Source organism: Musa acuminata, chromosome BXJ1-9, assembly GCF_036884655.1.
Source record: "Musa acuminata AAA Group cultivar baxijiao chromosome BXJ1-9, Cavendish_Baxijiao_AAA, whole genome shotgun sequence".
In the NCBI taxonomy this organism is placed as follows: Eukaryota; Viridiplantae; Streptophyta; class Magnoliopsida; order Zingiberales; family Musaceae; genus Musa; species Musa acuminata.
The window spans coordinates 13,131,943-13,192,890 of NC_088335.1; the positions used below are offsets into that span (position 1 = coordinate 13,131,943).

The window sequence follows — 60,948 nt, forward strand, 5'->3', positions numbered from 1 at the left end:
ATTGGGATTAAGAGAAAAAGAGTTCTCCGGAAGAATGCGATTAGAGTGAGACTCGAGCAGAAACCATATTGGTATATGGTCTTTGGGATATTAGATGAATGAAGGACTATAGGTTATATGACATATTTTGACCCTAGATGAATCACCAGCAGACATCACCAACCGACAGCCACGAACGCAATGCCACATGCCACCAGAACCATAGGGTGCATGCCACGTCAAGTTCGGTACTGATACACTGTGCGACTTGACCAACCCAAGAGCTCGTGGCGGTGTCGTCTGCTTTTGGGTCAGTGCCATCTGATGCCACCCAAGCAGCCCCGAAGACGCCACCTCGTCAAAAGTTGTCCCGCCCCCATAAAGTCAGTGGCCACGCCGAACCGACGGGTAACCAACTCTCACACGCAAGTATAAATACCCCCGTCCGATCCCAAGGAAGGGGGAGGAAAAAGGAAAAAAATAGGGGAATCCGAACTAAACTAACTTGCTCATCGAAGGGGCCAAAGTTGGGAGATACCCGATGAAGGCCATTTTGCAGGAAGGTGATCGCCACCGAGCAGCAGGCATCTTCACCCCGAAGTTGTCATCCAGTGCGTAGAGGAGGGTGATCCAGCGGATCGGGTCCCAACCAGTGCCAGCTTGCACCTCCCATCTCAAGGGTGCGCCCACGAAGAAAGATTGCCAACTATCTCGGGGACGAAAGGACACATCTCGTCATAAATGACACTCAAGTCGGCTGGCCTTGGAGTACTAACCCCCAACCGCTCGCGAGGACTTAGCCGACCCTTCCGAATCAACCCTCACCCGTAGTGCTCGAGAAGCGTAGCCACTTCATCATCCTACTCATTCCACCAGAAGTTTCCGACGTCGGCCTGCGGACCAAACCGTGCTGACTCATCAGCCATGGTATTTTTGTTCACTAACATATTGGTGCTAGAGGAAGGGCCCATGTCGCAGGAACAGTTAGCAGGAACTCACCCCAGGAGGGAACCCCCGACCGACCTCCCTTCCGTCGAGCCAAAAAGTCAAGCCCTCCCCGCCCCTGCGGACGGAAGGATACCAGCTTCGACACCTGATCGCTATTGGCATTTATTCAATGACCTAGGACTGTTGCCCCCGGGGCTCGCCCCAGGGCCCTCAGCCGTGACACCCAAGGCATTCCTCAGCCTAACCAAGCAAGTGCAGACTATGGCAGGCATGATGCAGACGCTCGCCTCGATTATTCCTCAAATCGTGCAACTAGCGATGCCCCCGATCGATCTGATCTGGCAACCCCCGAATGGGGAGTAGTTCGGGATAAGAGAGGCCTCGGGGTGAGCGACGAACCCAAGGGGTCCTCCCAAGCAATACGTACCCGCATCCAACCGAGCCTCACTGTCTCATCTGGAGCCTGACACCATATTGTCCGACTCGGTGGACAACTTGCTTAGAGCCTAGCTGTCCTAGGTTAATTAGCGCTTGGACGCATTCCAATGCAAGCTTCGGAGGTCATGGAGCGAGTCCAGCGAGGGCGCCACGGGCGGGTCCCCCTTCACCCAGGAAGTATAGGACAAACCAGTGCCCCTCAACTTCAGGTTCCCAACATTGGAAACATATGACGGAGGCTCCGATCCCATGGAGCACGTCTCTATGTTCCAGGCCTAGATGGCCCTCTATGGCGCCCCTTATGCACTGATGTGCCGAGTATTTCCGACCACTCTACGGGGGCCGACGCGAACGTGGTTCAGCCGGCTACGCCAAGCTTTAGTTTCGTCTTTCGACCAACTTGTCGAGGAATTTGAGCAAAACTTCCTTGCCAGCATGCGGCCCAGGCCTTCCATGGCCACCTTGCTCACACTATCTCAGTGCGAGGACGAGTCGCTCTCTCAGTTCGTTGCACGGTTTGCCACCGAGATCCAAGGTTTTCTGGATGCTCACCCTTCTCTAATCTTGTAGGCCTTTCTGATGGGTCTGAAGCCTTCGAGGTTCTTTTGGTCACTGATCGAGAAGTCGCCAGCGACCATCTCTGAAATGCTCCAATGCGCCAACGAGTATGTCACCGCCGAGGCTCTAGTGGCGGGGAGGCACATGGAGGGCAAGAAGCCAAGGATGGAGCTGCCTAGAGGAACGACCTCGGCGATCCCGACACCTCCTTGCCATGGGCTCAACCGACAAGAGCTACCGCTCCCAAGGCCCCCACCTCTTCCCCTAAATGTATCCCGCACCGAGATCTTCCTCCAGATCAAGGAGACGGGTCTCTTGTAGCAACCTCGCCCCATAAAGGCCGCTCACAGAGATCAATCTAAATATTGTAGGTTCCACCGGGACTACGGTCATGACACGGAGGACTGCCACGACCTCCGGAATCAAATAGAGGCACTGATCCGGAGAGGCCACCTCGGACGCTACCTCAAATCCTGGGAGGCGACTCTATGCCCCATAGGACCCCCCGAGAGATAGATCGACGTCATCTCTGGTGGGCCAACAGCTGGCGGCAGTAGCATGACAACAAGAAGGCTTACGCGCGCAGCACGGTAGAGAAGCGTCCCTGGCCTGCACGAGCTTAAAATTACCTTTGGGGTAGGAGAGGTCGAGCACTCCCACCATGATGATGCTCTAGTAATCTCCATCCAAATCGCCAACGCCCGAGTTAAGAGGGTGATGGTCGACACCGGGAGTTCTGTCGATGTCCTCTACTTCGATGCCTTCAACAGGCTCAGCTTGACCTAGGGAGATCTTACCCCTGCGGCGTCAGCTCTTACAGGGTTCACTGGGGATTCCATCCCCCTGCTCGGGACCACAGTGCTCCCCATCACCATCAGGGAGGAACCGAGGGCAAAAATGGTAATGACCACCTTCATGGTAGTCAACCTGCCCTCGGCCTACAATGTCATCCTCGGCCACCCGACCCTCAACAAGATCCAGGCGGTGGTCTCTACCTATCACAGAACCATCAAGTTCCCAACCTCGGATGGGGTTGGGGAGGCCCGGAGCGACCCAAGGGAGTCGAGGCGATGCTACCTCACCGTGGTTGCTCTCCCAGCGTAGCAGCACACAACCTTGGTTCCCAATCCTCGTGAAGCACTCGTCCCACCAGTGATGCTGGAGCCCCCGGAGCTGCTTATCGAGGTACCCCTAAAGCGAAGCCGAGCCGACCCGACCAGACCATCAGGGTCGGGACCGCGCTCCCTGAAGCAAACCAGCTCCACCTTGTCGACTTCCTGAGGAAGAACGTCGACCTATTTGCGAGGTCCCCCGAAGAGATGCCTGGGATCAACTCAGAGCTGGAGCAACATCGACTTAACGTCGACCCCGAGGCACGGCCGGTAAAATAGAAACTAAGGAGGTTCACCCTCGACCGGCAGAAGGTGATTCGAGATGAGGTCAATCACCTTATAAAGGTTGGGTTCATCACCGAGGTTTAATACCCCCGGTGGTTGGCTAATGTAGTCCTTGTCAAGAAGCCTAATGGGAGTTGGTGTAACAGCGACTTGTCTGGAGGTTGGCAACGCTTAATAGTTTCATGTCGCATTAAGGCGATAAGTTCCTCCCCTTCTTCCGGGTTCTGCGACGGGCCGGTGACTTCACTTGGACCCCGGAGTGCGAAGAGGCCTTCAAAAAATTGTTAGGATCAAGAGCATTAAGAGGGGGGGGGGGGGGGGGGGGTGAATTAGTGCAGCGAATAAAAACGTCAACTTCGTCAAATCTCTCATACGATAAAAACTGTTTCCGACGTAAAACCGATTTTGGAAACTTAGCTTGAAAGCATACGTAAATGTATTGAAGGCAGTAAGCTATTGAAGGGGTTTGCAGTAAGGTAATAGCAGGAAACAAAATGCAAACCAGAGAAGACGGGAGTTTATAGTGGTTCGATCAATCGTGACCTACATCCACTCCTCCGATTCCTCTTCCGTCGAGGCCACTAGCATCCACTAACGATCTTCCTTTACTAGGTGAAGATCAACCTCCTTCTTACACCCCTCTTCTCCTTTTACCGGATTTAGGAGATAACCCTTACAAGCACTCACTCTCCTCTCTTAAACAGAATTCTAACACTTAAGCTAGAGGAGGGAAATTCTAGAGATTTCAACAACGTTTTCACTCTTTTAATGTCTTTATGCTTGTGTGAATTAACCAGGGATGAGAGGGGTATTTATAGGCCCCAAACTGGCTTCAATTTGGAGCTCAAAAATGTCATCTCCCGGATTTTCGGGGTCCTGGCGGTACCACCTCCTTACTAGGGCAGTACAACCACCTGGCAGCTCGGAGACTGAGCCTTTAGGCGGTGCCACTGCTTGACAGGGGCGGTTGCACTGCCCAATCTCGCTCGGAGACTGAGCCCTGGCGATGCCACCGCCTAGCAGAGCTCGAAGACCGAGCTCAGGCGATTCCACCGCCTATTAGGGGTGGTTGCACCGCCCAATCTCACTCGGAGACTGAGCCCAGGCGGTGCCACCGCCTTCCTAGGGCGGTTGCACTGCCCAGCTTTCTAGAGAGACCCTCTCCTGGGCGGTGCCACCGCCTAGCTGGAATTCTGGTCCGAATGGGTTGATCCATTCAGCCCAATTTGGGTCTGTCAAGAGCCCAATTGACCCAAGATTAAGTTAATGGGATCACCTCCCATTTCTAACTTAATCATCGTGCTAACTACAATTTTTCTTAAGACATTTACTGCAACTTGCTCCGGTGCGTCAATCGCTTCTTCCGGCGAGCTTCCGACGAACTTCCATCGATCATCCGATAAACCCTCGGTGATGCTCCTGCCGACTTCCGGCAAACTCCTAGACTTGTAACGATCCACTTGGCGAGTTCCGACGAGCTTCTTTTGGCAAGCTCCTGGACTTCTCGGATTTGTTCCTGCAGAACCTCCGACGACCGTCCGGACTTCCGTCGAACTCTCGAACTCCCAATGTGATCATAGTCTTGACTCTGGTGCAACTCTTGCTGCATGTCTTACTTCCATTGTAGTTAATCCTGCACATGTAAAACAAAACTTCAATCGAGACAATTAATCCTAAGCAATTAACCAAGTTGTTCGGCATGTCATTGGTCCCTCGACGCTTCGTCCGATTCTTCGGCGCATCGTCCTCTCCTATGGCCTATTGCCCAATCGACCAGTTGACTCCGCAACTCCGATATCCTTGGCATAATACCCGCTCTTCTTAGGCCGATGCCCAAGTCCACGACCCGAAGCCTTCTATCGATACGTCGACCGATCCACCAGCCCGACGTCCAATCTTCTGACATGTTCCTCCGGCACAACATGATTTTTCCTACTTTTAATTATCTCATCCTGATCGAAGCATCCTATGTCACTCAAAACGTCTATTAAATTATAAACATATATCAAGTGGTTTCATCATCAAAATACGAGATTCAACAATCTCCCCCTTTTTTATGATGGCAACCACTTGATGACGGAGTTAACCTTAACTCCCGGAGTTTAAAAAAACTCCCCCTATCAATATGCCATATTGATAGAACCTTGAATTCAAACTGAATTCAAGTCATTGCAATATTCATCATGAATACTTGCAACACGTCATTATGAACTTATGCATAAACTTATGCATAACTTCATACTTCTCCTCCTTTATCATCAACAAAAAGGAGAAGTCCAACTATTTTTGTGTTTGGAATATAAGTTTAACTCATTGCATGAAAAACATAATATCAAGTTTTATCATCATGCAGTTTTGAAGATAGAAAATTTAGCATGTGTTACATCATGCTTAGAACATTCAAGCTATCAAGTTTTAGATATGCAAGTTTTACAACATACAAGATAGCACTTTTGCTTCTTTTGAGATAGCAACTTCTACATCATGCAAGTTAGCAATTTAGATATGTTCAAGAAGGCAACTTTTGCTTCTTGAAATATGCAAGTTTGCTAGATGTGCATGTTAGCATGTTTTACTTCTTCTTGAGATTTCAAGCTAGCAATTATTGGTGATGTTCAAGATAGCAATTTCTTCTCTTTTGATAAGTACAATTTTTGCTTTCATCTTGAATTGTGCAAGCTAGTTAGTTTGCCTCTTTTCATGATGTCCATGCTAGAAATTTTGCTCCCCCTTTGTCATTGTCAAAAAAAAGGGAAGACCCTTATATCAATTTTCATATTATGACAAAGGTAAGTATGAATCTTATTTGTGTATCATTATATATTCAAATTAAAACATACACAATTTCAAAACCATACATTTCATTTTTCATGCATGATACAAATAAATCAATCTTCATTATGAGCATATCATACATGATATTCAAGCATTAAAATTTTTAAGTATTTATCAACATGTTGATCATGATACCAAACATTCATCATTTAAAGCATTCATGATACACGTCATATGCAATAGATCATGTACATCATTATCATAAGTATTGTATGCATCATTTCAAATTTATGAATATTTCATCATTGTATGCATCATACCAGAATATAAAATCATCGTTAATACATGATTCCAAATCATCATTTATTTTACATCATGATGGTACCAAATTTTGTCAAATTACATCCTACCATGCATGATCGAAACTTCTTATCAAAATAAATTATGAATATTTCATGTATTCATATCATCACATAAGGAATATCAAGAAGAATTATTAGGTGATGAAATGTATTTCATTCATTCAAAGAATTTTACATAACAAAATTCAAGTCATAAGCCGTAAAAGATATCATGAGAGAACATATAAATAATCTTGGTTTATAAAATTAATACTCAAGTTATAATTTTGAGAAATCAAGAGAAACCGTGATTCATTTTAATAAATCTCCTCTTAAATAAATAACATAAAGAATTCTTAGGCGATCATGAAAAAGATAGAGTTCATTCAATCTTGTAAGAGAACAAGATATTAATTCATGCATATAAAATCTTGATTTAAGCATAAGAAATCTCAATTTATAAATTTTAAAAAATCAAGATAAAGCTCATTTAAATCATCAAATCAAGATCAATAGATTTTCAAAAATGAATTGTTAGGATCAAGAAAATCCGAAAATGAGATTTAACACTTGTTCGGACATGGTTTTGCTATAGATTTTCAAATTCAATCATGAAGATAAAACATGCTCATGATCATGAAAATTTTTGTATCCAAAACACATAATTTCCAACATGTTATTAAGGCATGTAATAGTGTAAAATTCTCATTATAGCAATTATATCCTACAATGCATGATCAAAATTTCTCCTCATTTTATCATTGTAAACAAGAAAGAAGAGGAGAAGAACAAAATAGTATAAAATATTTTAATCATTTCAAGGCATACAAGCTATAAATACAATCATATCATGTCATGAAAGATAAAATCTCAAGGATCGTGTAAATACCAAAAGACATGATTAATTTAAATAATTTCTTTAATAAAGTGCAAGAAGTCATGGTGAACGATCTTGATTTACATAAAGTTTCAAAACATAATTATCAAAATCATGGTTAGTTTTATAGATCTTCTCTTTAGGAAATGGTAAAAGGAAACGTAGGAGATATAAGATTTTGATTCATAAAGAAGATCTCAAGTAATTCCAATAAACCAAGATCATAATTAGGATAAAAATTCATTCAAATTCAAATCGTCAAATCAAAATCATTTTCAAGAAATTCATAAAAAGATGATCAAATTGATTCATCACAGTCAATAAGATAGTTAAAAAGAATTTTCAAGAAACATGTTTTTCTCTTTTTAGCCATTTCAATTTATATGATTTATTTCATGGAAGCATGCCTTTTTCATTTATGAAAACATGCATCAACGTTTAGGATCGAAAAATAAATTTCATCATAAAAACCATCAAGATCAATAAACCATAAAAATCATCATGTATAACTTTAAAATCTCATGCACAAAATCGTCAAATCATGATATCAAAATTTCAATATTTTCATTACAACTTTATGCATTACTTCAAATCAAACATGATTTCATTAAAAATCGAGAAATAACAATGGAAATCAACATGATAAACATTATTACTTCTTAACCATGATTTCATATTTTCAATCAAAATCATTTTGTTTGTTTATCATAAAATATGCAATATTATCATTTTCAAAATTACTAGCATGATCATAATTTCTGTATTTTTATTTTTAAACATGTAAATTTTAAGAAAATTAATTCTAAACTAAAAAAGAAAATACATCATGAAAGCATCAAGTAATTTTAAAATAAATTAGGGGGATTTCGATTACCTCATCATTGAAAGCAGTTAAGGCGTAGTTTGCCACCTCGCCTTTCTTGATTTTCTCCTCGTCTTCAGAGGAGCTCGATTCATCCCACTTTGTGTTCTTCTTCTTTGGCCTCTTCCTCTGTTCAAGTTTATTGTTTAGTTTAGATTTTTGTTTAATAAACTTATTAGGTTTTAGTGTTCGAAGTTCAAGTTCATCATTGTCCTCATCACTTGAGTCATCACTCAAGTGGTATTTATTTGTCCGGAGTTTCAAATCCTTCCTATTCTTTGGAAGGTTATTTTGTTCATCATGTGCATTATGCACCATTTCATATGTCATCAATGAACCAATTAGTTCTTCAAGTGGAAAAATATTTAAATCTTTTGTTTCTTGTATTGCGATTATTTTAGGATCCAACCTTTTTGGAAGGGATCTTAAGATCTTGCTTATGAGATCAAAATTCAAAAAAGATTTACTAGGAACTCTTAGATTATTGACGACATCCGTGAAACGAGTGTACATGTCGCCTATAGTCTCGCTTGGTTGCATTCGAAAAAGCTCAAAATCATGCAATAAAATGTTAACTTTTGAGTCTTTGACTCTACTAGTTCCCTCGTGCGTGATTTCAAGTATTCGCCAAATATCAAAAGTCGTTTGGCACGTAGAAATCCGATTGAACTCATTTTTGTCCAAAGCGCAAAATAAGGCATTCATAGCCTTTGCGTTTAAAGAAAAATACTTCTTCTCCAAATCCGACCATTCGTTCATCAGTTTAGAGGGAAGTTAAAAACCATTTTCAATAATATTCTATAAATCCAAATTCATAAAAATCATGAAAACTCTCATTCGAGTTTTCCAATAAGTGTAGTCCAATCCGTTAAACAACGGTGGATGAACAACCAAAAAGCCCTCTTGAAAGCCATGAAGAGTCGTTTCTCTCGAGTGTAAATCCAAAATGAGAAAAACTGGGCTCTGATACCAATTGTTAGGATCAAGAGCACTAAGAGAGGGGGGTGAATTAGTGCAGCGGATAAAAACGTCAACTTCGTCAAATCTCTCGTATGATAAAAATTGTTTTCGACGTAAAACCGATTTCAGAAACTTAGCTTGAAAGCATACATAAATGTTTTGAAGGCAGTAAGCTATTGAAGGGGTTTATAGTAAGGTAATAGCAGGAAACAAAATGCAAACCAGAGAAGACGGGAGTTTATAGTGGTTCGGTCAATCGTGACCTACATCCACTCCTCCGATTCCTCTTCCGTCGAGGCCACCGGCATCCACTAATGATCTTTCTTTACTAGGCGAAGATCAAACTCCTTCTTATACCCCTCTTCTCCTTTTACCGGGTTTAGGAGACAACCCTTACAAGCACTCACACTCCTCTCTTAAACAGAATTCTAACACTTAAGCTAGAGGAGGGAAATTCTTGAGATTGCAGCAGCGTTTTCTCTCTTTTAATCTCTCTGTGCTTGTGTGAATTAACTAGGGATGAGATGGGTATTTATAGGCCCCAAACTGGTTTGAATTTGGAGCTCAAAAATGTCATCTCCTAGATTTCCGGGGTCCTAGCGGTACCACCTCCTGACTAGGGCGGTACAACCACCTGGCAGCTCGGAAACCGAGCCTCTAGGCGGTGCCTCCGCCTGATAGGGGCGATTGCACCACCCAGTCTCGCTCGGAGACTGAGCCTTGGCGGTGGCACCGCTTGACTGGGGCGGTTGCACCGCCTGGCAGAGCTCGGAGACCGAGCTCAAGCGGTTCCACCGCCTGTCAGGGGTAATTGCACCGCCCAGTCTTGCTCGGAGACTGAGCCTAGGCGATGCCACCGCCTGCCTGGGAAGGTTGCACTGCCCAGCTTTCCGGGGAGACCCTCTCCTGGGCGGTGCCACCGCCTAGCAGGAATTCTAGTCCGAATGGGTTGATCCACTCGACCCAATTTGGGTCTGTCAATGGCCCAATTGCCCCAAGATTAAGTTAATGGGATCACCTCCCATTTCTAACTTAATTATCGTGCTAACTATGATTTTTCTTAAGACATTTACTGTAACTTGCTCCGGTGCGTCAGTCACTTCTTCCGGCGAGCTTCCAGCGAACTTCCGTCGATCATCCAATGAACCCTCGATGATGCTCCTGCGGACTTCCGGCAAACTCCTGGACTTACGACGATCCACTTGGCAAGTTCCGACGAGCTTCTTTTGGCAATCTCCTGGACTTCTCGGATTTTTTCCCGCAGAACCTCCGATGACTGTCCGGACTTCTGTCGAACTCTCAAACTCCCAACGTGATCATAGTCTTAACTCTGGTGCAACTCCTGCTGCATGTCATACTTCCATCGTAGTTAATCATGCACATGTAAAACAAAACTTCGATCAAGACAATTAATCCTAAGCAATTAACCAAGTTGTCCGGCATGTCATTGGTCCCTCGATGCTTCGTTCGATTTTTCGGCGCATCGTCCTCTCCTGCGGCCTATTGCCCATTCGATCAGTTAACTCCGCAACTCTGATATCCTTGGCACAATACCCGCTCTTCTTGGCCCGATGCCCGAATCCACGACCCGAAGCCTTCTGTCGATACGTCGACCGATCCACCGGCCCGACGTCCAATCTTCTGACATGTTCCTCTGGCACAACATGATTTTTCCTGCTTTTAATTGTCTCATCATGATCGAAGCATCCTGCGTCACTCAAAATGCATATTAAATCATAAACATATATCAAGTGGTTTCATCATCAAAATATGAGATTCAACATCGCCCACTTGCCCCGACTCACCTCGCTTGAGCCGAGCGAGACCCTCGACCTCTACTTGGTGGCCTCGGCACAAACCGTCAGCTCGGTGTTAGTTCGAGAGGTATCACCGGTGCAGCAGCCAGTGCACTATATCAGCCATGTCCTTGGAGGGCCCGAGACATGATACTCCCCGATTGAGAACCTAGCTCTTGCCCTTATCATGACTGCCCAAAAGTTGCGGCCCTACTTCCAAACCCATACGATTAAAGTAATCACCGACCAACCGCTACGGCAGACCCTCTCCAACTTCAACACATTGGGTCGTATGCTGCGATGGTTGATCGAGCTCAGCGAATTTGACATTCAGTACTTCCCCAGGACCACCATTAAAGCTCAAGTACTGGTTGATTTTATCTCTGAGCTAGCACCCGAGGACTAGGCTGTAGGGCAGCAAAGCAGCCAGGGCATGTGGACGCTGCACGTAGATGGCTCATCCACCTTTGAGGGGGTTGGGGTCGGGATTATCCTCAGAGACCCATCGGGAGAAACCTACGAAAGATCTCTCCAATTGAAGTTCCGAGCCACTAACAATGAAGCTGAGTACGAGGTGCTACTCCATGGTCTACGCCTCGCTCAAGAGTTGCACGTAGACAATCTTGAAGTCTTCAGTGACTCCCAACCGATGATGGGACACATCAATGGGAGCTGCGAAGCTCGAGACCCAATGATGGTATCATACCTAATGGAGGTAAAGCGACTTGCCCACCGTTTTAATCGCCTTTTAGTCACCAGAATACCTCGGGCACAGAACGAGCGAGCCGACACGCTGGCCAAGTCAGCCTCCACCCGCACCCCTGCGTCTGTCCCAGCCACGGAGTCCGTGGCAGCCCCGACAATAGTGACTCACAAGGTCGTCGAAATGAATCTACCCCCGAATTGGATAGAGGAGATCCTCCACTATAAAGCTGGCGGGAAAGAGCCCGACGATCCAGCGATTGCAAGGCGGTTAAGGTGAGCCCAAGCCTGGTACTGCATCATCGGCGGAAGATTGTATCGAAGGGCTTTCTCTCAACCCCTCCTCTATTGAATCTCGTATTTTGATGATGAAACCACTTGATATATGTTTATGATTTAATCTGCATTTTGAGTGACGCGGGATGCTTCGATCAGGATGAGACAATTAAAGCAGGAAAATCATGTTGTGCCGGAGGAACATGTCAGAAGATTGGACGTTGGGCCGGTGGATCGGTCGACGTATCGACAGAAGGCTTCGGGTCATGGACTCGAGCATCGGGCCAAGAAGAGCGGGTATTGTGCTAAGGATATCAGAGTTGCGGAGTCAACTGGCCGATTGGGCAATAGGCCGCAGGAGAGGACGATGCGCCGAAGAATCAGACGAAGCGTCAAGGGACCAATGACATGCCGAACAACTTGGTTAATTGCTTAGGATTAATTGTCTCGATCGAAGTTTTGTTTTATATGTGCAGGATTAACTACGATGAAAATAAGATATGCAGCAGGAGTTGCGCCGAAGTCAAGACAATGATCACGTTGGGAGTTCGAGAGTTCGACGGAAGTTCGGACAGTCGTCGGAGGTTCTGCGGGAACAAATCCGAGAAGTCCATGAGCTTGCCAAAGAAGCTTGTCGGAACTCGCCAAGTGGATTGTCGCAAGTCCAGGAGTTTGCCGGAAGTCCGCAGGAGCATCACCGAGGGTTCATCGGATGATCGACGGAAGTTCGCCGGAAGCTCGCCGGAAGAAGCGATTGACGCACCGAAGCAAGTTGCAGTAAATATCTTAGGAAAAATCGTAGTTAGCACAATGATTAAGTTGGAAATGGGAGGTGATCCCATTAACTTAATCTTGGGGCAATTGGGCCCCTGAAAAACCCAAATTGGGCCGAATGGATTAACCCATTCGGTCCCTGATTTCTGGCGGGAGATGCAACCGCCCAAGCCAGGAGGTAGCACCGCCTGGGCTAGTCTCCGAGCGAGACTGGGCGGTGCAACCGCCCCAGCCAGGAGGTGGCACCGCTTGGGCTCAGTCTCCGAGAGAGACTGGGCGGTGCAACCTCCCCTGACAGGAGGTGGCACCGCCTGGACTCGGTCTCCGAGCACTGGCTGAGCGGTGCAACCGCCTCAGTCAGGAGGTTGCACTGCCTGAGCTCAGTCTTTGAGCTCTGGCAGGAGGTGCAACCGCCCCTGACAGGAGGTAGCACCGCCCAGAGGCTCAGTCTTCGAGCTCTACCAAGCGGTGCAACCGCTCCAGTCAGGAGGTGCAACCGCCTGATCCCGGAATTCCGAGAATTGATAGTTTTGAGCTCCAAATTTGAACTGGGTTGGGGCCTATAAATACCCCACCCATTCAGCACTGAAAGAGCACTGAACATACACCGAAATCTTGATCTTGTTCTGTGATTTTTAGAGCTCAAAATTATTGTAAAGGCCAAAAGTTCTTCTCCCTCTTTTCTTCCAAGTTCTGAGCTGTAAAGAGAGGAGAGAAAATTCTGTAAGGGTTGTCTCCTAAGCCCGTCAAAAGGAGTGAAACTGTAAAAGGGTGGTTGGCCTTCGCCTATTGAAGGAAGGCCTCTAGTTGACGTCGGTGACCTCGTCGGTGGAGGAAGCCAAAAGTGGAGTAGGTCAAGATTGACCGAACCACTCTAAATCTCGATTTTTATTTACTTTGAGCATATTATCTTTACTGAAACCTCCTCTAAAGCTTACTGCTTTCTGCGCATATACGATCGGGTTTCAAGCTTTGTGCTTTTCGAATCAGCGTTTAGATATAAATCTATTTTTTCGTAAGATCATTATATTTTAGTTTGCATTTACGTTTTGATTTCTATCATAACTACAAACTGCCTTTATATCCTTGCTTAAACTGCATCTCGCCTAATCAAGTGCTTTCCGAATCGGCGTTTAGACGCAAATCGCTTTTATCGTACGAACGTCGTATTTCAGTTTGCGCTTATATTCTGATTTCCATCATAACTGCAAACTGCCTTCATAGATTTACTTTAACATTATCTCGCTTGATCTTAAGTTAAAGTAATCTTAGAATCGGCTTTCTTACCGAAATCACTTTTAACAAACGAACGCAGTTTTTATCGTAGAAGGTTTTCCGCTGCACTAATTCACCCCCCCCTCTTAGTGCTCTTGATCCTAACAATTGGTATCAGAGCCCGGTATTTCTCATTTCGGATTTACACCCGAGAGAAATGACTCTTCATGGCTTTCAAGAGGGCTTATCGATCTTTCGTCCACCGTTGTTTAACGGATTGGACTACACTTATTGGAAAACTCGAATGAGAGTTTTCTTGATTTCTATGAATTTGGATTTATGGAATATCATTGAAAACGGTTTTCAACTTCCCTCTAAACCGATGAACGAATGGTCGGATTTGGAGAAGAAGTATTTTTCTTTAAACGTAAAGGCTATGAATGCCTTATTTTGCGCTTTAGACAAAAATGAGTTCAATCGGATTTCTACGTGCAAAACGGCTTTTGACATTTGGCGAACACTTGAAATCACGCACGAGGGAACTAGTAGAGTCAAAGACTCGAAAGTTAACATTTTATTGCATGATTTTGAGCTTTTTCGAATGCAACTAAGCGAGACTATAGGCGACATGTATACCCGTTTCACGGATGTCGTCAATAGTTTAAGAGCTCTTGGAAAATATTTTTCGGATTTTGAACTCGTAAACAAGATTTTGCGTTCTCTTTCTAAGAAGTGGGATTCAAAAGTAACTACAATACAAGAAGCTAAAAACCTAAACAACTTACCACTTGAAGAACTAATTGGTTCATTGATAACATATAAAATGGTGCACAATGCACATGATGAACATGATGAACAAAATCACCTTCCAAAGAACAGGAAGGATTTGGAACTCCGGACAAATGAATACCACTTGAGCGATGACTCAAGTGATGAGGACAATGATGAACTTGAACTTCGAACACTAAATCTTAATAAGTTTATTAAACAAAAATATAAAATAAACAATAAACTTGAACGAAGGAAGAGGCCAAAGAAGAAGAACACAAAGTGGGATGAATCGAGCTCCTCCGAAGACGAGGAGAAAATCAAGAAAGGCAAGGTGGCAAACTACACCTTAATCGCTTTCAATGATGAGGTAATCGAAATCCCCCTAATTTATTTTGAAATTACTTGATGCTTTCATGATGTATTTTCTCTTTTAGTTTAGAATTAATTTTCTTAAAAATTACACGTTTTAAAAAAAATTATGATCATGCTAAGTAATTTCGAAAATGATAATATTGCAAATAAAATGATCTTGATTAAAAATATGAAATCATGGTTAAGAAGTAATAATGTGTATTACGTTGATTTTCATTGTTATTTCTTGATTTTGATTAAAAAAAAAATCATGTTTGATTTGAAGAAATGCATAATGATGAAATTAAATATTTTGATTAACAATTTTATGCATGAGATTTTAAGCTTATGATAAGCATGTGTTATTTTCATGAGTGTATTTGAAAAACTATGGCAAAAATGTGCTCGAATGCATGAACTTGTTAAGATTATTTTTCGGACTTTCCTGATTCAATGTTCAAATCACTTAATTGCCATGATGATTTTACACTATTACATGCCTAAATAACATATTGGAAATTATGTGCAATAGCATAGTCTTGTCCGAATGCATGAAAGTGTTAATTTCATTTTCGGATTCGCTTAACAATTAGTATCCTAAAAATTGGATTTTCTCATACACTTATTATATGAAAAATATTTTTCTGAAATGGATTTGATGAAATGATTCCTACTTATAAATTCCATTTTGAAATATGAATGATAGTGTTTTTGCTTGCAAAGATTTGTTTCACATACATATCTCCTATGATTCATGTGTAGAAAAAGAATTTATAAATCATAATACAATGAGATTTCTTATGCAAAAATAAAGTGCTTTTGTGATTATTAAAATCATGATCTTGATAATTATAACATGAAGCTCTTTATAAATCAAGATCGTTCATTATGCTCACTACATTTATCAAAAAGGAATTCTTCAAATGAAATGTAACTTGTCTTTTGATTTCTCAGAATTCAATGAAGTGTCGTATTGATATCTTGATACTTGGAATATTTTAAAATGCGATCTTGTTAAGAATGTTTCAAGTTGCTCTTTGTGCTATATATTTTCAAATGAATCATGAGCCTTGATATCATATATTTCATAATATAGAAATAACAAGATGTCTTTGTCTTGTATGTCTTGTGTGATGATTGTACATCAATTTGCTTTATTAAGAATTATATGAATCTTGATTGTGAACTTGTTAAGAAGAATTTTAATGAACCATGAATCATATCTTTGGTATTCACGAATTGATCCTCATTGATATCTTTCATTGATATGATAAATTATCATCTTATGATATATCGCATAATTATAACATGCTTTGCGATTGTATCATGTGATCTTTGCTGAATTTTCACATTGATATTCTTCATGACATGATTTCTTTGCATTGTTGTCTTGTATGCTTCATGTGATAATATGAATATATAAAACACTTATGATATGATTTTTATGCAATTCCTTGTATTCATGGAATGTTTATCTCATCACCCAATAATTCTTCTTGATATTCCTTATGTGATAATAAGAATACATGAAATATTCATTAATTTATTTTGATGTATACAAATAAGAAGTTTCGATCATGCATGATAGGATGTAATGAATTTTGACATTTAGATACCATCATTTAAATAGCTATGATCATGTTGCCAAAATGATATATCATGAATGCTTGAATATCATGTTTGATATTCAAGTTTGATTTTTTGGTAACGTGCATAAAAAATAAAATAAAATGTTAATGAATTTGTGCATTAAAACTATAATGATGCACAAATAAGAATGATTACTTACCTTTGTCATGATTTAGAAATTGATGTAAAGGATTTTTCCTTTTTTTTTAACAATGACAAAGGGGGAGATAGATTACTAGCACAATTCAAGAAAAAGGCAAAATTTACAAAAGAGAAGAAATTACTATCTTAAACATCACCGATAATTGCTAGCTTGAAATGTCAAGAAAATGTAAAAACTTGTTTATTTTCTTGCACATCTAAAGAGAAGATGCAAATGTAACACTTGCCAAATTGTTTGTTTGCCTCATGTAAAACATTATCTCTTGCTAGTTTGGCATTTTGCTAGCTTGCACTTTGCAAAGAAAGCAAAAATGATACTTCTCAAAAGAGAAGAAAGAGCTTGTTATCTTGAGCATCACAAGCTTGCCAAACAAAAATTGCAAAAGTGCTATCTTGCTTATCTCAAGAAGCAAAACTTTCATATCGTAAAAATTGCTAGCTTGTAGTATAAAGAGAAGCAAATAGTTGCTATCTCAAGAAAATTAAACATACTAAACTTATACCTTGCAATGAAAGCAAAATTGCGAGCTCAAACATTGCAAAGGAAGCAAAAATTTGCTAGCTTGCAACTTACATATTTCAAGAAGCAAGAGTTGCCTTCTTGAACATCTCTAAATTGCTAGCTTGCAAGTTCTAAAATGTTGTAACATTGCTAGCTTGCATGTTATAAAAGTGCTATCTTGTATGCTATAAAACTTGCATATCTAAAACTTGATAGCTTGAATGTTCTAAGCATGATGTAACATTTGCTAAATTTTCTGGCTTCAAAACTGCATGATGATAAAACTTGATATTATATTTTTCATGCAATGAGTTGAACCAATATCACAAACACTTGATTGTGGTACTTCTCCTTTTTGTTGATGACAAAGGGGGAGAAGTATGTTGATGACATGACATGTTATGCATAAGTTTATGCATAAGTTTATGATGACATGTTGCTTGGACTTTTGAATCCAAGAGTTTCTATCAATATGGCATATTGATAAGGAGAGTTTGTTTAAACTCCGGGAGTTAAGGTTAACTCCGTCATCAAGTAGTTGTCATCATCAAAAAGGGGGAGATTGTTGAATCTCGTATTTTAATGATGAAACCACTTGATATATGTTTATGATTTAATCTGCGTTTTGAGTGACGCAGGATGCTTCGATCAGGATGAGACAATTAAAGCAGGAAAATCATGTTGTGCCGGAGGAACATGTCAGAAGATTGGACGTTGGGCCGGTGGATCGGTCGACGTATCGACAGAAGGCTTCGGGTCATGGACTCGGGCATCAGGCCAAGAAGAGCGGGTATTGTGCTAAGGATATCAGAGTTGCAGAGTCAACTGGCCGATTGGGCAATAGGCCGCAGGAGAGGACGATGCGCCGAAGAATCGGACGAAGCATCGAGGGACCAATGACATGCCGAACAACTTGGTTAATTGCTTAGGATTAATTGTCTCGATCGAAGTTTTGTTTTACATATGCAGGATTAACTACGATGAAAATAAGATATGCAGCAGGAGTTGCGCCGAAGTCAAGACAATGATCACGTTGGGAGTTCGAGAGTTCGACGGAAGTTCGGACAGTCGTCGGAGGTTCTGCGGGAACAAATCCGAGAAGTCCATGAGCTTGCCAAAGAAGCTTGTCGGAACTCGCCAAGTGGATCGTCGCAAGTCCAGGAGTTTGCCGGAAGTCCACAGGAGCATCACCGAGGGTTCATCGGATGATCGACGGAAGTTCGCCGGAAGCTCGCCGGAAGAAGCGATTGACGCACCGGAGCAAGTTACAGTAAATATCTTAGGAAAAATCGTAGTTAGCACAATGATTAAGTTGGAAATAGGAGGTGATCCCATTAACTTAATCTTGGGGCAATTGGGCCCCTGAAAAACCCAAATTGGGCCGAATGGATCAACCCATTCGGACCCTGATTTCTGGCGGGAGGTGCAACCGCCCAAGCCAGGAGGTAGCACTGCCTGGGCTAAGTCTCCGAGCGAGACTGGGCGGTGCAACCGCCCCAGCCAGGAGGTGGCACCGCCTGGGCTCAGTCTCTGAGCGAGACTGGGCGGTGCAACCTCCCCTGACAGGAGGTGGCACCGCCTGGGCTCGGTCTCCGAGCACTAGCTGAGCGGTGCAACCGCCTCAGTCAGGAGGTTGCACCGCCTGAGCTCAGTCTTCAGCTCTGACAGGAGGTGCAACCACCCCTGACAGGAGGTAGCACTGCCTAGAGGCTCAGTCTTCGAGCTCTACCAAGCGGTGCAACCGCCTGATCCCAGAATTCCGGGAATTGACAGTTTTGAGCTCCAAATTTGAACTGGGTTAGGGCCTATAAATACCCCACCCATTCAGTACTGAAAGAGCACTGAACATACACCAAAATCTTGATCTTGTTCTGTGATTTTTAGAGCTCAAAATTGTTGTAAAGGCCAAAAGTCCTTCTCCCTCTTTTCTTCCAAGTTCTGAGCTGTAAAGAGAGGAGAGAAAATTCTGTAAGGGTTGTCTCCTAAGCCCGTCAAAAGGAGTGAAACTGTAAAAGAGTGGTTGGCCTTCGCCTATTGAAGGAAGGCCTCTAGTTGACGTCAGTGACCTCGTCGGTGGAGGAAGCCAAAAGTGGAGTAGGTCAAGATTGACCGAACCACTCTAAATCTCGGTTTGAATTTACTTTGAGCATATTATCTTTACTGCAAACCTCCTCTAAAGCTTACTACTTTCTGCGCATATACGATCGGGTTTCAAGCTTTGCACTTTCCGAATCAGCGTTTAGACGTAAATCTATTTTTTCGTACGATCATCATATTTCAGTTTGCGTTTACATTTTGATTTCTATCATAACTGCAAACTGCCTTTATATCCTTGCTTAAATTGCATCTCGCTTAATCAAGTGCTTTCCGAATCGGCGTTTAGATGCAAATCGCTTTTATCGTACGAACGTCGTATTTCAATTTGCGCTTATATTCTGATTTCCATCATAACTGCAAACTGCCTTCATAGATTTACTTTAACATCATCTCGCTTGATCTTAAGTTAAAGTAATCTTAGAATCGGCTTTCTTACCGATATCACTTTTAACGAACGAATGCAGTTTTTATCGTAGAAGGTTTTCCGCTGCACTAATTCACCCCCCCCCCCCCCCCCCCTCTTAGTGCTCTTAATCCTAACATCCTCCACTGCCTCGCACCGTTGGAGGCCGCAATCGTCCTCGCCGAGCTCCACAAGGGGATTTGTGGGGAGCACGTCGAGGGACGAACCTTGGCCTTCAAGACCCTCCGATAAGGGTACTATTGGCCGACCATGCGCTAGGATGCCATATCATACGTGCAACAGTGCCGCAATGCCAGTGGCATGCCCGACTGCCATGCCAGCCGGCAGTTCCCCTAACTCTGATAGATGTGGCCTGGCCCTTTGCCCAATGGGGGCTCGATCTCCTCGGGCCTTTCCCTTTCGGGTTGGGTTAGCGACGCTTCCTTATAGTCAAGGTCGACTACTTCACGAAGTGGGTCGAAGCTGTTGGGAATTCATTGGGGGACGACATCATATGCGCAGCGGAAGAACAAGAAAACAAAAATCCCCGATTCCCAAAAAGATGTTCGTCGTCGTGCGAAGATTGGTGCGCAAAAAATCCGCAAAACATAAAACTGCGTATAGAGATTGTGTTACCTAGGGAGATCGTATATCCCTGTTTCCTTGCAGATCCTTAGGAGATGGTGAAGGAGGTCAAGCGTCCTCCTCTCTAGCGGTGATCCACACAGTAGGGTTGCGACGACGCTCCTCAAAACTCCAGGCCTACTCTGAGGTGGAGAGGGAGAGGAGAATAGGAAAGGCAAGCAAAGACTCTAGCCTATGAGGCTGTGAATCCCTCCTATTTATAGAGATCCCGTGTCAAACCCTAATGGGTCCTTCCCTAGTGGGTATTGGATCTGCATCCAATAAGACAAGGGCTCCGTCGGATATCTCATATCCGAACCTCTACTCATCGCAATGCCTACCATATGTGTGTGACCCTCTAGGCCCAATATCGAGCTGGCCGTGAGTTATACCTGTCAGAACTCCTTCTAACTCAGTGAATTATTATCTCTGTAATAATTCACTCGACTCATCGACTATGGACGTACTAGGCCACTACGCCGTAGTCCCCAAACGATACAGGGGAATCCAATCCATTGGACCTGTCTGTCCTCAGTTACCATGTACCTATAGTCCCTCATCCATCTAATATCCCAGAGACCGTATATCGAGTATGGTGCTGTCAGACCCATACGGTTTCTACTCGAGTCTCGCTCTAATCGGATTCTCCCGGAGAACTCTTTCGCTCTCAACCCGAATGACCCTGGCCAGGGATTTGTCTGAGCAAGAACACATAGGATATTCCTCTCATGACGCCGAGAGTGGATGATCCTCTATTGACACTCAATAGCCCTCGTAAGGTCGACTACCACTCCCAATGACCAGCTGTACTAGATCTGGGGACAGCCAAACCTATAAGTCTGGTATCAAAGAGTGGAGCACTCATACAGGACATCCTTGGTGTCTCAAGTCTAAGGACCAGATACACCACTAGGACTACGGAATCACTATCTGACAATAAGGCATCATCAACCATCCAGCATTCTGTAAGCGGATCAATCAGTGAACTCATTCTCCAATGAGCACCTGTACTGTATCCCTAGTGTCCCTACACGAGCACCTATGAGACCAACTGCATCCATCATATGGATGGGTATACAGCACACCAGTCTATCCGGTTATCACGATGTCCCTCTCGAGTAACCTATGACCGGGATTATTTAGGATATGTGTTTAAAGGTGAATCGATCTCATTATCGTGATCTCATCACGATCCGATTCCCATTGCATAAATCCAAGGACATCATAATATATATATGCATTTATGCAACAGTTATAAAGTGATATACGCCAAAATATAATAAGCAAAAAGATTCTGTATCAAGTCACACGTGCCATCACTCACGTGATTGGCTTGCTGGGCACCTATGACTAGCAATCTCCCACTTGACCTAAAGCCAATCACCTATGTGTCTGATCCCCATCAGACTCCTGTGACGCTCATAGACAATCTGAGACAACGGTTTTGTCAGTGGATCTGCAATGTTATCTTCGGATGGAACTCTTTCCACTACTACATCTCCTCGGGTTATGATCTCTCTTATAAGCTGGAACCTCCTCAGAACACTTCTGATGAGACCCGGATTCCCTTATTTGAGTAATCACCCCATAGTTGTCGCAATATAAGGAAGTCGACTTGTCACTATCTGTATCGACTCCCAAATCTGTGATGAACTTCTTCACCCAGACTCCCTCCTTTGCTGCATCTAATGCGGTAATGTACTCCGCCTCTGTGGTCGAGTCAATAGTGGTATCTTGCTTGGAACTCTTCCAGCACACTGCTCCTTCATTCAAGGTGTACACATACCCTGAATTCGACTTGCTATCATCGACATCAGACTGAAAACTTGATTCAGTGTAGCCTTCAACCTTAAGGCTATTACCTCCATATACTAGTAAAAGATCCTTAGTCCTTCTCAAGTACTTAAGGATACACTTTACTGCTTTCCAGTGCTCCAAGCCTGGATCCGCCTGATACCTGCTCGTGACACTCAGAGCATGCGCTATATCAGGCCTAGTACATAGCATGGCATACATGATAGACCCTATTGCTGAGGCATAAGGTATCATATTCATGTTTGCCCTTTGGAATTTTCCATGCCAAACCTTTTGACAATGGTTTCTATGTACCTGGACTGGGACAAGCCAAGCATCCTCTTGAATCTATCTCTATAGATTCTAATCCCCAAGATATAGGATGCTTCCCCTAAGTCCTTCATGGAGAAGTGTCTAGATAACCAAGCCTTTACTGTGGATAGCATTCCTACATCATTCCCAATGATGAGGATGTCATCCACATATAACACCAAAAAGGTGATAGCGCTCCCACTTACCTTCCTGTATACACAAGGCTCATCTTCGTTCTTAACGAAGTCATAAGATCTGATTGACTCATCAAATCTTATGTTCCAACTTCGGGAAGCTTGCTTTAGTCCATAAATGGATCTAAGCAACCTACACACCTTATCTGGGCAGTTCTTGGACACGAATCCCTCATGTTGCATCATATACACTTCCTCCTCGAGGTTCCCATTGAGGAATGCGGTTTTCACATCCATCTGCCAGATCTCATAATCATAGTGTGCTGCAATAGCCAATAGAATTCTGATGGATTTTAGCATTGCTACGGGTGAGAAGGTTTCGTCGTAGTCAACACCTTGCCTTTGACGATACCCCTTAGCCACTAGCCTTGCTTTATAGGTCTCTACCTTTCCATCTACTCCGATCTTTTTTCTTAAAGATCCACTTGCAACCGATGGGTACAATACCTTCGAGCGCATCAACTAGGTTCCAAACCTTATTGGAGTACATAGAATCCATCTCAGAATTCATGGCTTCTTGCCACTTCCCGGAGTCTATACTCATAATAGCCTCCTCGTAGGTCTGAGGATCAATATCCTCAGCATCCTCTCCTCTAATATGTCCCACATATCTCTCAGGAGGTTGAGATACTCTATCAGACCTGCGTAAAGTTGAAACTTGTGTATTAGGTACCTGAACAGACTCGGGCTGTAGAGTGGTGCTTGAGCTTGGTTCTCTAACTTCGCTCAACTCTATCATTCTCCCACTGTCTCCACCAAGAATGTGTTCCTTCTCAAGGAACACTGCTCTCTTAGCTACAAAGACCTTTTTGTCCTCGAGATGATAGAAATAATACCCATAAGTTTCCTTGGGGTATCCCACAAATATGCATCGCTCTGTCCTTGATTCTAACTTATCGGGGTTGTGTCTTTTAACGTGGGCTGGGCAGCCCCAAATCTTAACAACCTTAAGATCAGGCTTCTTCCCTTTCCATATCTCATATGGTGTAGACACTACCGACTTAGTTGGAACTCTGTTCAGAAGGTAAGCTGCGGTTTCTAAGGCATATCCCCAGAATGAGATGGGTAGGTCAGCGAAACTCATCATGGACCGTACCATATCTAATAATGTACGATTTCTCCTTTCAGAGACACCATTGAGCTGAGGTGTGTAAGGAGGTGTCCATTGGGATAATATCCCATGGTCCTTGAGGAACTGAGTAAACTCTATACTTAAGTACTCACCTCCTCGATCTGATCGAAGAGTTTTGATACTCTTTCCAGTCTGGTTCTCCACCTCATTCTTATACTCTCTGAATTTCTCAAAGGCCTCGGATTTGTACTTCATTAAGTACACATATCCATACCTTGAGAAATCATCAGTAAATATAATGAAGTAGGAGTAACCTCCAATGGCATGAGTTGACATGGGTCCACATACATCACTATGTATGAGTTCCAACAATTCAGTGGCTCTCTCTCCAGTTCCACTAAATGGAAAGTTGGTCAGTTTTTCACGAAGGCAAGGCTCGCAAGTTGCATATGACACATAGTCGAATGGATCTAGATATCCATCATTTAGCAACTTTTGAATCCTTCTTTCATGGATGTGACCTAGCCTACAATGCCACAGGTATGCACTGTTCAACTCATCTCGTTTCCTTTTGGACACATTTACATTCATGATATGTGGAGTGGTGTCTAACATAAATAAACCATTATGCAATGTTCCTTTCGTGATGATCTTATCATCTAATAATATCGAACAACCATTGTTCTCAAAAACAAATTTATATCCACTAACTGTTAAACATGAAATGGAGATAATGTTTTTGATAATAGAAGGAATAAAATAACATGCATCTAATGCAATAAAAGCTCCACTAGGCAGATGTAGGGCGACCTCGCCAACAGCTAATACAGCAACTTTTGCTCCATTACCCATCTTGAGGTCCATCTCGCCTCTCACTAGTCTCCTAGGCCTTGCCAGAACCTGCAACGAATTGCATATATGATAAGCACTACCGGTATCCAATACCCATGTGTTATCATAAGAGTCTGACAAATGGAGACTGATCATGAATGTACCTGAAGCTTCACCAAGCTTCTGTTTCGCCCTTTCTGCAAGGTACTCTTTGCAGTTCCTCTTCCAGTGCCCATCTTTACCACAGTGGAAGCATTGGCCTTTGTCCTTTACTGGGTCTTTCTTAGCAACATTTGCTTTACCTTGTTTGCCCTTGCCCTTTCCCTTCTTAAGGGACCTTTCTGCTTTCCTTTTCTTTCTGGTCTCACCAGTGTAGAGAACTGGCTTCTCTTTCTTAATAATACTCTCTGCCTCCCTTAACATATTTAGGAGCTCTGGGAGAGTCACCTCAAACTTGTTCATATTAAAATTCATTATGAACTGTGAAAAGGAATCTGGTAGGGACTGAAGCACAATGTCCACACACAAGTTATCCTCTAGGACCATTCCTAGACCTGTGAGTTTCTCTATCCGCTCAATCATCTTTAGGACATGGTTCTGAACCGGTGTCCCCTCAGTCATCCTAGCACGGAAAAGGCTCTTGGATATCTCATATCGTTGAGTCCTTCCCTGTTCCTCAAACAATTTGCGGAGATGTAGGAGAATGGATCTGGCATCCATCTTTTCATGTTGTCTCTGTAACTCTGGAGTCATAGAGCCCAACATATAGCACTGAGCAAGAGTGGAGTCATCAATGTACTTCACGTAGCGAGCGATCTCATCCTCGCTTGCCCCTTCTTCGGGCGTAGGCATCACTGTATCAAGGACGTACACGATTTTCTCCGCTGTGAGAACAATTCTCAAGTTACGGAGCCAATCCGTATAATTTGGACCAGTGAGGCGGTTGACATCAAGTATGCCACGTAAGGGATTTGAAAGCGACATTTTCTGAAAATAAAGATGTAGCAGAAATGAATAACATGCAGATTTTGCAAGAAATAAACTATCAAGATATGGACTTCTATCTTAATATGCTCCCACTATTTTACTATCGAGTCACGCGACACCCTCAGCACGTAAAACGGAAGTCTCCGGCAGACTTCTAGTGAGGATCAGGATCCAATCAGCGTCTTAGTGTAATCTCGAGGGACTCGACCAATCACACTAAGCCTAAAAGGTAGGCAACTCTTGCCGATCACAACTCCTTGTAATTCCCGTCCTGTTCGGCCTCCGAATCACCATGGCCTCGAGGGACTCGACCAACCATGATGCTCGGTTAAGTCAACACCTTCGTTACAAGATGAGTCTGATTTGATGATATACCCTCGAGGGACTCGACCAAGCATACCATGCCCTCAGGTCACCGGTGACATCTCTATGTCGTAAGCAAGATAGCGAATCGTGATATAGGTGAGTCTCGAGGGACTCGACCAACTCAACCTACACCGGGAATCGGTTCCTACTCATAACGATGGAAGGCCACGTGGGTCAATCTAATTGCCTCACGTTTACCGACTTAATATTATCGAGAGATGTTTCTATAATTTGGTCTCCTAATATGACATATCACACATATACATATTTAATATATATCTACATCGCATGCAAATATATATACATATCTAGTATGTGTATAAGCAATCACACCAGATGATCATGGACCACAACCTAATATGATTAGGCCCGAGCCAGTAGGCCTAATCACTCACATCAAGATCTATGTGTGCAACGGTGCATCTCCATGCCCTGTGATCGTCCATCTCGTCCTCGTCGGTTCCGTCGACATCTTGATGCATCTCCATGCATCACGATCGTCCGTCTCGTGGGTCCCGCTATCGCATCCACGCTCCCGCTGCACCTCCTCATATGATTACAATTTAATCATAGGCACGCAGGCCCGACAATAAACGAGAAATATAATGGAGGCTCGCAGACCTCAATAATAATAATCACAAGTACACACATCACACGGTCCATGATCATCCGTCCACACATCATACATCACATGTATAAATAATCATCATCATGTAGGACTACTAGATAATAATAAAAATAATAATCAACTAAACCTTTTAATTAATTAATATTTTTCTGAAATCAGGGACATGTAGGGAATTTCTCAATTCCTAAGGGTATTTTCATAATTTGGACAAAAGACAGAAACTGGAATTTCTTAAATTCCGAGGGGCAAAACTATCTTTTTCCCAGAAAACCCTAATTCCCTCTTTCTGCTGCCGCTGCCGCCGCCGCCACCCTGCTGGCGGCGCCTGCAGGCGGCACGCTCGCTGGCGGCGCTGCCGCTGCAGGTGGGCTCCCCCTTCGGGCGTCGCTACCTCCGCAGGCGGTGCTGTCCCGCCGGGCGGCCGCCCCTATGGGGGGGGTTTCGCCCGCGGGAGCAGCGGCGGCAGGCGTCGCGCGTCGCTGCCCAGCGGCGGCATGCGCCGCTTCCTTTCGACGGCAGGCGCCGCTGCCCTACGGCGCCTCTGCCCGTGGGTTGCCAGCCCCGCCAGCAGCAAGCCTGCTACAAGCAGACCGCCGGCCTGCTGCTGCAGGCACAACGCTTGCGCATGCGCCGGCGCTGTGCTGCGGATGCCGCTGCAGGTGGCTGCAGGCATGCAGATCGAGGGCAGCAACTGTTGCTGCCCTTCCTCGCTTTTGCGTCAACGATTTTGACGTCAAAATTCTTCCTAAACACAATACACGTAGTTCAAAACCAATCATTCGCACGAACAACCTGGCTCTGATACCACTGTTGGGAATTCATTGGGGGGCGACATCATATGCGCAGCGGAAGAACAAGAAAACAAAAATCCCCGATTCCCAAAAAGATGTTCGTCGTCGTGAGAAGATTGGTGCGCAAAAAATCCGCAAAACACAAAACTGCGTATAGAGATTGTGTTACCTAGGGAGATCGTATATCCCTGTTTCCTTGCAGATCCTTAGGAGAGGGTGAAGGAGGTCAAGCGTCCTCCTCTCTAGCGGTGATCCACACAGCAGGGTTGCGACGACGCTCCTCAAAACTCTAGGCCTACTCTGAGGTGGAGAGGGAGAGGAGAATAGGAAAGGCAAGCAAAGACTCTAGCCTATGAGGCTGTGAATCCCTCCTATTTATAGAGATCTCGTGTCAAACCCTAATGGGTCCTTCCCTAGTGGGTATTGGATCTGTATCCAATAAGACAAGGGCTCCGTCGGATATCTCATATCCGAACCTCTACTCATCGCAATGCCTACCATATGTGTGTGACCCTCTAGGCCCAATATCGAGCTGGCCGTGAATCATACCTGTCAGAACTCCTTCTAACTCAGTGAATTATTATCTCTGTAATAATTCACTCGACTCATCGACTACGGACGTACTAGGCCACTACGCCGTAGTCCCCAGACGATACAGGGGAATCCAATCCATTGGACCTGTCTGTCCTCAGTTACCATGTACCTATAGTCCCTTATCCATCTAATATCCCAGAGACCGTATATCGAGCATGGTGCTGTCAGACCCATACGGTTTCTACTCGAGTCTCGCTCTAATCGGATTCTCCCAGAGAACTCTTTCTCTCTCAACCCGAATGACCCTGGCCAGGGATTTGTCTGAGCAAGAACACATAGGATATTCCTCTCATGACGCCGAGAGTGGATGATCCTCTATTGACACTCAATAGCCCTCGTAAGGTCGACTACCACTCCCAATGACCAGCTGTACTAGATCTGGGGACAGCCAAACCTATAAGTCTGGTATCAAAGAGTGGAGCACTCATACAGGACATCCTTGGTGTCTCAAGTCTAAGGACCAGATACACCACTAGGACTACGGAATCACTATCTGACAATAAGGCATCATCAACCATCCAGCATTCCGTAAGCGGATCAATCAGTGAACTCATTCTCCAATGAGCACCTGTACTGTATCCCTAGTGTCCCTACACGAGCACCTATGAGACCAGCTGCATCCATCATATGGACAGGTATACAGCACACCAGTCTATCCGGTTATCACGATGTCCCTCTCGAGTAACCTATGACCGGGATTATTTAGGATATGTGTTTAAAGGTGAATCGATCTCATTATCGTGATCTCATCACGATCCGATTCCCATTGCACAAATCCAAGGACATCACAATATATATATGCATTTATGCAACAGTTATAAAGTGATATACGCCAAAATATAATAAGCAAAAAGATTCTGTATCAAGTCACACGTGTCATCACTCACGTGATTGGCTTGCTGGGCACCTATGACTAGTAGAAGCCGAACCCTTGGCCTCCATCACCGAGAAGCACATCCAGAATTTTACATGGAAGAACATCATCACCCAGTTTGGGATCCCGAAGGCTTTCATCGCCAACAACGAGACTCAGTTCAATAACACTAAATTCAAGGCTTATTGCCAGTCGTACGGAATCCAGTTGAAGTTCAGCTCGGTCGCACACCCCCAAACCAACGGTCAGACCGAGGTGATGAATCGAGCAATTCTGGAAGGCCTCAAGAGGAGAATCTTAGGCGCGATGGGGCCTAGGTGGACGAGCTCCCGAGTGTCCTGTGGGTAATGCGAACAACTCCCAAAACCGCCTCGGGGGAGTCCCCGTTCAGCCTAGCGTTCAGGACTGAGGCGGTTCTTCCGCCCAAGATGGTATTCCCGACCTTACGCATCTCCAACTATGAGCGAGGGCACTTAGAAGAGGGACTACGGGCTAACCTAGATCTCCTTGAGGAGAGAAGAGCCAGGGCACACCTGCGCGCCTTGGCCTACAAGAACGTGACCATTCGGATATACAACCGAAGGGTCTGTCCGTGGCTGATCCAGGTCAGAGACCTCGTCCTCCGAAGAGCAGAAGTAAGTGACCCGACAAGAGCAAGGGGAAAACTTGCACCCAACTAGGAAGGCCCATATTGAGTCTACGACATTATATGAGAAGGAACCTACCGACTCGAAACTATGGAAGGAAGTCCCCTCCCGAGAACATGGAATGCCATGAACCTAAAGAAATTCTACCCTTGAGGGGGAAGGGTTGGTCGGGACACAAGGAAGATCTGGGAGCCCATGCATCCACGGTCAGGGAGAAGAGCAAGCCAAAATTCTAAAGTGAAAGTGCTTCTTGATTATAAAGATGGTACATATAGCGGTCGGGCGACGCAGCCCCTATATTGATGAGTTTGTGATCTAATCAATTGATAAGTTTGTGATCTAATCTGTGTTTTGAGTGATGCAGGACTAGGCTCGATCAAGGAGAGACAAATTGATTGAAGCAGGAGAAATCGGACGTTGGGCCAGAGTTGAAAATGTCAGGAGATTGGACATCGGGCCGGAGGATCGGTCGACATGCCGACAGAAGGACTTTATGCCATGAGTTCGGGTATCATGCCGAAGGATTGGACATTGCGCCAAGGAGATCGGAAGTTACGGGAGTTTACATTCTGATTGGGCAATACGCTGAAGGAGATGACGATGCGCCGAAGGATCGGACGAAGCACTAGAAGAACCAATGACATGCCGAACAATATATGATTTATGCTTTGTAATAATTTGTCTAGATTAAGTTAGTTCAGGTCTAATTGAGTCGGTATTAGAGTGAAATAATGCCAACTTAATTAGAGGACAATTGGGCCTAAATTAGGATAGAATTGGGCCTATTGTTTGGCACATTCAGTGTTCTGTAGTAGGGTCTGATGATAGTACCGCCCAGACACGGTCTTCAAGACTATATCAGGTGGTAGTATCGTCCAGTGTTAGTGTGTCAAGTGGTGGTACTGTCAAACTAGGCAATGGTACCACCCAGTGTCAGACTGGCATGCGGTGGTATCGGTAGTACCCCGATAACCCGAGGATTTAAATTTTGGCTCCAAGTTTTGAAGTCATTTAGGGTCTATAAATACCCCACAAATTTTTGCTTAGAATACACACGAAAATAGAGCAAAAACTCTTAAAGTGTAGAGTCCCTCCTCCTAGAGCTAAGTGATAGTCCTAAGTGTCACGGACTTAGCTGGTTTCGCCTAAGTTGTGCGGCACCCTTGCATGTCTGTCCGCAAAGGTCAGCATCCCCGAAGCCTCTCATGGTCCCTTAGGACCCACAAAATAGAAAATGGGTTAGAGAAAACGCCTCACTCGGGATCCACAAGCAAACATTTCCGAAAACAATTCATAGATAATGCAAATTACAAACAGACTTTACAAGCTCTGAACAGTTGCACAACAACGGGTCAAAATTATCTATTACAGACCGAAAATCTCTCACAAGTGACCATATAACATAACCTTTATTTACAAGCCTAATGCAGCCACCAAACCCAACTAAAATGGGACTATTAAGCCTTCGGCTATCTCTCTACATGCTAGGAAAAGTATAAACATACCAAAAGACATGGACATACATAAGCATTACATCAAACATCCTGTTGAGAAGTTTGTCCGTGATATTCTCCCTCATTTATTCTTTCGATGTCCTCATCAAAGCCTTTGCCGACACTACAACTTCTCGCCTTTGCTGAGTCTTCAATCTTCTACTCTAGCTGCAATGTGCCTCTTGGCTCCCAACTGCTCTCCGCTGCTATTTTTGAGTAGTCGAACCTTTGATCCACCATGTTGCTTCAACTCGCCAATGACTCTGACTTTAGTGTGGGGTTGGCTGAGTTGTGTTGATCCCTGTTAGTTCATGTGGATCCTCCAAATGAAGGAAAAGACCATCTTTAGTATGCACCAGTCTCTCAAATGCCTCATTCTACTTGAACTGGGTGGATGCTTATTGGAGCTTTAACGAGCATCGTCTCGCAAACTTCTGAAGTTTTGGGTCCTTCCTCCACAAAATTTTCCCATTGACTCTCTTTCACTTAGTTGTCACTTCTAAGTAGATTCATATCACTTCCGCTTTCGATTGGCATTTCGTTGGGAAATGAAGCGGACAATCTACTCTCAGTAGCACTAATCATCGTTGGTGAGAATTTGATAACTATTATCTTCTATTATCTTCGAAGGGTCTTTGAACCTGTGCAAAGCTCCTCTAGATAGATAAGAGAATTAGGGTACTCGGTTTTGCCCATTCTTTTAAAAGTTGCGAAGGCAAAGGTTACTTAACTTTGCCCGCCTCCTCGAGGTTGTACTCCATGCATCAAGCTGGTTATTGGCCTTCGCCTGCTCTTTGCTCACACTTCTGAAGTACTTGAAATATTTGCACTCCTTACGTTGAGTTAGTTACTGTGATTCACCTTCTCAATGTCATCGAACTTCTGGAATGCAGGAAGTTTTCACCCCAACTTAGAGTAATTCTCTAATAGATTTGGTCGCCTCTGGGATTGTACCGTCTTCTCCATTAACCTTGTCGCCTATTCCACTAAGTAGCAAAGGTACAGCACCGCATACTGTTTGCTTCATTCCATGGTCGTGCACTCTTACATGACCCAAAGTCCTTCACTTTTGGCTATCTTGACGAGAAGCTCGTTGACACCGGTCTTACGAAGTTTCTTGGCCTCTGCCCTTCAGCCTTGTCTCGGTACTTGGAGTTTGCCTCTGCATGCTCCACCTCCTCAGCCCCTTTCACGACTAAGCGCTCTCCTTCCATGAGAGCAATGGATCAATGACTTTCACAAAAATCCCACCTTTGCGATACCATGGCACTGCCATGCCCATGGCCCTACTATCCGTCGCCTCGCATCTGCATCCCTTTTCTTCACGATCAGTAGATATGTCTCTGTGGCACTCCTCCGAGTCCACCTTTATTCTAACTGATGCTTGATTTTGGGTAGCTAAGTCCCTCTGGACTCGTCATCGCTTCCTTGCCCCTTTCGATCCCCTGCTTCAACACCTCTGTGTTCTCCAAGCAGCTCCCTTTGGTCGATGGAAAGACAGACTACAACTACCATGCATGGCCTCTGCCATCGTATTATAGAGTTTGCACCGATTCTGTTCTCCTTAGCTTCTTTGGTAGCAACGTTCGCTTACTCGACCTTGTCCTCTAACTTGTCGGGCTCTCTTAAGTGAATACGGGCTCTGGAGCAATCCAACTCTCTAGCTGCTTCGATCATACCTCTACATGATCAAGTCCCTCCCATGGGATTCACTGGTACTTGCATTTGAACTTTTCCCTTGGTGGAACACAACCCTCATATGCTAATGACCAAGGCTTTCATCTGATACAAAATTCGATGTATGCATGGAAGACCCGCCTCTACAAGACCATAGCCTTCACTCCTTGAATCCATAGCCCTTCTTGTTATCATGTTGTTCACTAAAGTAGAGCTTCCTGTAGCTCCCAATCATACCTCTGTATGATCTAGTCCCTCACGGGAATATGTCGTGTGTATCGCATTGCCACGAACTGTTCCACCACGATCCGCTACACTGTGCCACCTCCTGGTGACATCTCTATTGCATTCTAATCCTTATAAGATGAACTCGAATTGTGATCCCTCCATGTATGGCCTCTGCAAATACATCGCGGGGTCTCTTCCACCTTCGATTTTTTTTTTTTCACTCCTTTGGCAATCGACCTTCATTCACCCACTCTTGGGTTACACCTAGATGAAGCACCGCTCTAGAACAGTCCATCGCCTAGTAGCTCCCGAAGTCCACCGACTTCGTTGAAAATGGTACATCATTGTTTGGATCCTGGGCCTCTGCCCCTACCAACACAATCTCCGCTGCGCACTGCTTCTTGCGTGGCAACTTGAATAGGCAACACTATGGCATATTCTTTAAGAGTACCCGCCTCCGCGTCCTCTTGCCCCGTGCCAAGGCCTTCTGAACCCAACTTTGCCTCCGCAAGTTGAGTCGCCTTAGTTCCTCTATCAAATGCTTCTCCGAGATAAGGTACATGTGCCCAGAAGCTCCCTTCGTCTTTGGCACTATGCAAGATGAGTCTGCTCCGTCAGAATGAAGGACCCATCGAACAACATGATCTTGCTCTTGCCTCTACAAGAGTTCATGTCCTTGACATTTGTCCAAAAAAAGCATTGTGCCTCCGCTCCATATTCCATCTCTATGCTGGCTCCCTTCATGCGGCTTGGGTACTTCGCCAAGTTACACCCAAGTTGCTCCACTCCTCATTTTTGCATTGAGTTGATGGTGGCCCCCGTGCCCACCATTCCACGGGTCAGCCCTCCCTTGAGTCTGATCTTCATATCGACTCTAAGTGTGTCTTCATTTGTGTTGCTTTGGGTTGCTCCCCCACTTGATCTCGTAATGCATCCACCAATGCATTCTCTCAAGCGAGATCATGTGACGATTCCTTGCCGCTTGCTCGATCCAATGAGCTTCATGGGGTTATTGTTTGTTGAGTTACTCCTCCTCAACATGTGCGGTCTATTGCACATGATTCTCCCTCTAGAGAGTCGGGACTTATCCCTCCTGGATATCTATCCCATTGGAGCAACATCTCTCTTCGTTTTGGAGACCACCATCTCCTTTGGACTACTCCGATTTGCTGAACAAACTGTGCATTGTTTTGCCTCCTGCAAACGCACTTGCTAGATTGCGACTCCATGCCAATACAGCCCCCGCTGCACCACTCAAGGCCTAGCAAAATGCTGAACTCGCTGCACACTTTAGCCTCCTACGGACGTATCTTTCACATGCCGAAGAGAAAGTTCCAATGCTCCATGGCACCGAGTTTCAGTCGCCTTGGGATGGCCGCGAACATTTCATCGTCTGCATACAAGCTCATGCATGAGTACCGAATTCTTCGAGTTAGCAATTCCCCGCACCTCTATGAGCTTTGCATAACTCTTTCGGACGCTAAGCAACTCATTCCACCTTGCATGGTGTCATCCTTTACCAAGAGCCTCGCTTGCCTTGAGCACCATCAAGTATAGTTGTCAACGTTGAGCCGTAGCTCAAACTTATCCACCCCAACCTTTGTGCGCTCCACATTCTTCCAAGCTTGCTTGTTCTCGTGGTGCCTCTTACGTGAAGGGTTAGTCATTCCTCTGAATGCCAATCTCAGATGCCCGCTCCTCCGAGTGACTCCTTTTCCGTACATCTCCATGCCCATTTTCCCCCAAACAGTCGCGCGTGTGCTGACTGCTCTCAATACAGCCCCGCTAGGTCCCCCACGTTTGCATGCTAAGTGTTTCTATGAGTGCTTGTCCCACTCTGATACCATCTGTCACGGACTTAGGTGGTTTCGCCTAAGTCGTGCGGCACCCTTGCGTGTTCGTCCGCAAAGGTCAGCCTCCCTGAAGCCTCCCATGGTCCCTTAGGACCCACAAAAAAGAAAACAGGTTAAAGAAAATACCTCACTCGGGATCCACAAGCAAATATTTTCGAAAACACTTTATAGACAATGTAAATTACAAACAGACTTTACAAGCTCTGAACAGTTGCACAACAAAGGGTCAAAATGGTCCATTACAGACCAAAAGTCTCTCACAAGTGTCCACATGATACAACCTTTATTTACAATCCTAAAGCGGCCACCAAACCCAACTAAAATGGGACTATTAAGCCTTCAGTTGTCCCTCTACATGCTAGGCAAAGTATGAACATACCAAAAGACACGGACATACATAAGCATTACATCAAACATCCTATTGAGAAGTTTATTCGTGACATAAAGGAGGTGTGTGAGGGAACACTTGTAAAAGAAGGGTGTAAAGATTCTCTCCTGAACCTGTGAAAAAGAGAATGAGTTGTAATTGTAGTTAATCTTCGCCTATTGAAAAAAGATCGGTAGTGGAAGCTAGTGGCCTCGAGTGAAGAGGAATCGGGAGTGGATGTAGGTCACGATGACCAAATCACTATAAAACTCGGTTTGCATTTCTATTTCATTTTTCATTCTCATATTGCAAACCGATTTACTTGCTTACTACTTTCAGTATGCTTACGAATGTGCTTTCAAGTTAAACTCATCTTTCCGATATGAGTTTTCATCAAACAAGAATTTTCAAACCATTATTTTTACATAACCACTAATTCATCCCCCCCCTAGTGCCGACATAGTTATAACATTGACCTCCTTTATCCTTTCATAGAAATTTATAGGAATTTAGGAATATACGATCTCCCTAGATAATTATCCTATGTGTAGTTTTCAATTTTGCGAGTTTTTACATGCCAATCTTTGCATAACGATAAAAAACCTTTATTTTCTATGGGAAATCTATAGTTTTTGTTTCTGTTCTTCCGTTGTACATGTGATGTCACCCTATATTTCCTAACAATCAACATGCCGATGGATCGGGTAACGGAGAGGATGATGCGCCGAGGATTCGGACCAAGTGTCGGATGAACTAATGACATGCCGGACAATATAAGATTTATGTCTTGTAATCGTTTATGTGTTGATCGTCATAGTTTAGGTCTTAATTGAGTTAGTTTTGAGTATAACCATGCTAACTCAATATTAGGCTCATTGAGCCTAAATAAGGGTTGATTTGGGTCTATTGGGAGACTCATTCATAGTTGGGTCAGGTAGTGGCACCATCAGACCAAGTGGTGGAATTGCCTATGTGTTGAAACATATGAAATGTATGTTTTTTAGAAGACCCAACGGGGGTACCGCCTAGACACAGTCTCTCAAACTATGTCAGGCATTGGTACCGCTAATACCCCAAAAATCTAGGGATTTAAATTTTTGACTTCATTTCTGAAGTCATTTGGGGTCTATAAATATCTCACTCATTCTTGCTTAATATAGCAAAAAAAAGAGTAGAAAAGGGAAATAATTCTTGAGGATTTAAGTGTTGTAATCTCTTTTAAAGTCTTCTAAGGGATGAGTGATGTCTTTTTAAAAGAGAGATATAAAGGTTCTCTCCTGAGCCTATCAAAAGGAGAAAGAGTTGTAAAGATGATAGTTGATCTTCGTCCGTTGAAAGAAGTTCGATAGTGAAAGTCGATGGCCTCGAGTGAAGAGGAATCAGGAATGGATGTAGGTCGGGATAATTGAAACACTATAAATTAATTTACATTTACTTTATGCTTTTCATTCATATTATAAACACTATAAACGAACATTTTTAAGTTAAACGTATTTTCGATACGGGTTCGATCGAATGAGTTATCGAATCATTTTAATTTCTTAAAAGCACTAATTCAAATCCTCCTCTCATTTAGTGTCGCTACTGTCCTAACAGAAAATATATAAAGAATTCTAAAATTAGATTGAGATGTCGAACGATGGAAATTTGGAGATGAACATTTTGTAGGAAAAGTCCTAACATAAGGAACTCTCCATTTGCTTGTGTGCACCAAATTCAATGCCCCATACGCCGCATAGCCTCCTTCACAAGCAAAAGCCATTGCGACCGCGCCATCGTCAACCACTCACCAACCCAGCTCGATAATGAAGAGCATGCTGCGGTAGGGCACTCAAAAGATGGTCTTTTGGGAATCTTGATCCATAAAGGCACTTACGTATAGCCTCTTCCTGCTACCAGTCAACTGAAGCTTCCATCTTCCTCTCTCTCTCTCTCTCTCTCTCTCTCTCTCTCTTCCTGCGGTAGGGAAGCTGTTGTTTGTGATCAGATGATGGAGATGTGCTGGAAATATCTTTCTTGACTTGGGCAAGCTCATGGCAAACATTGGTTCCCATGTCAATTCATGGAAACAGGACAACCAACAGGCTTCTTCCTTTTGTAATGGCGTCCATTCGAATTAATCTCTCTCTCTCTCTCTCTCTCTCTCTCGAGATCGACTTGTTCCTATGCACAAGCAAGATTCTTGCAGGTTTGGAGGTTTCCGTTCATGGAGGTCGATTGATGTATCTCATTAATATCATATTTTTTATATTTAAAAAAAATTATATTAAGATTCCTATATAGTTTTAAAAATAAATAATTTTATTTGTCCATACATAATCAGTCATAAGCGTATAATTTTAATATTCCTTTTATTTTTAATACGTGAAATATTAAAATTATATTTTAACCGATAAAATCATTAGAAACGGAAGAAATATTAAAATTATCTTTTCATCCATTACTTTTACGTCGATCCAGCATATTGTGTCACGTGTTATATTTTTCATTAATGCAATTGACGATGTTAGTACAAATGAGATATTTATTTTATTTTTAGAATTATAAGAATTTTAATATAATTTTTTTAAATATAAAAATTATGATGTTAATGGCCCCAAATACAAGGGTTAACCCAATATGGAAGACAATGTTGTTGATTTTTTAATGCGTGAAATCTTTAGAATATATTTCTATTTTGGATTTCTTCTGGGAAGTGACTTTATTTTATTTATTTTTCATCTCTTTCTTAAAAAAACAAAAATAATTTTTTTCAATTAAACTGATTAACTCATTATTGATTTGAAATAATATTATAATATTAATATAATTAAAATAATAATAATTTTATATTAGTTTAATAAAAATAAAATTATCACATAAAATTTAAAATATTTATAAAAATATTTTAAATTAAATAATAAAATTATGTAATGAATCAATACGATCTAAATAATAATGAAAGACCATTGAATTATAATGAATGTTAAAAAAATAAAATAATGATATCTTAATCATTGTTTGGCAAAATAATATATACAAATATGAATTATAAATTATATGTTCGAATTATATATTTAAATTAATAAAAATAATAAGTTTCAAAATTATATATTTAAGTTAATAAAAATTAGAATGATCATGTAAAAATAACAAAAAAAAGAGTAAAATATTAAGAAAGCATTAAAATGATGTATTAAATTCGTCAAGAACCGATAAAACTTAAAAACAAACGTATGTTAGGTATAGCCCAACAACAGTGACTGCATTTCATGACATGATGTTGGACAATCACAGTTTTAATATCATTTAATTAAGTCTAATAGCATTTATCAAGATTTGAGTCGATAAAATAATTAATTTATTATGTCTAAATTATTGATCCAAAATGCTTCGCTGAGAACCTGAAGTTGGACAATCACGGAGAGATCGGTAATCCTTACCGAAACGCTAAGAAGACATCTCCATCATGCAAGAACACGGAGAGAGATGCTGAGAAGTGCACAAGCTGACAGCAACAGCACGCTACGAATGCAGATCATGTAAGCTCATGGCACGGTGCTGCTATGAGACTCGATACAATTTGATATAGATTGGATTAAATTTCCTAATAACTCGCGATTAAGTCCAAATCATATATCTATCCCTTTTCATTATGTTTGATGTTCAATTAATATCTACGCAATATTATATTCTCTAATTGGTTTGTGTCTTATATTTGAGTTTAATTTTAGATGTCAAACCTAATCCTGATGTACGACTTCAGGTTCTTGATGATTCCGAGTCCTATGAAAAGAAAGAAAACAGATTTCCCCCACCTTTTTTCCTGATGGTGAATTAACTTTTATATATGTTTGTGATTTGAGTCATGGGACCAATATATATATAGTGATATTTATGGAGATTAAGAAACAAAGATGGATCAACCGAGAAATTGCCTTTCACATAGCATATTTGGTGTGCAAATTTGGACTATTGATGATTCTTTAGACCTATGAAAGGAAAGAAGAAAAGCCATTTCTTACCTACATAAGATCGTCAAAGAATGCAAGCTCACACCATTTTATGGGAAGCATATTATGATATCTTATTCATATACATAGTACCAAAGATAGGTGAGCTGAAGTGACGTCAAACTTGGGACAATTGACCACCAACCAAGCAAGAAATTAACTTTCACATAGCATGTTTTGGTTTGCAACTTTAGACTATTGATGATTCTTTAGACCTATGAAAAGAAGAAAAGACATTTCCTTAGCCACATAAGATTGGCAAAGGAAGGATGCAAGCTCACAACATTTTATGGGAAGCATACTATATATATATATATAGTACCAAAGACCGGAGTTGAAGTGAACAACTCACCCCATGCTTGATGCCACTGAAGAGGTCAAACCCTATTGGGTAACCCAACGTGCTCTGGTCCCTCTTTTTCTTTCTCATAGGAAGAAGGACCATAACACTATCACGATAAGATTGTCTAGCTGAGGTGGATGATGAGAGCTGATCTGATCCGATTTCTTTGTATAAAACATGTTATAAACTTTTCGAGAGTAGCATGATGAATTTTTCTGAATCAAAATAAACGTAAAATAGATAATCTTATAACAACAAGGCAAGCATGTAAAATCCATAAATAATCTTCTAACGAAATTTTCAAGCCAATGAGCAGCTATATTGCCTTCCCTAACGGACCATATAATTCTAAAAGGAGAAATCTGCATATTAAGATTATGAACAAAGCTGAATTCGTTCTTGTCAAGCCTTCATTGATTGCATCAGGTTCAAAAGGTTGACCACCATTGCACAAAGAAAACCCACAGCTAGCAAAAATACAAAACCTAAAACTCATCTGTCCCTTAATACAAAACCAATACCTGCAATACTTTACATATCGCAAGATCCATCACAATTTAATACTTCCCAAGGTTCTTCAGAAGAAGAAGGCAACAAGATAGTCGCATGCATATCAACGAAGAACTCCGGAAGAAACAGCTAATTTTATTAAATACGATTACGGTCTTGCAAATCCACCACAGGCCAATGAGCTTTCACAGCACACAGATCACACATTCACTACAAATCATGATACCTAATCATCGTTAGTCTGCATGCACTTACTATGGCAGAATGTAAACCTTTAATGACATATAACATGAGTACTTATTCAACAATCAAAAGTACAAAGCCCCTCGTACACATTCATTTGCCTGTCATGATTTAGCTGCATGAACAGCACTAACAATACAATTCAATCACAAGAAGAAATACGATTTAAAAATGCACACTACCATCCCAAACCTAAAAATAGCTTGCAAAAATCTTCCCAGGCTGATTATGATACATTGACATGGTACAGGAAAGGATATTTATTTTCTTCCATTTATCATGCCTTGGTTGGATGTGCCAGACAGGTTAGAAGTCAGATTGCTCGACTTGAGACCTGCATTGGGATTTCTCAAGTCTCGCAGATCATCGAATAACCTGTTTGTATAAACATAGGGTTTGGGAGCAGCTGGCTGCCCCATCTGCCCAACGCTCGCATTTGTCTGTGTTCCTGCTGTGGTCGCTGGCACATTATTAAACCTAGAGCCGAATGAATTATAGTGCTGCACGGGCCTTGAAGGCTGCATAGAGGTGTAAGTAGCAGCAGAACCATCGGCACCGAGTACAGGATAAGCAGTTGATGCAAAGGGATTGGCATTGGCATTTGCATTGGTATCAGCAGGAGCAGTAGCCCATGGTGGGGGTGGATAACCAGATGAGTTCAAGCGCGTCTCAGGTTGAGGTTGTGATCGATGTGGAGATGGAGAATGAGTCCGAGTTTGGAGCCATGGGGAAATGAAGCTGTTTTGGGGAATGTAAGATTGGTTTACAGCATAGGACTGGGGACTGTGAGAGTAACCTTGTTCAACTGGCTGAACTGGAGGTGAACATCCCCATTGATCTGAAACAATGGGAGGTGTTGGAGGAGTAGGGGGTGGTGATGGGTTTGATGGCAATGTGATACTTAAAAGGTCGATAATATCTTGCTCTTTTGTGGCAGTTTTAACAGGGGCTGGAGGATCAGGAAGCGTATTACTTGCTGCAGAGGATGATGCTCCATCTGTGCTTGCTGCTACAGTTGAAAGCACAATGGCACCTCGGTTTTGCGAGTCCAAATCATCACTAATTGCAATAGATTTGCTATCACCACCTGCTGGATTAATTTTCGTGTTCCTGCACAGAAACAGAAGGGTGTTTTTAACCACAGATATATGTTAGTATGAAAGAGTAGATCTATCAATGAGACCTGCGAGCTAACTGAGCAAAGTCATCGTCATCATCTTCCACTTCAGCATCATACCGACTTGTTGCTGCAGGTTGAGGTGTAACGGGAGTCCCTGGACTTGGAACAGAATCAGATACTTCGGCTGGTAGTGGTGAACCAGAGGCTATTGCATCATGCTTTGCAAGTAAACCTTGCAAGTTATCATTTAATTCCAGGCCTTGAGCCAAAAGTTCCTCGTCTCTGTCGATATGACCAAGTACCCTTTTTAGTGGTCACTGCAAACATATAAAATGCTACTCCTTGTAGAAGACATAATCAAAGGGAAACAGGTCCCAACATCATCAAAGATCCACGTGGCTCCACATTAGTCAAATTCCCAACGTTGAATCCAAGTCAAGGATGCAATTAGTAGGCAAATGTTTGTGGAGGCAGAAGAACCAACAATCAGGGGAAGGTCATGTGACATCATCACAGATAGTGAGGATAATCATTTCATACACCTGCCAATAATATAGGATAGTAGAATGTGCCAGTGCAAGAGACTCACTGGGATCTACAGGGGGGGCCAAATCCATGGAACATTAAACCTGATAACAGGAAGAGTAATTCAACAGCTAGAACATTTGTGCCTACGTGGCCCTAGAGAAACGTTATTGTAGCTAATACTCACCCTCCAAAGAAAATTTGTCAAAGAAAAAGAAAAGGAACAAAGATTACTGACAAATCTCATAATTGAAAATAAAAGCTAGTAAAAGCTCACTTCGACACTAGCTAAAACAATCAAGGTACTTTAATACTTCAATCATAATTGTAAAGTAAAGATTTACAATCAATAAGCTACCTGATTGAATTTATGGATTGCATCAGCTTCCTTTGATTGAAGCGACACTGGTTGACGAGATCTATGATCACTTCATCTTTAACAGCCTACACAGAGTGAATAATCACTAAACTAACTAAAAATGATTAACCAATATTTTTGGACCTATAAATAAATATAATCTTAATGTGAAGTGTCAATTATACTGTTTTCTGAAAAAATAAGAATGGACAAATAAAAGAAGCATACAGCACGATCATCTGGATTGACAGCTTTCAGCATCTCACTTAACAACTCCATCACACTCTGAATACTAGCCAAATCTGATAAACTGATTCATGATGGTCATGGTTGATTAGATTAGTGAACATAAGCACCAAAGGGAGGATATGGAAAATCAAGAAGTCAAAATTGTTAAAACCAGGTCCACCATTACAGAATATGGAGAAAAATATACCACAAATTTGACATTTCAGATGCCATAGCTTCGTCAAGTCTTAAAGCAGGATTGTTGGGCATGCCATGCCCGACTGGAGGATTTCTGATTATGGGCATTGCATGTACGGGAGCAAGAGTAAATATTAGAGTAGACTCAGGGGGGCGTTCTGGGAACTGTACTCCAGATCTCTGCACATGTGTTATGTTATACAATGATAAGCAACAACACAATTTGCTAAAAGAAAAAAAAGGAATTGCCACATAATGACCTATAATGGTATCCATAAGCAGTCGTTCACACATTTGGAATACTAACAGGAAAAAGGAACAGCAACGATAGTACCCATGTCCAATTCTAGTTGCATGTGTAAGAGAAAAGGGATATATAAGCATATATAGCACTAAGCCTACAGGAAATATACATAATATAATCATAACTAGTTGCATTCTTCTTGCTAAACCAGGTTACTCAAATCTTTTTTGATGTATAACTGTGACCTACACCATTATATGTGTAAGAGAGATGCAAATTTCAATCATCTACCAAAACATTTCAAAGACCATACCCAAAGAAGCAGATTAAAAGTAGTGCTACATTGATTTGGTACATTAAACCCATTCAGACATGTACTCTAGTTCCAAATCAACCGGGAGATATATAGAAGAAGTAAACAAAGGTTGGAGAAACCTAATTTTAACAATATATATATTATACTAAAGTTCCAATATTCAAAGGCGAAAACATTATATGTTGCAGTTATGTTGGGCAGTTACTTTCAATATATGCCACAAGAGATGCATCTGAGAAACACATTCCATGCAATTTATTGGGAAGGATGCAAGAGTCTGTTTAACATTTATGAAACCTTAAAGAGCATGGTAAGGTTAAAAATTCTTGGTACCAATGAATGAATGAGAACAGAAAGGAGAGAAGATAAAAAATAGGCTCGAGATATGAAAAACAAAGGGAGCTTTAGACATATATATTTGGTTAAACTTTTCCATCCAAAATGCAAGCTAAGTTATTAAAACAAGTACAATATATCTGCAAGATGATTGGTTGATAAACAAAGGATGGGTCATGATAAGATTACTTTCTTGTGATCTAGATAAGTCACAGAAATGCATTGGTGGGAGCCTTGTGCATTGTGTCATTCCTTTTTTTATAATTGGTTGATAAACAAGATTGTTGGTGCACATTGTCACACGTCCCCGTAATTATTGTAGTTCATAAATAATTGCATATTGCGGATAATATGTTCTATAGCACCTAACCTCTTTGATCCATCTTTGCGCTATCATCAGCTTACATTCTGTTTAACTGGACAGGGGTGAGAACAAAGACTGGTTTTCTTTTGACTTCAATTGTTATGCTTGCATATTGGATCAGAAGTTTGTCATGCATGCTTATTACCTGGCTTAACATATTAAATCCCCAAAATATGTCTATAACTGTATCATCACTGTTCCTGGTTGGATGTCTCCCTGGACAAACACCAGAAGAACCTAACCAGCATGCTGTCAGTCCTTATGTCAACCGTATCTAAAGTCTAAACTCACCATTTTGGTCCATCATAGTCAAATTGCTACTTCAGCTCGCTGCACTACCTATGGAGGCTCTAATATGAACCTGGAAATAAACTATTACATAGAATACATCAATAGTCATCTAGTCTGAACCATATGAAACATTGTAACTTAAATCAGTCTACATATCTGACCAAAATTTGTATAACTTAATTGATATTAGCAAAGTTTATGACTTGTAGACCAAAAGAAAAATTAAAGAAAAAAAGACGAAGGAGCGAATGCAGACCAACCCATTTACTACAGATAAAAGGAAGAGAAACGGGAAAGGGATGAATAGAAAAGAGCTGAGCATTGGAATGCCATCACATATAAAGGAAATGGCATAGGATTAAAATCTTAAATCCCATCGGTGCTCTTTTCAAATAAAATCATTTTCTTGGAAACACATTTGAAATGTGCATTGAGGGTCCAAAGAACATTTCAAATATGACTTGGTGTTCGGTATTGTAAATGCTTAAATGATAATACTACTTCAAGACAGCATTAGCATTTCAACATTTGCAGGATGTTAATATAATTGTTTAAATTACCAAAGTACCCTATGGCATTATATAAAATCGTAAGATTGCCAACATGATTTATTGACAAACCAACATAAATTATATCTTCTATAAGATAAAATTTTATTTATTTATTTTCAAAAGTTATTTTATTTCATTTATACGATTATATTATTTATTTGTTATATATCTAGACCATACAAAATTTTTTGTAAGATTACATATATTCATTTATTTATTTTATTTATTTACTTATTAATTTAAATAAAAAATATGAATTTATTTATGAATAAATATAAAAATATTAAAATGATAAATTTATCACATAATATTCAATGGAATTTTGAAATACAAATTTAGCAAACAACACTTATGTAAATGCACATTTAAATTGCAGCTATTATCTATTGTTTACTAAACACTCTAGTAGCATTCCACAACTGCACATTCACTCAAACTCTTTTTTGCAAAATGTATATTAAAAATACAAATGTATTTCCAAATGCAGCCTTAATCACATGATGTTCAACAACACAAATGAGCCATAATGGACCTATCATTGATATAGTACATTGCAAGTTTTTTGTAATTTTCTTTTACAATTTTTTATCTCTAAATTGTTTTTTTAATCAATCCCAATCTTCCCGATCCAATCCAACAATTCCCTAACCAAATCAATCTTAGCTGATACCAATTTTTTTATCATTGCACCAAACAGACACTTAAAAAACCTATTATAAATATACAAATACTAGCGGGATGGCAAATTTTCTCTTCATTGACAACTGGTACAATATAAGTCCACTAACATAACCATGGTCTGCAGTACCGGTCTGTACTGTCCGATACGGGCGGTATGTACCGGTCCGACAGGCTTCCGGTACGCGGACCGTCTGTTACCGGTCCGGTACTGCTACAGTACTGCTACGGTACTGTAGCGCTATAACACTGCTACAGTGTTCGGCACGTCTGAATGTACACCTGGGTGTACCGAGCGGTACACCGTACTGGTACCGAGCCCAGGTCGAAACTCCGGTACGGTACGGTATTGCGGACCTTGAACATAACCAAAATTTTGTGAATAAATAACAAAATACATTTTTATCATAATTATGAATAGCAAAATCACTGAGTCTTAAGATTTATTATAACATATTCCCATAGGAAAAAATGTAACAAAAAGACATCGTATAAGCTGCTGATTCATCATTGCATTTTTTTCTTCTTCTCACATATTTTACCTGCCCAAGCCACATAGTAGAAGCAGACATTTTAAGCTTACATATCCTTTGTATGAGGTAACACTATCTCAGGAAAAAGACCAAAGAAATTGAAAATCCTCAGACAGTGAGGAACTAGAATACAGAACATACCTTTAAGTCAGCATATGCCCAGTAATACTGAGGATACTTTCCTCCAGCCCCACCAAATGCTTCTTGCCAAGAATCCAGTAATACCAAAATTTTGTCCCTCACTTGCATATCAGTCTGTATAAATAGAAATGAATTTAGAATTAATTGACTAGTTAACTACAGTAAACAACCTAGGCCTGCCATGAACAGGTACAAGGCTGAGACATGTCTGATTCTAAAGTTGTTGAACAGGTTGGTTTAAACAAATGCCCCAAGGACTCCATATAACAATTAGTATCAGTGCAAAATTATGTTTAGGTCCAAGAAAGAATTACATGCTCCTCGTATCCCCATATTGGTATATATCATGTCAACATGAGGGGTTTCTTTGTCTTCTGCCAGATCTGTCTTCCAAGAATTAAACATGACCAAGCCGAACTACATTCCTCATTCAAGCCTTACCTTATATTGTGACTTGCTGATGAAATTCCCTAAAGGAAAGATCTCAAGACCTCATTTTTGTACATTGTTAGTCACCAGCCAACATGCAAAAAAACAAAAACTTTATCCAAAAGAGATTCTCAAAAACATATGACTACTTTTATTCCTTGTGAGGAAGATTAAATGGCTCTTGCATCTGCATCCACATGGAAATAGACCGCACGTCTCTTCAGGCAGTCCAATCCGGTTTAAATATTTTTTAAACACAGGTGCTTAGGTTTGCAGACAAGCTTCACATATCATGACTCACATTGCTTGCCACTGGACCTAGGGTACATTTCTCTCCTCTTCTTCTCCTCCTCTCCACCACCTTTCATGACCCTCCTCTTCTTGGTATCGTGGTATATATCAGCATACCATGTGTCGATATGCCAATATAGATAAGATCCATACCAATCCAGTCATGAACTAACATGGATCTAGTACCCAAAACTACAATCCTTGCTTTACACAGCAATTACCCTCATTGCTGAAATGTAAAATATGACTTTTATTAGCTTATAAGTAACACAAAAGTCCTATGTGGAACCATCGTATAAAAGTACAACTGAGATACAATATTGTGTTACATAAAGTAAAAGCTTATATATATATACATATATATATATATATATATATATATGATTGTTATGTTTCTTATTTTACCATTGTTATCTTGTAAGTTCTTGATAGTCCATAGATCACTCGTAATAGCATATATGTATATATATATATATATACATATATATATGATTGTTATGTTTCTTATTTTACCATATTGTTATCTTGTAAGTTCTTGATAGTCCATAGTTCACTCATAATAGCATAAAAAAGGTTGCACAATTAAAATATTGTCCAAACATAGTAATACCTAAAAAAGATAGCTAAAAAACAAGGCAAGATGAATCACAGATTAAAACAATAAATAACATGCTCAAGATTATCCATAAGCTACAAGAAAAATAGACATAGAATGATATATATTCAACGCCTAGAGACTGAACAACAACATATGCACACAGTGAATAATCCAATCATAAGATAAATCTTATCAGCTATACTCAAGGATAAAAAAAGAAAATGAGCCAACCTTCTTCTTAACAATTCTAACCATCTCATGCAGAATTTCACGGTCAACAACTTGAAAATGCACATAGTCACCACAATTCTTGATCATTGTCTCTAATAGCTGCAAAGAAAAGAATGGAACACTATATAAGTACTTGGGAAAACTTTAAACCATTTAGAGTAGTGTCTGCCATTGATATTATAACAGTGATTACAGATACATTCCAGATATTTCCAGCATGCTAATGAGATATTGATAAAGCAAAAATGAAATAAGTGATCTTTTTCAATTTACTTAGAAGCAATATATTCAATCTAAAACAAACTTTCTTGTCTTGTTCTCTCCATTATTTAATAGTCTAATGCAGTTTACATAAAGCTGTGTAATGGAAACAAAATGTTTGACAATTATGTATATGATTGGCATTTATAAACTTGCACATACCGTCAAAGCTAAAAATTGAACCTTCGGATTTTTATGTTGCAAGCGCTTCTTCACGGCTTTGACCACATCTTTTGCCTGCCTGATTCACTATACTATATTAGCTTTTGCAAACAGTTGCAAGTAATCAAAAAACAGTATAGATTGGTTTTAGGAATTTCTATTTGAACATATGCAATAAACCCATAGAAGTATATCATAGTTAATCTAATGAAATAGGATAAGCCTGTTATTATGTAAAGAACAATCAAAAATCATTTTTTGGTCTGTAACTCTTGAAACAAACTTAAGTGGCTGAGATATAAACCATTGGAATACCTAAAACATCGTCCATCATACAGTCAGGGGATGAGGCAAGAGTATCTAAAAATACATTAGATCCATCTAAAGAACTATTTAACCCTAAGATGGATTTCACTGACATGAATTATCATTTTGTGCATTCTACCTCCATTATCAAACGAGCACTCCGTTAATGTATTCCTCGAAATATTTTGATGATAAGTCTCGCATAAAACACATTGTCCTGGATGTTGCATGAATAGATTTATATGTTCACAATAGGGTATGCTTTTGAGACTTTCTTTACATGGAATGCATCAATATATGTCTAATTCATAACTTGTGCTCTCTAAACAATAGAAAAAGAATTTTGGTGTTAATTCTTCTTCTGTCGTCTTTTGTTGTATTTTAATTTTCTACACAACTCCAACATTCATGTTGATACAATCTTTTGATGAGCTTGTAGAATATTGTGGACTAACATAATCTACTTTTATTTTATAGATATAAAAAATTATTATGTCAAAATATATTAGAGGCTTCAAAGTGCATGAACAGGTATCCACTTCTTGTGGGCGACGGCCATAATTACATCACGTTGAAATATTTGAACCGACAAGTGCTTTCAAATCACAAAACCTCTCACCAAGACCATACACTAAAGGGGCAAACCCAATGTACGAGGCTCCCGCCAATAAGGGTCCGGGGTGTCACGAATAAAACTGTAAACAAGGTATTCGATATAATGCTTGTGTATGTTTGTATCTTTCGGTTTTGTTCATGCTTTGCACAACATGTAAAGAGTTTACAATAGATTTGATAACCCTATTTTGGTTGACTTTTGTGGTCGTTTTAGGCTTGTAAACGTAGGTTGTGTGCAGTCTTTGCGCAGAGGCAAAACTGCCCAGAAACAAACCATTCAGATAGCCATTTTGAGGGTTTCTAGCTCCGCAAAGTGGTACAGAGCAAGGTATGCAATACCGTATCGGTGTTTCGAGGTTGACTCGGTATAGTACGGTACCGTGTACCGCTCGGTACACCAGGGCGTACCGAGTGATTTTAAATATTTCTTCCTCTTACTGTAGTACTATAGCAGTGCTACAGTGTAATATTGTAGCACTATAGCACGTTCCGTCCGGTAGCGAGCGATCCGCGTACCGGTATGTCGTCGGACCGGTACGTACCGCCCGGTACTATTCGAAATTGCATATCATGGTACAGAGTGTCAACTAGCACAGCATCTAGAAGCTACCCAGATGGCATAGTGCTGAATAGGCCTTTGGGATAGTGTCTAGGGTTGGTTCGATGTCTTGTTCCGCAGTAGTGTCATGTTGGCGCTTGTGAGGACTTTTGGCCATGGCGGACCACCTTGGACGCTTTGTCTCGTGACCATTCAAAACTTATGTAGTCTATGCTTGTAATTTGTATTGTCTATTAAGTGTTTGCTAAAATAACATATTGTTAGATCCTAACTTAAACATTTCCTCTAACTCGTCTTCTCTTTTGTACTTAAGGGACCATAAGAAGTTTCAGAGAGATTGATCCTTTACGGACGAACACACAAGGGTGTCACACGACTAAGGCAAAACCAACTAAGTCGATGACAGATAGTATCAGAAAGGGACAAGCACACTTAGAAACACTTAACATCCAAATGTTGGGGGGGCCTAATAGGGCTACGTTGAGGGCAACCAACACATGCAACCGTTTGAGGGAAACAAGCGTAGAGATATAGGGAAAGGAGTCGCTCAAATGAGTGAGCATCCGAGATTGGCATTCGGAGGAATGGCCAACCCTTTCGCAAAAGGCACCACGAGGACAAACGGCTAGGAAGAACGTATGGCGCAAAAAGGTTGAGATGGTTGAGTTCGAGCTACGACTCGACGTTGGCAACTAAACTTGACAGCGCTCAAGGCAAGTATAAGCGCGTAGCAAAGGATAAAACCGTGCAAAGAGAGATAGGTTGCTCGGCGATCGAAAGAGTTGTACAAAGCTCACAGAGGTAAGGGAAATTGTTAACTCAAATAATTTGATACTCATGTAAGGGCTTGTATACGGATGATAGACTGTCCATGGCCATCCTAAGGTAACTAAAACTCGACGTCATGGAGCATTAAAGCTTTCTCTTCAGTATAAGAAGGATACATTCGTAAGAGGCTAAAGTGCACAATAAGTTCAACATGTTGCTAGGCCCAGAGAGGCACAACAGGGGTTGTATTAACAAATAATTGCAATCTAACAAGTGCGTTCACAGTGGCGGAACAATACATAGTTTGTTCAACAAGTCGAAGTAATCAAAGGGAATGGTGGTCTCCGAAAGTTCCATGGGGGAGGATATGAAGAGAGAAGTTGCTGTGACAGGACAAATATCCAAGAGGGATAACTCTCAATTTTCCAGAGGGATAATCATGTGCAATGAAACGCACATGTTGAGGAGGGGTATCTCTAGATAACAACTCCACAAAACTCAATGGACCGAGTGAGCAGCAAGGAGTCATCACATGATCTCGCACGACGTATTGAGTTGGTGGGCGCATTTCGAGATCAAGTGGGTAAGCGACCCAAGGAAACACCAAACGAAGGCACACTTACAATCGATGTGAAGATCGAACTCAACAAAAGATTGACCCGTGGAATGGTGGGCAGGAGGCTCATCATCAACTTAATGCAAATCGAAGAGCAACGCAACTTGGGTGGAGCTTAGTGAACCACCCAAGCCGCATGAAGATAGTCAACGTAGAAGACGGAATATGGAGCAGAAGCACAAAGCTTTCTTTGGACAGAGGTTAAAAAAAGACATGAACTCTTACAGAGGCAAGGCAAGAGTGAGATCATATCATTCCATAGGTCCCTCGTTCTAATAGAGCAAACTCATCTTACATGGTGCCAAAGTTGAAGGAAGCTTCGAGGCACAAGCATTTTATCTCGACAGAGCATTTGACGAGATAAACTTAAGAGACTTAACTTACGAAAGCAAAATTAGGGTCAGAAGGCCTTAGTACAAGATAAGAGGACACGAAGGCGAGTACTCTTGAACCAGGATTTAAATATCGTACCATACCAAAGTTTCGAAATTCTCTCGGTACGGTACAGTATATCGAGCGGTATATATATATATATATATATATATATATATATATATATATATATATATATATATATATATATATATATAAGTAAACAAAAAAAATTTTCCGCGACGTCGCCTCTCTTCTCCTCGGGCGGGGTGATGTCATAGAAAAATGAGGTGACGTCGCCCCTATATATATATATATGTATGTATATATATATATGTATGTATATATATATATGTATGTATATATATATATATATATATATATGTATATATAGATAATCTTTTATTTATATATTTATATATTTATATATATTTATTTATATTTAAAAAAAAAGTGCAACGTCGCCTCTCTTCTCCCCAAACGGGGCGACGCCGTGGAAAAACAAGGCGACGTCGCCTTTATTTATATATATATATGCATATATATATATATATATATGCATATATATATATATATATGCATATATATATATATATATATATATAATAAATACCGCTCGGTAACGAGTGATCCGCGTACCGATTTACCATCGGACCGGTACGTACCGCCCGGTATCATTTGAAACTGTATACCTTGCTCTTAAAAAATATGTCACAGTAATACCATTCAAGTTGCCACGAAGGAAGCGATGCGTAGCGAAGAATATGTTGGGGGCAAGGGTCTGGGACTAGACAATGACACACCAATTTCAGCGAAGTCGGTAAACTTCAAGAGCTACTAGGTGGGACTGTCCTAGAGCTGCATTTTATCCAGATGTAACCCAAGAGTGGGTGGACAAAGGTCGATTGTAAAGAGAGCGAACACAATTAAATGTGATGAAGGACTTACGATGTACTGGCAGAGGCCACATATTGAGAGATTGCAATCCGAGTTCATCCCACAAAGATCATAATACAATGGAGATGTCACCAGGAGGCGACATGGTACAACGGATCGAAGTGAAACAATTCGAGGCAATGCGACACACAAGGGAAAAGTAAGTCTCATAAGGTACTTGATCATATAAAAGTATAATCGGGAGCTATTAAGAGCTTTATTTTGATGAACAACACGATGACAAGAAAAGCTATAGATTCAAAGAGTGAATATCATGATACCGCAAATACAAATCTTCCGTACATGTATTGAATTTTACATTGGATGAAAGCATCGATCATCAGCATTTGGGAGTTGTGTACCACCGAGGAAAAATTCTGAGTACAAGTATCAATGCGTGTTATGAGAAAAACTTGATCATACAGAGATATGATCGAAGCGACAAGAGAGTTGAACTGCTCTAAAGCTCATATTCGCTTAAGGAAGCCCGACAAATCATAGGACAACATTGAGTATGTGAACATTGCTATCAAGGATACAGAAGAGAAAAGAGTCAGCATGAGCCTTACAACATGATGGTAGAGATCGTGCATGAGAGTTATATCTTTCCATCGACCAAGAAAAACTACTAAGAAAAAATAAAAGTGTTGAAGTATTTAGTCAAATAAGGTGAGAAAACGATAATAAGTCCAGAGAGACTTAGTTACCTAAAACCAAGTATCAATTAAAATAAAGGTGGACTTGGAGAAGTGTAACAATACTGCAAAGACGGATCTACTGAGTGCGAAAAAAGAGATATAAATACAAAGCAATAGATAATAGAGACATGAGCATGCAATGTCATGAAATCGTAGAGGCAAAACTTCTATAGAGGCATCGATCCTATGCTCTCATGGAGAAAAAATGCATAATCATGAGAAGAGATCGAGGAGATAAAGAATACAAAAACAAACTCTAAATATCGAGACAAAACTAAAAGGCAAAGGTCAAAGAAAGTAATAAGACCGATGTCGATGGGTAAACTTCAGATCGATATAAGAATGCTTAACCAACGAATCAAATATGCGTGTTATATTTTTCTACTCAAAAGAGTAAAATTAAGAAATGATAAAAAAAGATATCCAATCTCACAAGTTACCAAAACTATTGAAGACTTACTCTAAGATAAAAGTTTGCTATTTCGGACAAAACTTTGTCCTTCAGGTGCAGCTACCAAAGGTAACCACCAAAACCCATTAAAAATAGAGCTTGGCAACAAAACATAGAATAAAAAATCAGAATTCCGATCCGAGCAAGAATAAATGTCAACCAACGTGCTTCGATAAAAGCACCTGCAAACACAACGACTTCGACTTTATCAAAACCAGCTCCGAAAAAAACTACTTGAACCTCAAGCTTGAGAATTCAGACCGCAATCAGACACACCGTGACAGTAAACCATCCAAGAGTAGAAACCCTGGCAGAAAGAAGCGAAATTCGAGCTCCACCCAAAACAAATGACCGCAAGAAAAAGGAAAACAAAAGAAATCGTATCGAGAACTACTAATTCATCCATGGTACTCACCAGTGGTCGGAGTTGACGGAGTCGCAGATGTCCATGTTCAAAGTCCAGTCCGGCCCCATGAGAAGATCGCTCGTAGCCTTCTCCACTCGCACCGTCGCCGCCGCCGACGACGACGACATCGCTCCGAGCCTCTCCCCGACCCAAAAAGAATCCGAAGAACGCGAACACTAACAAAAAAAAAAAAAAATCAAATCTTTTGCTCTTCCCGACCCCTAATCTTAGACCTCCGGTGGATTCCCCTCCTTGATTTCCGCCATTAAAGCCAACGAAACGGAGACGAAAGAACGAGAGATGGGATTCCCCAGGAATTACTACAGCGGTCCCGACCCCTGAAGTAATTAACACCCCCGCCCGCCCCTCTTATAGAACGCGAACACTAACTAAAAAAAAAAAATCAAATCTTCCCGACCCCTAATCTTACACCTCCGGTGGCTTCCCCCCGTTAATTTCCGCCATTAAAGCCAACGAAACGTCGACGAAAGAACGAGAGATGGATTCCCCAGGAACCGCAGTGGTCCGTTTAGACAGGCATTCACTCTGAAATGCTCCCCTCCAATAATTTCAAGGACCCAGTTTTGATCGGAGAATCTGTGCCTCACTTATTCATCGAGTTCACATAAATGGACAGCTAAGATTTGGTTCTAAGATAAAACAAAGAAGATATACTTGCATAGGATCATTAACAACTTTCATGGTTCACTGTATTCCGGTAGTGGATAACGCCATGCTTTTCCTACTCGCTTATATTAACGTAATTGTATACCCGACTTGTCGCTTGTTAATATTCTGGGACCCACTTGTGGAGCTATTGATGGTGCGGGTAAGTACACGTTTTTGATATCTGGGCCAAGTTTCACCGATTGGAGAGGGGAGACGGTAACCAACAAAGCAGGAAAAGCGTGGGCGGCAGCGGTATTTTGTGACATTGGCTTCATCAGTATCGCTATAGCTCAGTCTTATCCGATTAGTATTATACCGGCACAATGGACGCCATTGAAAGCCGATATAATTTTTGAGTTACGAATTGAACCGGTATACCGCACACCGAAACCGTTACAATGTTCTGATTGCAAGTCCAATTCGACTTTGAAGGTTGTGATAGAGTAAGCAATCAGTGGATTCCAGAATTCAATTCGTGATGGTCGCAATCAAATCATGCGACTTTGACGCCAGTTCAGGGAATGATGATGATGATTGCCATGGTCAACATCGACGTCAAATTTTGACTTCAGTGCATACTCCACATTTTGGCAGCATTCAACCTTCTTATCTACTTCACCAACTTCTCCTATCTAGATTTGAATAATGACTTCATAATTTATAAGAAAATATCTTTTTTTTCCCACTCCATTTGGATTATCACAGCCTTAGATTGTGTATACTGATTATTCTTAGATTCGTGTTTATTGGAGTTTAGTAAAAATGGCGGCATTCAATCTCATACACTCTTATCTAATTCTGGATGATCAAAAATATGCATAGTAAAGTTAGGGTTGTAAGTTTTCTTTTTTCTATTTTTGACTTTAATTAAAATATAATTAATGAAAGAATGAGATACTTGGAGGATAAGGAATTCAAATATAAAAAGAGACTTTACCCTATTCTCATATAACAAGTGCTTTTCTTGTTAGATTCAAAGCAATGGAGATGAATTTTCTTCAGAATTTATGTGAGAAAATATTAATTATCAGTGTTCTGTTTCAGTCAATTTATTATCAGTGCTGTTTCATGGTTGTTTCTGTGAGACTTTGGACTTTGTTTCAGGAATTTGCTTATATTTAATAAGCATGTTGTATCATGTTTCCATTAAATTCTTCAGGTCTGGTTTAGCTCAACAGAGAACTTGGTTATCTTTAGCTGCACCTTGTATCAGGATTATGCTTTGTTTTTATTTTATATATATATATATATATATATATATATATATATATATATATATATATTTGGATTGATTGAGCCTTTTACCTGATATATGAGAAGAGAGAAACTTGCATCAAGTTCTTGACTCTGTCCTCTTAAAGTACAGCAGGAGACTCCCAGTATTTATATCAACATGAAGTGGATGAGAAACTCTGATCATGTGCACCCTCCATGAGCAGCAAGGAAAGCTAGTTTTAGAAGCATCATAAAGATGCTTATCATCTTCTACAATCATCAGGATTGCAGTTAGAATGAGACATGGAAATTTATCTTTAGCTGCATCCCGGAATTCAACTTCTCTGTAGCTGAAACATTAATCTGTTGAATTCTGTACTTAATAGATAAGAGGAGGAGGAGGATTTACCTTCTATTTAATTCCTGACTTTGTTCTCTCCTAATTGCAGTAGAATTCGGACAATCCATATTCCACATCAAATAAATATGTTTTGTAAAACATCTGTGTCAGTTTAATTATTTAATTGTTTAAGAAAACACTTTCACGTTGGGAGAGAATAAGAAAACATTTTGCTCTCTCTCTCTCTCTCTCTCAAGTTCTTCTTTAGACGGAAATTTAGAATAATAAATTTTATTAGTTTTGAACAAGGATTATAATTGTTCTTCCTTCGGACATATTTACATTAAGATGATCATTTTTGTCTAATTTTGAGATCTTAAACAAGCCAATAATTTCAAGAGCAAATTGTTCTCCAGCATTTAAAAAATTAATAAGAAAACAATATGTTTACTAACATGATTTTTTACTTTAAGCTCGAGCTGCATTCTTGAAAGTCGTTGCTGTTCTTCAGTTCTTCACTGCATATTTTAGGGAAAGAGAGAATAAATGTCTAACAAAACTACCAACTGATCATATAAACCATCGCTTTTAGTCTTGAGATATAACAACAGAGGGCGTGTAACACACATGATGTAAACATACTGAATAGTGATTACCTATACATTCATCTGGGTTGCAATGCAGTGACTACTGTGGTGGCTTCAAGTCTGCCAATCCTGGAGACCAGCTCATTCTTCCGAATCACACACACGCACAGACACCATAAGATTGGCTGTGCATGGTGGAGAAGATGGGCACATGAAGAACCAGCAGAGTCTTCACCAGGAGAAGGATGTGTGCATGGAATGCACGTGCCCTGCTTCTCCACCCTGAACAACCCATCCAAGCAACTCTGCGACTGGCGAAGCATGCATACCTCTCCTCCCATCTCTGGCTCACTATCTGAAGAGACTTGTATTAGTCTTCGGTGAAGCAGTTGTAATAATGCTGGGAGAGGTGGCATGGAAGACACCATCATTAGGATTGCGGAGTGCGTGGGAGACAACAAGGAGGGGACCTTTCAGCCACCCCAATCCATCTGTGGTAGTAATGATAGCAGTCATAGTGGGTGGAGACTTGGCTGCGTTGAACTCGCAGCGAACCGCTGACCAGCATTGTCAGCTTCTCAACCATGACATGGAAGAGTGGAAGTACACAGTTGAATCAACCTTGACTTGCGTGACTTTGAACGGTGGTAGTGGTCAGTCGAATCCAAACTGATTCTACGGGGTGAACTATTGAGATTAATCAAATTGTTATCTCTTGGGTGAAACTCGGACGAGACTGAATCGAAATTATATTGATAGCAAATTTATGAAGTATATAAACTCCCTTGAGGATGGAGACAACTATGACCAAAATGTTAACGGAAGGGTTGACTAGGATCGCAAAAATATTTCTAGACTTTTTGGTGGATTAGAAGTAGATATTTGAACGTGGAAGATGAATCTTACTGAATTACTTCGAAACTATCCAATCAGAAGCTTTTCGACCTCTCTTCGTTATCACAATGAGCTTATCCACGGTTATCAACAAATGAAAAGGCGAAAATGAAATTTAAAAATCATCAATGACAACTAAAGAGAAATTAAATAAGAAATTTATATTAAAAATATATCTCTATGCTTAAATCAATATTTTTTAATATGACTTTAGACATTCCATACATATAATAAGCGTTTGATCAATGATACGAATATTTTTGGTTTAAAAGTAAAAGATATTAGAGTTAATAATTGAATGAAAAATTATCTAACTAGAAAAAACAAAGAGAAAATAAAAAAATGATATAATATTTAGATGCTTAAAAGTTCATAAAAATATAAAAAATCTCTAAAATAGAAAATCAGTAGCATATGTCCACGATGCTAATCATATATGCCCTGCAAGCCAATCACATGAGTGATGGCACATGTGACTTGACACGTAGTTTTTTTTTTATTATTTGATATTTTATCACTTTATATTGCATGTTGCTTGAATATATTGTGATATTCATGGATCTGTGCAATGAGAATCGGATCATGATGAGATCACGATAATGAGACCGATTCGCCTTTATACATATATCATAAATAATCTTAGTCATATGTTACTTGAAAGGGATATCGAGATAACTAGATAGACTAGTATACTATATACTCATTTATATAATGGATATAGCTGGTCTCATAGCTGCTCGTATGGGGATACTAGGGATACAATTCAGGTGCTCATTGGAGAATGAGTTCATTGATTGATCAACTTACAGAATGCTGGATGGTTGATGATATCTTGTTGTCAGATAGCAATTTCGTAATTCCAATGGTTTATCTGGTCCTTAGACTTGAGACACCAAGGATGTCCTATATGAGTATTCCACTCTTTGATACCGGACTTATATGTCTAGAGGTTCTAGATCTAGCACAACCGATCATCGATAGTGGTAACCAACCTTACAAGGACTATTGAGTGTCGATAGAGGATCATCCACACTCGGTGTCATGAGAGAAATATCTCATATGTTCTTGCTCAGACAAATCCCTAGCTAGGGTCATTTGATTGAGAGAGAAATAGTTCTCTAGGAGAATCCAATTAGAGAGAGACTCAAGTAGAAACCATATAGGTCTGACAGCACCATACCTGGTATACGATCTTTGGGATATTAGATGAATGAAGGTATATAGGTATATGGTAACTAAGGATAGATAGGTCCAATGGATTGGATTCCCCTGATTCGTTTGGGGACTAAGGCGTAGTGGCCTAATACGTCCACAATCAATGAGTCGAGTGAATTATTATGAAGATAATAATTCAATGAGCCAGAAGGAGTTCTGATAGGTATGACTCACAACCAACTCGATATTGGGCCTAGAGGGTCACACACATATAGTAGGCGTTGCGATGAGTAGAGGTTCAGATATAAGATATCAATCGGAGCCCCTATCTAATTGGATATTCAATAAGCTCATGAATTATTAGATCCTATGGATAAGATCCAATAAAAGCCAATGATAAATTATTGGATAAAGATCCACTAATCTAAGAGGATTGGGTAATTGAATGGAGATCTAATACCCAATAGGGTAGGATCCATTGTTATGTTGATATGGGACCTCTATAAATCGGAGGGAACCAATGGTTCATAGGTTAGAGCCTCTTTTAATTATCACCTCCTATTCTTCTCTCCCCTTCTCTTCCTTAGATATTAAGCCTAGAGACTTGAGGAGTATTATCGTAGCCATGCTGTGTTGATCACTGCTAAAGATGAGGTTGCTTTACCTCCTTCACCCTCTCCTAGAGATCTGCAAGGATTCAGAGATATACGATTTCCCTAGATAACACAATTTTTAATATTTGTAGTTTTAAGTTTCACAGATTTTACGCACCAATCTTCGCATGATGACGAACATATCTTTGGAATTTTTTTGGGATTTTGTTTTAATATTCATCCACTACGCATGTGATGTCGTCCCCTAGATTTCTCTACAATGGTATCAGAGCCAGGTTGTTTATACTATAGATTGGTTTTGAACAGTGTGTATTGTGTTTTAGATAACCTTTTGGCATGAAAATCGTTGACGTAATAGCGAGAAAGGGCAACAACTTTTGCTGACCTCGTAGATGGCAGCGCTGCCATCTGCGTGCAAGCTTCCGGCCAGCAGCCGCCTGTGTGCGGGCACTATGCCAGCAGGTATAGTTACCTACAGTGGCGCCCACAAGTAGGGCCGCAAGCACGACGACACCTGCAGGTGCCCGCATGCAAGGGCGGGGCTTGCCAGCAATGGGCGCTACGCCTGTGCGAGCCCCAGCAAGCGGCGCTTGCAAGCGCTGCGCCCACGAGTAGAGCTGCCCGTGGGGACAACGGCACCTGCGGGTGCCATCTCCGTGTAAGCTTTCGGTCGGCAATCGCTTGTGTGCAAGCACTATTCCAACAGGTTTGGCTACCTATAGTGGCGCCCACAAGTAGGGCCGCAAGCACGGCAGCACCTGCGGGTGCCTGCATGTAAGGCCGAGGCTTGCCAGCGATGGGCGCTACGCTTGCGTGAGCCCAACAAGCGACGCTTGCAAGCGCTACGCCCATGAGTAGAGGGTGGCCCCCCCTATCCCCACCATCACCTTTATCCAAATTATCATAATACCCCTCAAAATTCAAAAAATTTCATGTATGTCCCAAATTTCAGAAAATATTAATTAATTAAATATTTTAATTAATTAATTATTATTATTATCTAGTAGTCCTACATGATGATGATGTGTACATGTGATGTATGATATGTGGACGGATGATCATGGACTGTGTGATGTGTGTGTACTTGTGATTATTATTATTATGGCATATGAGCCTCTATTTTATTTCTCGTTTATTGTTGGGCCTGCATATCTATGATTAAGTTGTAATCATACGAGGAGGCATAGCGAGAGCGTGAAAGCGATAACGGGACCCATGAGGTCGAGACGGACGTTCGCGATGCATAGAGATGCGTCAAGATGCCCACTGAACCGATGAGGATGAGATGGACGATCACAGGGCATAGACATACACCGCCGCACATATAGATCTTGATGTGAGTGATTAGGCCGACTAGCTCGGGCTTGATCACATTAGGCTATGGTCCATGATCATCTAGTGTGATTGCTTATGTGATGTGTGATTTCTTTTATATATATATATATATATATATATATATATATATATATATATATATATATATATATATATATAACATTACATTAAGAGACCAAATCAAAATATTAATTCAGTAAACGTGAGGCAATTAGACTGACCGACGTGGCTTTCTATCGTTATAAATAGAGACCAATTCTCGATGCATGTTGAGTTGGTCGAGTCCCTCAAAGCTCGCCTATATCGCGACTCGTTATCTTGCCT

At 41.3% G+C, this 60,948-nt stretch overlaps 1 protein-coding gene across 1 annotated transcript; it reads right to left on the reverse strand.

The window, feature by feature from the left end:
* Window positions 1–40,247: 40,247 nt before the first annotated feature.
* On the reverse strand, window positions 40,248–54,252 carry LOC135593319 (TOM1-like protein 6). Its single transcript, XM_065083280.1, has 9 exons — window positions 53,825–54,252; window positions 48,089–48,167; window positions 47,666–47,764; window positions 46,117–46,230; window positions 42,673–42,842; window positions 42,465–42,546; window positions 42,237–42,322; window positions 41,417–41,635; window positions 40,248–41,343 (listed from the first exon to the last, which is right to left on the reverse strand). The coding sequence occupies exons 1-9, from the start codon at window positions 53,941–53,943 to the stop codon at window positions 40,494–40,496; spliced, it is 1,818 nt and encodes a 605-aa protein (XP_064939352.1). The 5' UTR covers window positions 53,944–54,252; the 3' UTR covers window positions 40,248–40,493.
* Between the last annotated feature and the right edge of the window lie 6,696 nt (window positions 54,253–60,948).

Bases quoted from the DNA above. Each gene is read 5' to 3' on its own strand.
- LOC135593319 (XM_065083280.1), bottom strand. From the start codon at position 53,943: ATGTCGTCGTCGTCGGCGGCGGCGACGGTGCGAGTGGAGAAGGCTACG. The intron at 46,231-47,665 runs GTTGGCTCATTT...CTATTTATACAG, and splicing joins TTAGAATTGTTAAGAAGAAG to ACTGATATGCAAGTGAGGGA. The intron at 42,547-42,672 runs GTATATTTTTCT...ATCATGAATCAG, and splicing joins TCTGAAATGTCAAATTTGTG to TTTATCAGATTTGGCTAGTA.